Source organism: Panthera onca, chromosome C1, assembly GCF_046562875.1.
Source record: "Panthera onca isolate mPanOnc1 chromosome C1, mPanOnc1 haplotype 2, whole genome shotgun sequence".
Taxonomy (NCBI): domain Eukaryota; kingdom Metazoa; phylum Chordata; class Mammalia; order Carnivora; family Felidae; genus Panthera; species Panthera onca.
This window is the reverse complement of record NC_138346.1, coordinates 122198336-122269352: the sequence shown is the minus strand read 5'-3', so window position 1 is coordinate 122269352 and position 71017 is coordinate 122198336. Positions and strand designations below refer to the sequence as shown.

At 46.9% G+C, this 71017-nt stretch overlaps 1 protein-coding gene and 1 long non-coding RNA gene across 2 annotated transcripts; both read left to right on the top strand.

The window, feature by feature from the left end:
• The first annotated feature begins 28148 nt into the window (after positions 1-28148).
• On the top strand, positions 28149-34198 carry LOC132673762 (uncharacterized). The gene is made up of 3 exons (XR_009608193.3): positions 28149-28238; positions 32293-32440; positions 32542-34198. It is a non-coding gene; the product is annotated as an uncharacterized LOC132673762 (long non-coding RNA).
• Positions 34199-40940: 6742 nt separating this feature from the next.
• ATP1A1 (ATPase Na+/K+ transporting subunit alpha 1) lies at positions 40941-70660 on the top strand. The gene is made up of 23 exons (XM_060624710.3): positions 40941-41226; positions 51991-52095; positions 52778-52837; positions 54746-54949; positions 55614-55727; positions 56133-56267; positions 56355-56472; positions 56917-57185; positions 57675-57873; positions 58136-58245; positions 60124-60258; positions 60808-61000; positions 62336-62511; positions 63526-63662; positions 64477-64627; positions 65169-65337; positions 65459-65613; positions 65945-66068; positions 66993-67138; positions 67258-67388; positions 67666-67767; positions 69793-69884; positions 70298-70660. Exons 1-23 carry the CDS (start codon positions 41215-41217, stop codon positions 70324-70326), a joined length of 3066 nt encoding a protein of 1021 aa, XP_060480693.1. The 5' UTR covers positions 40941-41214; the 3' UTR covers positions 70327-70660.
• The last annotated feature ends 357 nt before the right edge of the window (positions 70661-71017 follow it).

Below are 71017 nucleotides of genomic sequence, written 5' to 3'. Positions count from 1 at the left end.
CTTTACAGATAGACCTGTAGGCCGGGTTGACCTGTAACTGTGTCTTCCAGCAAAAGTCCTAGAGAGCAGCACAGGACAGGTGAGTGGTGCTCATAAAGAGTGACGCTGAGCCACGACTGATTCCCGTCTGGCTGTGGCCTGTTCTCTTTCAAGGGCAGCATGGGGAGGGGAGCTGCCGTGTGACCAGGACCCCCAAGGGAAGTGTGAGCGTCAGCAGATATCCAGGGGAGACGTGGGGGGGTCCCGGTCCTCGATGAAATGTGTCTCCCACTCAGCGCAGCTACAGACCCAGAGCAGAGCACAACGGAGAAGCTCTGGGCACTTCTGAGAAGTGGCAGCAGGCAGATTGGGGAGGGAGACCAGAAATCCAAGTGCCACTGAACCAGCAGTGAGTTTCCCACTTGTTTGACAGTGTATCCGCAGTCTGGATTGGGGGCAGCCCCGAACTTGGAAGTGCACACGTGTGGATAGAAAGATCTCCCTCTAGTTCCGGCTCAAGGTGAAGTTAACACAGGGAGGCTGTTCTTTATCCTTCCTTTCGCCATTCTCTCACAGCGGGCCCCCAGGCGATCAGAGCAGTGGCAGTGACAGCGGGGACAGGGCCCCTTTCCTCTCTGTTGGGAGGAGTTGTTTCTCCAAAGAATGGGGGCGACCCATTCCTTTTTTTCTCTGTTTCCCACCACTTGGCCCTGAATGTGGACACATGTATGGGAGGTGAACAGCACAGTAGGATAAATAGAGCACTAGCTCTCTGTCCAAAGGACAGCCAAGGGGAGCCAGAGTGCTAGAAAGTGCGAGGGAGGTGGCGAAAAGGGAGGAACTTGGGCAAACGGCCCCACCAAGCTGTTCAGAAACTCCTGGGCTCAACCCTGTGCTGTGCATTGGATCTGCCCCTAAACAGCACACCAAAGACTCTGAGAACCGAATTAAGGGGTAGACCACCACCCAAGTCCCAGATGGACAGCAGCCCCCCAGCCCCCACGGGGGCACACCCACGGGGAAAGGCTGCGTCCCTCCGAAGATTCTGAAAACAAGACCGACACTGAAACTACAACCGACAGAAGGCTGGCAGACCTTTCAGCCTGAATCCATCTGGGTTGATCGTCTATGAAAACACAAATACCAACCTTTACATAACATGGAAACAAAACCCAGGTCGTGTAACGTATCGTTCAAAACTGCCAGGATACCATCCAATATTACTCTGTGTATTCGTTTTCTATAGCTAGAGACAAGTGGCCACAAACTTAGTGGCTTCAAACAATAACCTCTTTTTTTTTTTTTTTTTTTTTTTTTTTTTTTTAATTTTAAAGTTTTGTTACATCCGAAGTCCAAAATCAGTCTCACTGGGCTAAGGTCCAGGTGTGGGCAGGGCTGGCTCCTTTTGGAGGCTCTGTGGGAGAATTGTTTCCTTGCCTTTTCCAGCTTTGAGCGGCTGCCCACACTCCTTGACTCATGGACCCCTTGCTCTGTCTTCAAAGCAAGCAACTGAACATTCCTCCGACCCTTCTTCCATAGCCATATCCCTTTCTGACCACAGCCAGGAAACATGCTCTGCTTTTAAAGATGCTTGTGATTATAGTTGGCCCGCCAGTAAATCTTTCCATCTCAAGGTCAGCTGATAAGCAATTTTAATAGTGTCTGCGACCTCACTTCCTTCTGCCCTGCAATGTAACATAGTCACAGTTTCCGGGAACGAGAACAAGGACATCTTTGAGGGAGACTTTATTCTGCCTACCACCCTCAGCATAGGAAGAGCCATCAAATCTCAGCTCACATGAAAACAGACAATCAACAGACACCGGCACCAAAATGATGCAGATGTTGGCATTTTCCGGCAAGGACTTTCAAGCAGCTATTATAAAATATTCCAAGAACGAAGGGAGAGCACTCTTGAAATGAATGGAGAGATGGAAAGTCTTAGCAGGGAAAGATAAAGGGTAAAGGATAGCCAGATATAATTTTTAGAATTAAAACACGCAATAAACAAAATTTCAAAGCCTGATGGATATACCAACAGAAATTATTCGGTCTAAACAACAGAGGAGAAAAATTGGGGGGTGGGGGGGGGGGGTGGGGGAAGATGAACAGAATCTCCGGAACCAGTGAGACCATACCAAAATGTCTTAACCTTTGTGTCATTCAGGTCCCAGAGGAGCAGAAAGAATGCAGGGCAGAAAAAAAATACTGGAAAAAAAATAATGACTAAAAACTACGCAAATTTTGCAAAAGGCATAACCCTATAGATTCAAGAAGCTCGATGAACTCCAGAAAGGATAAATATATATATAAAAAAATCCATGCCCAAACACATCCTAATCAAACTGCTAAAAACCAAGAGGAAGCAGCCAGAAATACGACATAGAACAGATCAGTTCAAATGACTGTGCATTTCTTAGCAAAAAGCAGAAATTGACCGATGCAAACAACTGGCAGATTTCTGCTCATCCAAGTAGCAGGAATTTTAACAATTACTACTATCTGGTGTTAGGGTCAAAGAACACGTTAGAGGGAAGAGATATAGGAACATTTATGAGAGGCAACTGGGCATTTTCTATCAGAATTTTAAATCTATACACCTTTTAACCCCTCATTCCACTTCTAGAAATTCATCCTAAAACAATACTCGTACATGTGCTCAAAGATATTTATTGTGGCATTGTATGTAATGGCAAATAAACACATTAGTTAATAAGAATGTTTATCAATTATTAACAATCATATTTAACTAAATTATAGAACACCACACTATGTAATGTATGTAATGTACTTTTTAGAGCAATTACATTGGAGGGGCACCTGGGTGACTCAGTCGGTTAAACGTCCAACTTGGTAAATGATAAAGACATTTGTCGAATAGAACACCCCCCCCCCCACACACACACACACATCAGGTTTTATTGAGTCTATTAAGTGCCGAGAAACAGAAGATCTAGAAGGATAAAAGCCAAACTGATACCAGCGGTTGCTTCTGAGGAGTAAGATAGGAAGGATGGAAAAGTTACTTGCACTTTTTACTTTATATATCTGTGCATGCGTATGTGTGTGCATGTTAACAAAGAAGAAGTATTATTTTGACATTTTTAAAACGGTAAAAGGCATACCTATGCAAATTTAGTAACAACGTCCTCCAGTGTTCTGACCCTAGAAATTTACCAACTAGTCTTTCGCTGTTTTCTGGGGATTTAGCATTTTATTTTTTTTAATTTTTTAAAATGTTTATTTATTTTTGAGAGACGGCGTGAGCGGGGGAGGCGCAGAGAGAGAGGGAGACAGAGGATCCGAAGCAGGCTCTGAGCTGTCAGCACAGAGCCCAATGCGGGGCTCAGACCCACAAACCGTGAGATCGTGACCTGAGCCCAAGTCGGACACTTAACCGACTGAGCCACCCAGGCGCCCCAGATTTAGCATTTTATTGACTTCCTTTAAGGAAACCAAATCCTTCCATTCAGCATCTCCTAGTGTGTAAGTTTCCTACTGCTGCATAATAAATTACTCTAAGGTTTACTAGCTCAAGATGCTCAAAATGTATTATCTCATCTAGGTTTTGAGGCTCGGGAACCCAGAGTGTCTTGATGGGGTGCCTCTGGTCCGCGTCTCCCATAGGCTGCAGTCAAGACATTGGCCGGGGCTGTTAGTCATCTGAAGGCTTGAGTAGGCCTAGAGGATCACATACTAGTCTCTCACCTAACTCCCGGCAAGAGAACTCAATTCCTCACTGGCTGGTGGTCAGAGGCCTCAGCTCCCCTTCACACAGGCCTCTTTGTAAGCTGCTCACAGTGTGGGAGCTGACTTTCCTTAGAGCGATTGGTCAAAGAATGAGATAAAGTGGCCGAGATGGAAACCACAATGACTTCCATAACTTCTACGAGGCTATGGAAGTGATAGTATATAGGGGATATACTATCACTTCGGCTATAATGCATTGGTCACACAGACTGACCTTAGTACAATGTGGGGGGAGAACACAATACCAGAAGGCAGAGAGCATTGAGAGCTACCTGGAAGACCGGCTGCCAACGTTAAATTTTGCCCGACACTCTTTCTCTTCTGCTTGTTCAAGTTCACACGCTTTCTAAGAACTTGTAAAGTTCAACTCTATCCCTACAGCATCACTGGTGCATTTAGGGGTCCAGGAGCATCCAGTCCAACATCAAAAGAAAACTCTGTGGGATGTCTGGGTGGCTCAGTCGGTTAAGCATCCAACTCTTGGTTTCCACTCAGGTCATGATCTCATGGGTACGTGAGTTCAAGCCCCAAGTTGGATTCTGTGCTGATAGCGTGGAGCCTGCTTGGGATTTTCTCTCTCCTTCTCTCTCTTCCCTCCCCCACCTGTATACACTCACATACACACTCTCTTAAAATAATAATAATAATAATAATAATAATAAACTAAATGAATAACTAAATGAATAAACTAAAATGAATAAACTAAAAAAAAAAAAAAAAACCAACAACGCTATGGACCAATAGGAAATCCCAGATCACAGAGCCCCCGCATTTTCCTGTAAACAAGGGAATTTTTATTTCCCTGAAATGATGATTAGGAACAGTTGGGGAAACTGCAAATGTACATAATTGATCAAGGAGAAAAACACGGGGAATAAACGGGCATCTCAATGAGAATCCTTTGAACAAGGAGTCATGTGACTTGTTCCCACCCTACAGCCCAACCTTTACTCCTCACAAGTCAGGGCAATCGTCTCTCCTCCCAAGTGGAACTTCCCATAAGCCACGGAGGCAAGGAAGCAGAAACGCTTGCCAGCTCATAGATCAACATAAAGACTACCAGAATCTTCTGTCACAGAAAATTTTGGAAGGCAACCAATAAAATCTGGGAGTTAAAAGATGTCTCTGTCTCTGCACAAAAACTATATGAAGGACATCAAAGTGTGGCCTTATCTGCAAACTTGGAAGAGAATTTCCTGACGTGTGTATGTTCCTGATTGCAAACGACGTGCGCTGTGGTCTTAGGAGCATAGCTGAACGGTACTATTCTTTAAATTTTTTTTTTAACTTTATTCATTTTTGAGAGACAGAGAGAGACAGAGCATGAGCGGCGAAGGGGCAGAGAGAGAGAGGGAGACACAGAATCCGAAGCAGGCTCTAGGCTCTGAGCTGTCAGCACAGAGCCCGGCGTGGGGCTCGAACTCATGAACTGCAAGATTGTGACCTGAGCCAAAGTTGGACGCTTGACCGACTGAGCCACCCAGGCGCCCCCTGAATGGTACTATTCTATACAGTTTAGACTCAGCCAAACATCTAAGTCTTTCATAATATGCTTGCAGATAGGGTGTAGAAATAAAAGAGTTGATTCATCGTAGATTGAGCAATCCTTACGCAAAGACTATTGATTAAATCATCGTTGTCAACTTGAAAGAAGTTAACACGCCTCAGGGCTTTGAATTTGGGCTTGCCTCGTTCAACATTTTTATAAACTATTTGGAAATAGACAAGTAAAATGTGCCGCTTATGTTTTCAAGTATTACAGAGTGAGGCAGGAGAGCCAAGAAGTTGGATTATAAAATCAGAATTCCCAGATGTCTCCGACGGGCTGAAATGATAGGCCAGAACTCACGACGTGGAAATGGGTGGAAGCGAACAGCATAACATCCTGCCCAGGTACCAAATGGGAGAGAGCGGGCCTGGTACCAGTTAATGCAGAAAAGCTTTCGGTGAGCTACGGATTTAAGGTAAGTCAGCAGTCCGCCCGCTCTGCCGAAAAGGCAATGCAAAAACCTCAGTCTGCAGTTGTAACAAACAGAGCTCAGACCCACGGAGATCTTGATCTGATGGATCCCACACTGTGAATCTGTGGATCCCTAGAATGATTGACAAGAGTCCTCTAGGAGCAGAATACCTGCGAACTCCCAGATGATACAATTCTCTGTATATAACATTCCCGAGTGACCCATCTGGTAATTCTATCCAAAAAGAAGAAGAAGGAAAAAAAAAAAAAGAGAGAGATGAGTTTGTTTTATTCTTTATTTGTTCAAACGATATTTATTGAGAAAAAAAATATTTGCCGGGTATTCTGCTAAAAGCCAGTAACATGGAGGTGCTTGGGACATATCCACCTTCTCCCAGTTATTCATTCAAACGCTAATAGAGCGTCAAGAGATCTGGTCGATGTAATTAAGGTTCCAGATCAGTTGGCCTTACGATAGGGTCAGACTCCAAATGCATGAGTACTTGAAACGCAGAGAGTTTTTTCTGGTTGGTGGCATAAGAGTGAGTTGGAGTTTCAAAGCATAAGAAGGATTCTATGCACCATTGCTCACTGGAAGGTGAAGGGGGGGCCACATGGTAGGAGTGCAGGTGGCCTCTGGTTGCTGAGAGGGACCCCCAGCTGAGAAGTCAGCAAGGAAACAGAGACCTCAGCCCTATAACCACGAGGCAATGGATTCAGCCACAAGAATCAGCTTAGAGGACAACCCAGAGCCCCAGCGAACCACAGACCCAGCCAACACCTTAATTTAAGCCCAGTGAGACCCTGAGCACAGGATGCATCCACACCACACCCAGGCTTCTGACCTACAGAAATTGGGTAATAAACTTGTGGTTGTTTTAGAATACTTGGTGCCAATTTATTTCCAGCAATAGAAAGCTAACACAGGTGATAAAGAAACAACAGCCACACAATGAGGTAAGTGCCCTGATGGAGCAAAGTCGCAGGGTACATGGTTGATGGTCAATTTCAGCATCAATTTCCCCCTTCTCTTCCCTCGGTGAATCTCAGTTTTGTTCACTCCTCATCCATACATACAAACGTGGCCACTAACTGCACCCCAAGCCCCAAATGTGGGGCTGATCAGTCTAAAACAGGGTTTCCCCAGGGGCACCTGGATGGCACAGTCGGTTAAGCATCCGCCTCTTGATCTCAGCTCAGGTCATGATCTCACGGTTGGTGAGTTTGAGCCCACATGGGGCTCTACTCTAATGGTGCAGATCCTGCTTGGGATTCTTTCTCTCCTTCCCCGTACCCCTCCCCTACTTGTACGTGCTCTCTCTCCCTCTCCCTCTCTCTATTAATAAATAAACATAAAAAATTTAAAACGGGGTTTCTCAATTTTGGCATTATTGACGTTTTGGCCTAGATAATTCTTTATTGTGGGGGTTATCCTGTGCATTGTACGGTATTTATCAGCATCTCTGGCCTCTACTTTTTTTTTAATTTTTTTAAGTTTTATTTATTTATGAGAGATAGAGACAGCATGAGTGGGGGAGGGGCAGAGAGAGAGGGAGACACAGAATCTGAAACAGGCTCCAGGCTCTGAGCCCGATGCGGGGCTCGAACTCACGAACCGTGAGATCATGACCTGAGCCGAAGTCAGACGCTTAACCGACTGAGCCACCCAGGTGCCCCTGGCCTCTACTCATCATATGTTAGCGACACACACTCCCCCTGTCCTCCATTCATGGCAATCAAATCTGTCTCCAGATATTGCCAAGTGATAAGGGCGGGGAGGGATGAGGAGCAAAATCACCCCCAGCTGAGAACCATCCATCTAAAAGTGCGCTTACGTGCCTTGCTAATGTTTGGTTCAAGAACAGGTATGTGACCACTTTGGAGAATGAGCGGTAAAGAGAAGGCTTTGGAAGGTTCTGAGAAAATCCTGCTCACTGTACGGGGGATGGTGCTGGAAGCAACCCTCCCTCCAGATGTTGTTATGCGCAGATTTGAGCACTGGACCTGCTGCGGCCATGTCAAACCCAGCCTGGGGACAGAGCCATCCCGAGGTCTACCCTACCTCTAGATTACTGGTTAGGTAAGCCAATTGATTCCTTACTGTTCGAGATGGTTCAAGATTGCTCAGGAGAATTCAAGGCACATCTGGGTTTTGCAGCCAACAGTCGACTAACCGGTACCAACGTACAAGATGCTGTCAAAGTCCAGGGGAAGATGTACATCACAAGCCGAGTCAGGAAAGAAAAAGCAAAAGAAAAGAAGGTAGGCCCAGAAGAGTTTATGGAGTGCTTTCACATCGTATTTAAAAAAAAAAAAAAAAATCAACTCTCTTAAATTTCAAAATGTGTGATACAATATTAAGTACAGTCACAATGCCATACGTCATATCCCCATGACTTATTTATTTTCTAACTGAAAGTTTGTAGCTTTTGACCCCCTTCATCCATTTTGCCCACCCCCTGCCCCCTCCCACCTCTGGCAACCACCAAACCATTCTCCGTATACCTATGAGCTTGGTTTTTTTATTCCTTTGTTTTTTTAGGTTCCATATCTAAGTGAGATCATACGGTATTTGTTTTTCTCTAACTTATTTCCCTTAGCATAACTCTCTCGAGATCCATCCATGTTGTCACAAATGGCAAGATTTCCATCTTATTTATGGCTGAATAATATCCCGCTGCGTCCACACGACATCTTCTTTGTCCATCCATCTGTTGGTGGACACTTAGGTTGTTTCCATAGTTGGCTATTGTGAATAACACTGCGTGTCTTCTTAAGTTTATGTTCTTATTTGTGTCCGATAAATGTCCACAAGTGGAATTGCTGAACCATATGGTAGTTCCGGTTTTCATTTTTTGAGGAACCTCCATACTGTGTTCCAGAGTGGCCGCACCAATTTACATTCCCACCAACAGCACACAAGGGCTCCTTTCCCCCACATCCTCGCCAACGCTTATTATTTCTTGTCTTTTTTGGTGATGCCATTCTGACGGGTGTGAGGTGATACCTCGTTGTGGTTTTGACTTGCATTTCTCTGATGATGAGCGACGTTGAGCATCTCTTCACGTGTCTGTTGGCCATCTGGATTCTTCCTTGGGGAAGAAAATGTCTATTTGGATCTGCGCATTTTTTTGATTAGCTTTTTTTTCTTTTGCTACTCAGTTGTATGCATTCTTTATATATTTTGGATATTAACCCCTTCTCAGATATAGCATTTGCTGACTTGTTTTATAGTATTTGTTTTTGCCCATTCTGTAGGTCGCCATTTTTTGTTGATGGTTTCCTTCGCCGTGCAGAAACGTTGTGGTTTGATGTGGTCCTGCTGTTTATTTTTGCTTGTGTTCCTTTTGCTCTTAAAGGTGTCAGTCACATCACACCTTTGATCCTAAGTACCCTGGAAGAAGATACTATTAACTTCACCTTACATCTCAGGAAAGTTAACGGCTTGTCCATCGTTATGAGACAAGGATGGGTCAAGTTCAATCCCTGGGCTTCTGATACCAGATAGGCTCCCCCCACCCCCACTCTTTATTTGAACCATGACTTCTTTTATATCAAAATATATATATGATATATAATCTATCTATATATAAATATATATAATATATAATTTTATGCTCAAAAATATTTGATATACTAGACAAAAGTTCAAAATTTTGAGCGAAGGGCCCAAGGTTTCCCATAAGCCCACCTCTACTGTCACTCCAAAAGATACAGTCTCATCATTCCAGCAAATCACTCCATCCGGGACTTTCCTGAGGTTTCCCCCACTTATACTTCCTTGCTGTATTTTCCCTGTTTCTTCAGTCCATTATTTTATCAAGGCCCAGTTTATTCCTGAAATTACGTAAGGTAGCCCAAGTTTTTGGTGATTTTTCTTCCTCTTTCTTACCTCAGAGCATTTACGATGTGCATGTTGCCAGACGTACTTAAGCCTCACCAGATGGGGCCCGAATAGTAGTCATTCTAAAAGAGCTCACCACGTTGGTCCCCACCTGCTTGTCCAGGTGTATGCCTATCACCATCCCCCTTCTCTTTCTGGGTCTCCTCACTGAGATCTTCCTCTGGGGACGCTTCACCCCCAGTCCTGCAACCCCTCTCACTACGAGAACTCCACTGGCTGCACCAAGCGGTCTGCCCTGAAAACGGAAGGACACCTTTCCTAGTCTGTCCCTCTCGGTCACCTGGAAACCAAAGCAGCTTTGCGCGTGCCTGGGTGCTCATACATCCCATACTCCAAAGACAGAGCCCAGCAAAAACCAGCTTCTTCGGCCTCCGTCTGCAGCCCTTTTCCTAATGTGGGTTTGCTGTGGAGGCACAGACCCCATGCTGCTCCTCTAGTCTTTGTCTCTATTTCTAGAAATGATATCAGCCACCAGGTTTTGGATGCTTACTCTGGGCCAGACGTTATGCTAAGCACCTGCCAAGCTACCTCATTTAATCCTTACCACCGCCAGATTGGGCAGGTATCCTCATGAGGCACCTTTTACAAGATGGTCTCTTACAGCTAAAAGAGCTTATGGAGCTTGGGTAAGGTCCTACAGCTGATCCAAGAAGTCCTTGCTTAATCTACACATACGCTGCTCCCAAGGTACTACAGTAACAACTTCCTCCTGTCTCCTGCGGTCAAAATCAAAAGCCCTTTGAAAATGAGCTCATGCAAGGCGGTCCCTCTAGCACCTGGTCTGCAGACACCCTCTGACATGCTGCATGTATTATTACAAGTCATTGTGAACATGCATTGAGTGCTCGTTATGTTCTAAACACTTTGCATTATTAATGCATGAATCCTCAAAATGACCCTGGTTAGGTAAGTACTGTTATTATTCCTTATTTCACAGATGAACACACACACACACACACACACACACACACACACACACACACACACAAGCAAAGGCACTGAATGGTTAATTAACATGCCTGAGGTCGCACAGCTAATGAGTGGCAGAGCTATGATGAGGACACAGGCAGTCTGGTGCCGGGTGCCCTCACCCCTCTGCTACTGATTATTGCATATCTACCGTGTTCCCATGTTTTCTCTAATCTTCCCAACGTTCCTGCAAGAGGGCTATGGCCCCAGTTTTATAACCAAGGAATCTGAACATCAGAGAGATGAAATAAACTTGCCTAAGCTCTTGGTTACTAAATGGAAACATCCACATCCCCACCAGGTCTACGCTGTCTGTCTTTTCCTGTGTGTGTGTGTTTTTTTTTTCTGTAGCCCCAAGCAGGTTCCCTACTCCATCCTCCCAGCATCTCCCCGAGAGCTACAGCTCAGGTCTGTGCTCTGGGCATAGAGAAAAGGAGGAGGGTGATTAAAGAAGGTGGCGGCTGCCAGCTGCTGCTTCAAACAAAATAGATCCACATTTACAAAGGCACCAGGGCTGGTTGCCTAGCAACAACTTTCTACCTCCCCAAGCTGCTCTACCCCATCCTTAACCCACCGCACATCACACACTCCCCTTGGCCCGCAGTGCCCTCTGAGACATCCCCCTTCGAGGCCGCCTTTGTTCATTTTAACCTGATTTGCTGGGCAAATGCTCGCAGCTTGCAACTTGCAGAGAGCCCAGGAAACACGCAATTCATGCCACAGATGGCCCTGGGGCAGGCCGAACAGAACCCTCCTCCCTGCACGGCCCAGACCTTGGCACTCACAGGATATCTAATGCTGTGGGAAGGAGAAGGTCTCAATTTCAGGCTCTTTGTCAGATCCCTGAAGGTTTAAAAAAAGAGTTTTGTGTTTCACATATGTCAGGTTCTTTAAATAGTTCTTTGAAATAAAAGTTTGATTGGGATAGAACGAAAGTAGACTGTCTGGATTTCTTTTTTCATCTTATCCCCCATGTTTGAAGTTAGAGCCTCTTAAATTTAAACTTATCTTCAGTTCCACCAATCCAAAAGGCCTTGGGGCTATTTTTGTCCTAGACTCTTAAAGGGAGGTAGGACAAGGCAGAATACATAGTTCTCTGAGCTCTACTTTCCAGCAGAAATGACAAGGGACAGCCGTAGTGTAGCCCCTGGCAAGTCAGTCCAGAAGTTTCCAACTTCATGGTGAAGTGATGCTGACCTGAGAGCTGCATTATCACTCTCTGGGGCTCTATGCACTTTTGTGACCATGGGTGCCTTTATCCACAAAAAAAAAAAAAAAGAAAGAAAAGAAAAATATATTAACAATTTTGTATTTTACAGGTAGGTTGGTATGAAGACAAATATGATCCAGGCTGGAATCATTAATACATATTCATTACCTTTATTAGGATATATTTATCTTTTTTCTTATGTCAAAAGAAATTGAAACATTTCCGTGAGCCCGTGAAAATGTATGAGTCCACACCGCTGCACCTGCTGTGCCTAATGGAGAAGACGGTGCTGCCGAGAGCGGACCAGAACACCGCAAGCATCATGGAGACACTGGTACCCAGCCCTGCGCTCTGAGCCATGAGATTAGGACGAAAGTAAGATGTGGTGCCCGCACTCAAGAGGCTTGCAGCCTGGCTTCGGAGGAAGAAAAGGCCATGGCTGCAATCACTGAACCCCCGAAACTCAGCGTGGCCGCCACCGATAAGATCACCAAGGCCCCTTTCTTATTTAGGGGCCCTTGCATCTCATTCCCGCTGGAAGAAATAACACATTTGAAAAATAGCAGTTTGAGAACAGTCCCGAGAGGTGGGAGGTGGCTGTGGCACGCATGGTGATGGATTGGACATTGGGGTTAAAGAATAGCCAAGGAAGATTTCCGGGTTGGGGGCTTGAGTGGCCATCTTCAGAGACAAGAAATATGGAAGAATGGATTGCAGAAGGAAGTGAGTTCCGTGTTGGGCAGGTGGCGCTTGAGATAACTTTGGGGAGTAAAAGACAGAGATTACTGCTGCTTGATTTTCCGCTAGGGTCCCATCTTTCCATAAGTGGATATAGGTAGAGAAATCTCGTGACTACTTGCCTGTATGCGTCTGATGCCCAGAGCTAGAGACTGGGGTGTTATAGCAGATGCTGGCACTTGACATTCATTTTCTACCTGAAGGCAGCTGATGTTAGCACCTGCCTTATTCTGGCCTCAGAATAAGGAAAAGATAGCCTATCCATAGGATAAGATGGAATTGCGAGAGAGTTAATGCTCTGGAAGCAGCCCTCATCCAGTGATGGGTAGAAAGTTGGGAGGTCTAGGGGCGCCTGGGTGGCTCAGTTGGTTGAACGTCCGACTTCAGCTCAGGTCATGATCTCACAGTCCGTGATTTCGAGCCCCGCATCGGGCTCTGTGCTGACAGCTCAGAGCCTGGAGCCTCCTTCGGGTTCTGTGTCTCCCTCTCTCTCTGACACTCCCCCGTTCGTGCTCTATCTCTCTCTGTCTCAAGAATAAATAAACATTAAAAAAAATTAAAAAAAAAAAAAAGAAAGTTGGGAGGTCTATGTCCAACTTTGTCAATTATCCTGTAGTTGGGGTAACTTTGAGGCACAGACTCTACAGAATTCCCCAGTGAGACAGAGTTTCTAGAGCCCTGGGGTGAGGTTGGAAACATTCTGGCCAGACTTTGTGAGTAAGAGGTTTCTCTGGGCGAAGGGCTATATGGTCAGTTCCAGGACCTTGTGCATCTAGAAAGGAAGGATTGACATTCTTAACAATCGTCAACTTCCAGTTTGACTACTTGCTTATGGACCAAGAGCTCGCCAACTCGAAAAAACAGCCCATTCCATTTTCAGGTGGATCTAGTTACTAGGAAGTTCTTTCTGGAAATGAAGTAACGCATTACGACTTCTATCTTTTGCTCCTTTTTCTTTTCCTAATTAAAAGCTGTATCTTAGGAAAAGAAAAAGTGTGTGATCCAGTGGTTTTTAGTATAGTCACAGAATTGTGCCACCATCGCCACCACCAATTTTTGAACACATCCATCCCCTCGCAAGGAAACACCATACCCATTAACAATCATCAGTCTCTCCTAACCCTCCCAGCCCTAGGTAACCGCTAATCTATTTTCACTCTCTATAGATTTGCGTTATTCTGGACGCCTCACGTAAATGAGCTCATAAAATGTGTGGTCTTCTTTGAATGGCTTCTTTCACTTAGGATCATGTTTTCAAGGTTTGTCCATAGTGTACCAGGTTATTGGTACTTCAGTCCTTTTTATTGCCAAATAATATTCCATTGTGGATAGATCATATGTATTTTTTAATTGAGTCATCAATTCATGAACGTTTGGGTTGTTTCCACTTTGGGCTATTGTTATTTTTTTTTAATGTTTATTTTTGAGAGAGAGACAGAGTGTGAGCGGGGGAGGGGCAGAGAGCAGGGGAGACAGAATCTGAAGCAAGCTCCAGGCTCTGAGCTGTCAGCACAGAGCCTGACGTGGGGCTTGAACTCATGACTGCAAGATCATGACCTGACCCAAAGTCGGACACCTAACCGACTGAACCACCCAGGAGCCCCCTACTTTCGGCTATTATTAAATAAGGTTGCTACAAACAGTTGTGTACGTGTTTTTGTGTGGATAGATTTTAACTTGTCTTGAGTGTATCTAGGACTGAAATTGCTAGGTGCTGTGGTAATTCCATGTTTGTCTTTTTGAGGAACTGTGGACTGCTTTCCAAGATGATCAGCACCCTTTTACATTCCAGTCAGAGTAGTGTGAGAGGGATCTACTTTCTCCCCATTCTCACCAACAATTGTTATTTGATGTCCTTTTTATTACAGTAATCACAGTGGGTGTAAAGGTAGTTGTGGTTTTGATTTGTATTTCCCTAATGACTAATAAGGTTAGAGGTTTTTCATGTACTTATTGCCCACTTGTATATATTCTTTGAAGAATTGTCTATTCTATTAATTGAAATATTTATCTTTATGTTATTAAACTATAAGGCTTCCTTATATATTCTAGACACAGATGGCTTACCAGATAAATGATTTGCAAGTATTTTCTCCTATTCTGTGCATTGTCTTTTTACCTTTCTTGATTGTTCCCTTTGAAGCACTAAAGTTTTAAATTTCAATGAAAGTCCAATTTATCTATTCACTTGTTTATTCTTTTGGAGTCATATCCAAGAAATCACTGTCTGATTCAAAACCATGAAGATTTATGTCTATGTTTTCCTCTAAGAGTGTTAATTCTAGTTCTTACTTTAGGTCTATAAACCATTTGAGTTAATGTTTGTATGTGGTGTGAGGTAAGGGTCCAACTTCATTTTTTCACATGTGGCTATCCAGTTGTCCCAGTACCATTTCTTGAAAAGACTATTGATTCCCTCATTGAATTGTCTTGGCATCCATGGTAAAAATCAACTGGTCACAAATGTGCAGGTTTATCTCTAGATTTTCAACTCTATTCCATGGATCAATCTGTCTATCCTTATGTCAGTACCACACTGTGTTGACTACTGTGGGTCTGTAGTAAGTTTTGAAATGTAGAAGTGTGAGTGCTACAACTTTGTTCTTCTTTTTCAAGATCACGTTGGTTCTTCTTGGTACCCTTCTTTTCCGTTTCCATATGAAGTTTAGTTTGTCCATTTCTGCAAAACCAAAACCAAAACCAAAACCAAATGAAACCAAAGCAACCAAACAAAACAAACCGAAACAAACCAAACCCAAACAAAACAAAACACCCACAAAGGCATCAGGGATCTTGAGTGGGATTATGCTGAATCTGTAGATTAATTTTGGGAGTATTGTCATTTTAATAGTAATAAATCTTCCAATCCAGAAACCTGGAGCACCTTTCCATTTATTTATGTCTTATATATCTTTTGTTAAATTTATTCCTAAGTATTTTGTTCTTTTGTTGCTGTTATAAATGAAATTTTCTTAATTTAATTTTTTTTGTTTGATCATTACTACTGTATAGAAATATAATTCATGGGGTTCCTGGGTGGCTCAGTCGGTTAAACATCAAACTCTTGATTTCAGCTCAGGTCATGATCTTACAGTTCATGAGATCAAGCCCTGTGTAGGGCTCTGCACTGAGAGTGTGGAGCCTGCTTGGGATTCTCTCTCTCCTTCTCTCTCTCTGCCCCTCCCCTGCTCGCACATGCTCTCTCTCTCTCTCTCTTTCAAAATAAATAAATAAACAAATAAATAAACTTAAAAAAAGAAATATAATTCATTTTTGTATATCAATGTTACAACTGTGACATCACTTACTCGTTCTAATAGTACTTTTGTCAATTCCTTTGGTTTTTTTATGCACAAGATCGTAACTTCTGCAAACAGAGATAGTTTTGCTTCTTCTTTCCAACCTGGATAACTTTTACTTCCTTTTCTTGCCTAATTGTCCATGCTTGAGCCTCCAGCGTTCAACAATGTTGAATAGAGTTGGTGAGAATAGACACTCTTGTCTTGTTCCCAATCTTAAAGGAAAACATTCAGTCTTTTGCCATTAAGTATAATGCTAACTGTGGGTTTCATAGATATCTTTATCAGGTTGAGGAAGTTCCCTTCTATTCCTAGTTCTAGTTTGTCGAATGCTTTTGTGATGAAATGTGTTGGATTTTGTCAAGTGCTTTTTCAGCTTCTACTGAGATGAACACGTAGCTTATATGCTTTATTAATACAGCTTATGAAATTAATTGATTTTCATGTGTTTTATTCAAGCTTGCATTCCTGGGATTAAATCTCCCCTAGTAATGGTGTTGAATCCTTTTGAAGTTGCTGGTTTTGGTTTGCTAATATTTTACTGATGATTTTTGCTCCTCTATCTATAAGATATATTGATCTGCAGGATATTTTTTATTGTCTTGGCTTCAGTATCAAAGTAATACTGACCTCATACAATGAATTGGGAAGTATTCTCTCCTCTTCTATTTTTTGGGAGAGTCTATATATGAATCATTCACATTAATTCTTCTTAGACCTTTGGTATAATTCACCAGTGAAGCCATGTAGGCTGGGGATTTTCCTTTGTAAGAAGTTGTTAGGGTTTTTCTGTTATGTTGTGTTTTGTTTTGTTTTTAAGTGATTTAAACTCTTTACTTTCATTACTTGTTATAGGTCTAGGCAGACTTTCTATTTCTTCATCAATGTGATGTTTTGTGTCTTTCTAGGAATTTATACATTTCACCTACATGATCTAATTTTTGGCAGACAATTGTTCACTGTATTCCTCGTAATCCTTTGTATTTATAAAAGGTTGGTAATGATAGTCCCCTCTTCTTTCCTTTTAATAATTTGAGTCTTTTCTTCCCCACCCCACCCCCACCCGCCTAGTTCCTCTAACTAAAAGTTTGTTAATTTCAGGGTGCCTGGATGGCTCAGTGGTTAAGCATCTGACTCTTGATTTCAGCTTAGGTCATGATCTCACAATTCATGAGATCGAGTCCTGCAGTGGGCTCTGTGCTGATAGCGTAGAGCTGCTTGGGATTCTCTCTCTAATACTCTTCTATTCTTTATTTCATTATTTTCCACTCTAGTCTTTATTATTTCTTTGCTTTTGGGGGGTTTAGTTTGCTCCTCTTTTTCTAGTTTCTAAGGCAAAAGGATAGGTCATTGACTTGAGGTCTTCATTTTTACACTCTAAATCTCCCTCTAAATGCTGCATGAATTGCAACCATGAGTTTGAGTATCTTGTGTTTTCATTTTCATTCATCTCCAAGTATTTTCTAAATTCCTTTGTAACTTCTCCTTTGAGCCACTGGCTAGAATTGTTTACTTTCCACATATTTGTGAGGTCCCCAAATTTCTCTGTTATTGACTTTTAATTTTGCTCCATTGTGCTTGGAGAACATACTTTGTATGAGTCAGTTCTTTCAAGTTCTTTGTGGTTTGTTTTCTAGTCTAGCATAGGGTCTGTCCTGTAGAATATTCCAGAATACCTGAGAAGAAGGTGTATTCTGTGCTTGTTGAGTAGAGTGTTCTCTAGAGATCTGTTAGGTCCAGTTGTTTTATAACATCGTTCATGTCTTCTATTTCCTGTTGATTGTGTTTCCCTAGTTGTTCTATCCATTGTTAAAAGTGGAATATAAAAGTTTGACTATTATCATTCACTTTTATCTTTTAATTCTGTCAGTTTCTGCTTCATTTATTTAGCGGCTCTGTTGACACATATGTTTGTATGTGGTGTGAGGTAAGGGTCATATATATATATATATATATATATATATATACACACACATATACATATATATGTAGTATATATACATATATACATGTATATAGTAATATACATATATATGTATATTACATATATAGGTATATACATGTATATACAAATATATATGAATATATATATGAATGTTATACACACACACACACACAAACACACACACATATATATATGGATGATTGTTATACCTTCCTGATGGACTGAGCCTTTTTCATTATAAAATGTCCCTCTCTATCTCTCGTCACATGTTTTTGTTTTGAAGTCTCCTTTGTCTGATATTAGTATAAGCTCTTGTGTTAGTTTCCTATTGTCTCTCTAAACAAATTACCCCAAATTAGTGGCTTAAACAACACAAATTTGTTGCCTTACATTTGTGGGGATAAGAAGTTCTAGAACCAGAGATGGTGGAGCTCCATGCCTATTAGAGGCTCTGGGGAGGATCCATTTCCTAGCCTTTCCAACTCCTCAAGCCTTCCGTATTCTTTGGCCCCTTCCTTCATCCTCATGGTCAGCAGTTCAGTGTCTTCAGATCTTTGTCCCCACCCCCTCCCAGCTGCCGCTTTCTGTGCCCCAACCACCATCTCTTCTGCTCATCATCGTGTCTCTTCTGTCCCTAGCTCTCTTGCCTCCCCCTTATAAAGACCCTTATGATTACGTTTGACCAATCTGGATAATCCCAGATAATCTTCTTGTCTCAAAATGTTTAACTTAATCACATCTGCGAAATTAATTTTACCATGTAAGGTAGCATTTCCACATGATCTAGTGATTAGTATTAGTATCTAGACATCTTTGGGGGAGGGGTATTATATATTTTACAGTACCACTCTAGCTTTGTTATGGTTGCTGTTCATGTGATAGATCTTTGGGCTAACTTTTCTTTTTTTTAATGTGTATTTATTTTGAGAGAGAGCATAAGCAGGGGAGGGACAGAGAGAGAGGGAGAGAGAGCCTCCTGAGCAGACTCCTGGCCATCAGCACAGAGCCCAACACAGAGTTCAATCTCACAAACCGTGAGATCATAACCTGAACCTAAGTCAAGACTCAGATGCTTAGATGACTGAGCCACCCAGGCACCCTGGGGTTAACTTTTGACATTCAAATATAGAGTCATGGTTGATATTTCCCCTTATCTTTCTCTCCAGGTGAACCATTCCAGTGACCATTAACCATTCTTTCAATGACATGGTACTGGATTTTTCATCATCCTGAGCTTTCCATTCTGTGTGCCTTAAAGATGTTGGGATAATAATGACTGCAAATCAGCAGTAAACACTTTTTGAATGCTTGCTCTGTGCCAACTGTTACACCAACCTCTTTACAGGATTGTCTCATTAACCCTCACAATAAACCTGTGAGACAGATATCATCAGCATTAGGTGCAATTGAAGAGACCCAGGTGTAGAGAGATTCAAGAACTTGCAGGATTTTGTAGCCAACAAGGGGCACAGCCAGAATGTGAATCCAAATAGTCTGATTCAGGAGTCTCCTTTCTTACCTGTCTCTTAACAATATCACACCTATTTCACTAACATCAAGCAAAATCCGATTTAACCATTGAACTGATGAAAATAGCACATATAGTGTGACACTATTGTGCAAAATTATTTATCTGCCATTACTTGTCTAGATCTTCTGATTGTCACTGTGCATTAAAGAGGTATCTAGAATGATGGTCCCCACGTATTGACTATTGTTATTTCTGGGTTATAGAATGTGGGGGATTTGGCCTCATGTTTTTTGTTACTGTTTTTTGTTTTCTTCTCTTTTTTTTAATGTTTATTTATTTATTTATTTATTTTGAGCGCACGCGCGCGAGAGAGAGACAAAGAGACAGAGCACGAGTGGGGGAGGGGCAGAGCGAGAGGAAGACACAGGATCCAAAGCAGGCTCCAGGCTCTGAGCTGTCAGCACAAAGCCCGATGCGGGGCTCGAACTCACAAACCGCGAGATCATGACCTGAGTCAAGGCCAGACGGTCAACCGACTGAGCCACCCAGGCGCCCTTTTGTTTTCTTGTCTTAATTTTTTACGTTCTTTGAGTTTTTATGATGAACCTGTATTGCTGTTCTTGTCTTTTTCAGTGGTTTTATTGAGATATCATTTATACACCATGAAGTTCACTCCTTTCAAGTGTGTACTTCAATGCGTTTTAGGATAGTGACAGAACTGGGCAACCATCGCAACAATCGAACTTAACATTTCCTTCATCCTGAAAAGAAACCTTGAGCCCATATATCGTCATTCTCCATTTCCACCTTCAGCCCTACGCAGACCCTACTATACTTTCCATCTCTTCATATTTTCTTTTTTTTTTTTTAATTTTTTTTAACGTTTATTTATTTTTGAGACAGAGAGACAGAGCATGAATGGGGGAGGGGCAGAGAGAGGGAGACACAGAATCAGAAGCAGGCTCCAGGCTCTGAGCCATCAGCCGAGAGCCCGATGCGGGGCTGGAACTCACGGACCGCGAGATCGTGACCTGAGCTGAAGTCGGACGCTTAACCGACTGAGCCACCCAGGCGCCGCTCTTCATATTTTCATATTTTAAATAGTTTATATAAGTTAAATCCTACCATATGTGTTATTTAGTGTCTAGCTTCTTTCACTGAACATGATGTTCTTGAAGTTCATCCGTGTTGTGCCATGTACTGGTACTTTGGTCCTTTTTATTGCCAGATACTGTTCCGTTATACAGATATATGCCACTCTCTTTACCCATTCATCAGTTTTTAAGATTAATTTTTCAGCTTTACTGACGTATAATTAGCACATAAAGTAGCATGTAATTAAAGTGTACAACGTGATGATTTGACACACATATACTTTATGAACTGATTACCACAATCAAGTTAATTAGCACATCTGTCTTCTCACATACTTACCCTTTTTTTAATCCACTCACTGGCCGGTGGACATAGGGTTGTTCCCATGTTTTGTAAATTTTTTTATGCTTTATTTATTTTTGAGAGAGAGACAGTGAGACAGAGTGCGAGTGGGAGAGGAACAGAGAGAGAGGGAGACACAGAACCCAAAGCAGGCTCCAGGCTCCGAGCTGTGATCACAGAGCCTAACGCGGGGCTTGAACCCACGAACCGTGAGATCATGACCTGAGCTGAAGTCGGACGCTTAACCAACTGAGCCACCCAGGCGCCCCTCCCATGTGTTGAGTATTGTAAATAATCTGCTATTATGTATCCATAAGCAAATTTTTTGTGTGTGGATGTGTATTTTTATTTCTCTTGGATAGATTTCTGCGAGCAGAATTGCTGGGTCCTATGGTGTTCATCTTTAACATTTTAAGAAACTACCACACTGTTTTTCCAGAGTAATTGGACCCTTTTACATTTCCACCAGCAATTTATGAATGTTTCAATTTCTCCACATTCTTGCCAATGCTTGTTACTGTCTTCTTTCTTACAGCCATTCTAGTGGGTGCAAAGTGGTATTTCATTATGGTTTTGATTTGCATTTCCTAATAACTACGGATATTGAGCACCTTCTCAATAGGTGCTCATAGTGGCCATTTGTATATATTTTTGGCAACATGTTTTATTTTTACAACAAACGAAGGTAGTTTGGAAGGAAGATTTCACCATCTAGTACCGGACATAATCACCCATTTAACATCTGACCAGCATGGAGTGGGGTCAGTACAGTTGCCTGTGACTTGTACTTGGTACTTTGACTGATGCAGGCAAAATGTTGGGCTAATATTGGGGTGCCTGGGTGGCTCAGTTGGTTAAGCATCCGACTTCAGCTGAGGTCATGATATGCGGTTTGTGGGCCTGAACCCTGCGTCGAGCTCTATGCTGACAGCTCAGAGCCTGGAGCCTGCTTCAGATTCTGTGTTTCCCCCTCTCTCTGCCCCTCCCATGCTCATGTTCTGTCTCTCTCTGTCTGTCAATAATAAATAAACATTTAAAAAAATTTTGTTAAATGTTGGGCTAATGTTTTTAGCAGACACATTACACAGCAGCCCCAAATTAAGCTTGTGGTCAAGGGCAATGTCCTAGATCCTGTTCTCATTGATTATTATAGAGCTGGGTTTTTCCCATTCTCTATTTGGGCAGTTGACTTTATTGAGCCCAAGTGCCAGAGCTAACGTTTATCCACGTTGAATTTTAACTTGTCAGTTGAGACCTAATGTTGCCACCTATACAAATAATGTTTTATCTTAAATCTGTCACCTACCTGGCAACCCTATCTTGATGTAAAAATATCCAAGAAGGTAGATTTTTAAAACACCACTATAATTTTTTCAGAATCAAAATGTATTCGAATGTTTACTAGCAATATGGAGCCTCAGTTACAATGCAAGAAATTTATTTAAAAGAAAACACAAGCACCTCCAAAATACAACTAATGTAAGAGACCTATAAAACTCCATATTTTTATTTTTCATAATCAACATAGGGACAGATCTCTAGTATGGGAAAAGTTGTTAAAAGTAAGTACTGCCATTCAACTCTGTTTCATAGGAATAGGCACTTCTAATGAATTTCTTTTTAATTTTTTAACGTTTATTTGTATTTGAGAGAAAGAGAGAGCAAGCATGAGCAGGGGAGGGACAGAGAGAGAGGGAGACTGAATATGAAGTAGGCTTCTCGCTGTCAGCACAAAGCCTGACTTGGGGCTTGAACCCATGAACCATGAGAACATGACCTGAGCCAAAGGCAGACGCTCAACCGACTGAGACATCCAGGAACCCCTTACTGAATTTATGTTTTAAAAATGAGATTGATGAGAAGAGAAAGTATATACAATGTCATAGAAACACAAACATGTCATATGAAGGGCATTCTATTGCATTTTGAGTCTTTCTGATTATACTGTCAGTGGGAATTTTTTTTTCTGGAAATGCCAGGAGTGATGTACTGTCACTTTATGGGTTAATTACCTTACCCAGAACCCCTTCACTTCCTATCTCTTCCTTGAAAAATCTTTTGGGTCTTTTCAAACCACGGGGATCTTTTCCCTTCTCTGAAAATCTATGCGGAACAGAATTACTCCTTCTTCTCAGTCCACAGTATGTCCTTCTCGGTTCCTACAGGGCCCCTCTTTGTTTTATTTTCTCCCTTTTACCCTCATCCTCACTCACCACTTCCCTCCCTTCTCTGGTACCCACTCTGGTGTAGTTAATGTATGACCTTCCAGTCCATCTAGTAAATGTCTGTTTAGATAAATGTGCATCCATTAAAAAGTGTTTATAAGTCTATGTTTTAAAACTATATAAATAATATTGTGCTACAAATTTTATTTCTTACTTTAACTTTCCAACCTTACACTTTTGAGAGATATCCATATGCTACATGTAAATCTAGTTTTATTTTTTATTAATTTATTTATTTGTCTTTTTTTTTTAATTTTTTTAACGTTTATTTATTTTTGAGACAGAGAGAGACAGAGCATGAACAGGGGAGGGGCAGAGAGAAAGGGAGACACAGAATGGGAAGCAGGCTCCAGGTTCCGAGCCATCAGCCCAGAGCCTGACGCGGGGTTCGAACTCACGGACCGCGAGATTGTCACCTGAGTCGAAGTCGGACATCTAACCGACTGAGCCAGCCAGGCGCCCCTATTTTATTTTTTAAAATTTACATCCAAATTAACATATAGTGCAACAATGATTTCAGGAGTAGATTCCTTAGTGCCCCTTACCCATTTAGCCCATCCCCCCTCCCACACCCCCTCCCGTAACCCTCAGTTTGTTCTCCATATTTATGAGTCTCTTCTGTTTTGTCCCCCTCCCTGTTTTTATATTATTTTTGTTTCCCTTCCCTTATGTTCATCTGTTTTGTCTCTTAAAGTCCTTATATGATTGAAGTCAAATGATTTTTGTCTTTCTCTGATTGACGAATTTCACTTAGCATAATACCCTCCAGTTCCATCCACATAGTTGCAAATGGCAAGATTTCATTCTTTTTGATTGCCGAGTAATACTCCATTGTATATATATACCACATTTTCTTTATCCATTCATCCATCGATGGAAATTTGGGCTCTTTCCATACTTTGGCTATTGTTGATAGTGCTGCTATAAACATGGGGGTGCATGTGTCCCTTCGAAACAGCACACCTGTATCCCTTGGCTAAATACCTAGTAGTGCAATTGCTGGGTCGTAGGGTAGTTCTATTTTTAATTTTTTGAGGAACCACCACACTGTTTTCCAGAGTGGCTGCACCAGTTTGCATTCCCACCAGCAGTGCAAGAGAGATCCTCTTTTTCCCCATCCTCTCCAATATCTGTCATTGCCTGAATTGTTAATGTTAGCCATTCTGACAGGTGTGAGGTGGTATCTCAGTGTGTTTTTGATTTGTATTTCCCTGACGATGAGTGATGTGGAGCATTTTTTCATGTGTCAGTTGGCCATCTGGCTGTCTTTTTTGGAGAAGTGTCTATTCATGTCTTTTGCCCATTTCTTCACTAGACTATTTGTTTTTTTGGGTGTTGAGTTTGAGAAATTCTTTATAGATTTTGGATACGAACCCTTTATCTGATACGTCGTTTGCAAATATCTTCTTCCATTCTGTCAGTTGCCTTTTAGTTTTGCTGATTGTTTCCTTCACTGTGCAGAAGCTTCTTATTTTGATGAGGTCCCAATAGTTCATTTTCGCTTTTGTTTCCCTTGCCTCTGGAGACGTGTTGAGTAAGAAGTTGCTGCGGCCAAGGTCAAAGAGGTTTTTGCCTGTTTTCTCCTGGAGGATTTTGATGGCTTCCTGTCTTATGTTTAGGTCTTCCATCCATTTTGGGTTGATCTTTGTGTATGGTATAAGAAAGTGGTCCAGGTTCATTTTTCTGTAGGTCGCTGTCCAGTTTTCCCAGGACCACTTGCTGAAGAGACTGTCTTTATTCCATTGGATATTCTTTCCTGCTTTGTCAAAGATTAGTTGGCCATACCTTTGTGGGTCCATTTGTGGGTTCTCTATTCTGTTCCATTGATCTGAGTGTCTGTTTTTGTGCCATATTTTTAAAATTTTTTTCAAGTTTCATTTATTTATTTTGAGAAAGAGAATGAGCACATGTGCACAGGCAGGGGAGGAGGGGAGAGAAAAGGAGAGAGAGAGTCCCAAGCAGGCTCCCTGCTGTCAGCACAGAGCCCAATGCTAGGTTCGATCTCATGAACAATGAGATCATGACCTGAGCCAAAACCAAGAGTCAGGTGCTTAGCCAACTGAGCCACCCAGGAGCCCCTGCAAATCTAGTTTTGATATTTCCACCTGCTGCATACTATTCTATCATATGCACTTGCCAACTGTACTTATCCATATATTTCAGGACACACCCTCAAGTTTTGCTCCCAAAACACTTCTATGAACATCCACATATATTGCTATACTTACACTGCTCTCTAGGCTAGTCAGAGAAACTATCCCTAGAGAGAAGTATTCAGTTTCTCGTCTTTCAAAACTGTCTAGTTTTTCTGAGGTATGTCCTCCCTAGGAGAGCTGCAGTCACCTACCTTCTCATACCAGTTGTGCAACGTTTTCTTTCAACTCATCCTCACCAGCCCTTGGTATGTGTCAGACTTTATATAGTTTTTACCAATCTGATGACGTGCAATGCAATCTCAATTGTGTTCTGTTGGGCTCTTCTCTGACTGCCAGTTGGGCCGATTTTCTGTCTTCTCACATGATTATCTGTCACTCAAGATTCCCCTTCTGCTGAAACGCGTATGCATGTCCATTGTCCTTTTCTCTCCCTTGTTGTTTCCATCTTTTTATTAGCTGATTTGCACCAATTCCTTGCACATTCTGGCTGTTAACACCCTAAAGTTTTGGGTATTGCAAATATCTTCTGGACTGTCACCAGCCACCTGTCATTGTTAGTTTTGTGATGTCCTTCATTGAACCCAAGTCTTCCATTTTTGTATTGTTTTCATTTATCAATTTATCTCGACATTTTGAGTTTATGAGGTTTTTACCTAACCCAAAGGCAAACTAGTATTCCCCAATGTTTTCTTCAATTAGCACATTTTGAAGTCACTGCATTTTGAGACACTTTTTAATGCATCAAGATAGGGGTTCAGTTTTATTTTTCTCCATTTAGTAAAATCGTCTTCTCCACGATTTTTGAAATAATCTACACTTTTACTCTATATTCATTTAGCAGTCCTTATCATATACTTGCTTCTTATAGATGCATGCTTTATTTGGGGATTTTTCATCCTTTCCACTGGAACGTTTGCTAGCTCTGCACTTCAGCCTGACGCTTGTCATTTCTATTCTTTCTTGAATGTCTCATTTTCAAGTAGAGTGGTTCAGTCCCTTGCTTCTTCTTTTTCAAAGTGGCTTGGTTCCTCAAGAGCCATTATTCTTCCATATAAAATTTGAAATCAGTTCATCACAATCCCAGAAATTCTTGCTGTGATTTTGATTGGACTTGTAATGAACTATAAAGCAATCTGGGGAGCAGAATCCCTAATAGTACCTAGAGTTATCTGTATTCAAATGCGAATGTTGCAAATGTTCGCAGGTATAGTTGAAACAAATAGGAATATCCCTTCTTTTGCTCTGTCATTGTTCACCTGTTCCACTGGGCTAGATACTCCACAAGAGCAGGGACATGGTCTGTCTTGTTCATATGCTTAGATTGGTGCCGTGCACAGAATGGGCACTCAGTAAACGCTTTTGGAATGAATGAAGGGAAGCCAGATCTATCAGAAATGGAACATCAGCTCCTTCTGGTTTCCTCACCTCATATACAGGCATCCACCAACCTCTGTGGCAGGGAGTAAGGTCACCAGATACAACTTGCTATAAAGTGCTTTCGTGGTGCAAACAACTGCCTAGTTAAGGGCCATCTCAAGGAGCACTTTGAATTGATCTGCCTGGAATTCTAACGAGAAGAGTGAATCCACATTGCCCCTGACCTGACTTAACCCCTTAGTTCCAATGAATCCACACATTCCTGAGTTTATCTTCCTGATAAACTGAGTAACCTCCTGAGATATCGAGCCCATGGCAATGTTATTGAATGAATGAGTAATGCAACAAGTTACAAAGTTCTTCAAAGAAGGTTGGAGGATTATCTCCTCCCTATTCTCTCCTGCTTTTCCAGCCTCTGCTCCTGGCACATAGTGGGTGGAGTTGTGGGAAGGGAGGTCATATGAAGTGATGATCGATCGTTCTGTTTTTGTTTTCCTTTTGCTTCTACTCCCCTCACTTTGTTTTTCTGAGGGAGAGAATGAAGAGGACAGGACTGGAAAGGTGGCAGATTTCTAATGAAATCACTTTTTTTTTTTTTTTTTTTTTTTTTTTTTTAAGAAAATGATAACACTAAAACCATAAGGCAAACCAGTAGGGGGTGTTAAAGATAAAATTACCACTCAGAAGTCAATGGAAATGCAGTTATAGGCAATTATTGCATGTTCTCTGTGTCCCTTGTAAGCGAATTGACCTTTAAAAATAAAATTGCTCTTGATTGTTTTTAAATCTCATTTTCTGTGTCTCTGAGATTGTTTCCAACTGGTATCTGTATATTTTTAAAATCTCCAAATGTACCGTCATAAATAATAGTAATCAAAGTTTCTTGCATTATTAACTTTCCCTTACATTAAAAAAAAAAATACTCCTATTGCCCATCTGGCCATGAATAAGCAAGTCATAATAGTCCCATAAACTGGAATATTATGCAGCCATTAAATAGTGTTTTAAAGAAGTTTAAGATATATGGGAATGTTTAATATAGAATCTTTTCTTTTAAATTAATGTTTATTTTAGAGAGAGAGACAGAGACAGAGCATAAGCAGAGAGAGGGGAGAGGCAGACAGAGAGGGAGACACAGAATCTGAAGCAGGCTCCAGGCTCTGAGTTGTCAGCACAGAGCCCAACGCGCGGCTCAAACACATGGTCAGCGGACCACGAGATCATGACCTGACCTGAAGTCGGACGCTTAACCGACTGAGCCACCCAGGCGCCCCTATTATATAATCTTATATATATGTAAAAAAAACAAGATACAAAACCACATATAGAGAGTATTCTTTTTTGAGTTTTTTGATGTTTAAAATAATGATTATGGGATTATGGGTTGGTTTTATTTTCTTCCTTATGTAGCTCTCCTCTGTAACTTCCAGGTTCTCTTCCATCAATGTCATTCTTACAATCCGAAAAAAAGTATAAAATTACTCATATCTTTCTGATAGAAGTTAATTTGTCTTGGAGGTATCTTTTGAGGGAGGTAGGAAATAGGTACAATTTTTCTCATTTAAAGTAGATTCCTGAGACATCGTAAAGTCCCTGCCTCAAATCACATAATTCATGACAGAGAACTGGAATCTGAAAGAGAAACCAACCTCTTGGACTTGGTCCTGGCCTCACTTAATAAACCTGGTGAGAAAAGCACAGGGCTGGTATCTTCTCAGAGCCTCTACATGGCTGGTTCAGAGGAACATCCTTCCTCCCTGCACTGACAGCCCCTGGAGGAGACCCAGACAGAGAGTGAGCTGAGGCTCCCCTTCCCAGGTAAACTCTCTTCAGCCTTTTGCCACGGGAAGGGAAGAATCTGGAAACACATCTCTGAATTATCACAATTTCCAAATGAGTGGCTCTATCCAACTGAGATCGCTCCAGATACAAATCCTATTGTCAGCAAAGAGCAATGTGTCCATGTTCGTAAATTACTGGAAGGCTAACTTCAGATACGTCGTGTCTTCAATCCTTGAACACTTAAGAATAGGGATTGTGTCTATTCTTTTCCGAAGGCTCCTAGCCAAATTCCCAATACAGAGACATTACGCTCGCCATGTAATCTTTCTAGATACTCATTAACTCACTAACCATTGGCCTTAGAACATTGTACCTTGAGGGCCCTTCTTCAAATTCAAACCTGGTGGACAGTATACGCAATGTGCAACATCTTATTACGATGTGAGGTGACTCATTCATCAGTGTGGGATCTCTACATTGCCATTCAGAGAATCAATAAGTCTTGTGATTTACTTTCAAGTGGCTCTTTTAATTTTTTGAAGGGCCAAATGACAACTATGTCTTTCTTTTGGTCCTAGCTCTCGATAAATTGATTGCCTGGGCTCACCTACAAAGATTTCGCTTCAACTGAGCCCCAATGGAGCCCAGGCGTTGGAATTCTTTTAAATCTCTTTTGATAATTCTAATGCTCAGCCAGGGTTGAGAACTATTAATTTAAAGTCTGAATTTCGGCTCTATGACATATTTAGTATCCATGATTTATTTGATGGCAAGTCTTTGGTCAAGAATGTAACATCCAATTATAACACAGATCCCACGGGTAAGATCAGATTTAGGATTTTCCATGAGATTTCCAGAAATGTACTGCAGCAACAATCAAGTATTGTTGGATATTTTCTATTTGTCTAATACCCTCCGAAGAAGCACTAGGAGAAACCGGTTTTCTTAAATCTGTAGCTCAATTTAGGGAGAATGACTTCTTTGCAGTATTAAGCCTTCCAAACCGTGAACATTATTTATTCCTGAATTTGTTTAGGTCTTATATCAGCCAGGGTCCAGTGACGAGATGGAAACCAGATCAGTCATTTGAATGGGGAAATTTTAATATAAAAATTTACGTCCAGGGCGCTTGGGTGGTTCGGTCAGTTGAGTGTCCGACTTCGGCTCAGGTCACGATCTCATGGTTCGTGAGTTCGAGTCCCGCGTCCAGCTCTGTACTGACAGCTCAGAGCCTGGAGCCTGCTTCCGATTCTGTGTCTCCCTCGCTCTCTGCCCCTCGCCCGCTCATGCTCTGCCTCTCTCTCTCAAAAATAAACGTTAATTTTTTTTAAGTATCAAAAATATTTTTTAAATATTAAAAAAAAATTTATGAGTAGTACAACTAGAACAAAGGTGGGTATCTATTCTTACAAGGGTAGAGGGTGACCCTAAGGGGTACAGAAGGAGCAACCACCAAAAATAGCTACTCCCTCTGGATAGTGAGGACATGTGAAAGGGTCCCTTTCCCCACCACCAAGGCTGAGGTTCAGACCTCTCTGGAGGAGGCGTGGCTACCATGGGAAGCTGCAACCCATGGGTGATGGGGAAACAGGAGGGCCGCAGCTGACTCCCAGGAGTGACCAACCACTGTGCAGAGGGGGACGTTCCTGGAGGGCACGGGCTGAACCGCTGCCTATGCAGGACAGAACTTCCGTGATAGAGGGTGGGTGGCGGTAGTAGCTATCAGGCACGCACCCCCAACCTCAGAGAGAAAATTGTCACTGTTTACCAGATCTCTTTTCTTGATGCAGGACAGAACTTCCGTGATAGAGGGTGGGTGGCGGTAGTAGCTATCAGGCACGCACCCCCAACCTCAGAGAGAAAATTGTCACTGTTTACCAGATCTCTTTTCTTGATGGTTTTAGAGGCTGTGGGCAACACCCAGGGAAAATCACGATGCAGTTCTACAAGAACCCAGCCCTTTGTTAACAGAAGGATATGCTACTTATGGTAGCAAGAGCAGCCTTTAAAAAGGAAAATGTGGATACCAAAGAAATCTCGGTTACCTGTGTTGAAAGGGAAGACTTTTGCTGCTAAGCCCTCGCCCCAGGGCACTGGGCTCCCGGGGGGGCCCTCCAGCCTCACCTCAACTGGGTCCAGAATCAGTCCTTCCCCACCACCAGCCCTCTCTTCCACAGCACGGGGATCTGATCTTCCACATACGAAGCACAGATCCGGGCACAGAAAGACAGAATCTCTTCTGACTAATTTTCAGAGGAGCCAGGGGCAGAGGCTCTTCTGTGTAAAGGCAGAGACATGGCTGGACGGATGTTGTGGCAGAGAAAGAAACAAGAGTGGGTGAAGGAACGAGATTCAAGGCATTGTCCATCTGGCAAGAAAGGGGACGGGGAAAAAGACAATGCCTCAGGGGCTGTAAACTATTTATGATTCCAGATCGATATCAAAAGAGCCGTATCAGAAACTAGTTTTGGAGAGGAAATTGGTGAACTTTGCTTCAGGACAGGATACGGTGGATAAAATCATCTTAGGGCTGCTTTTCAAATTTAAGCAAGTGACCTGATCTGAGGCCAAGGGCACATAAGAGAGTCTGTTGGGAGTTGGAACAGGCTACTTGGGGCTGCCTTGGCACTTCCGACCCCCTGCCCTATCTCCAATGTCTGCCGAAACCTTACCCCAGCTCCAGACCCAGACCCTGCCCCCTCGCTACTGCACTCCACGTTCTCTTCAGATCGTCCTCCTCCAGCAGCTGGCAGAGGGAGGAGAAAAGTCCAAGGATGCTGGAGCCCAGGTGCCCATGAAGTGTTGCTGCGCGACATCACTCAGTAGCTTGAGGAGACCCCAGACAGGTGTGACACAGGGCCCCGGGGACAGTCACTGGAGAAAGAAGAGGCTTCCCACGAAAGAAATAGGGCTCTTCCTGAGCTAGGAGCCCTGCAAGAGATTTTAATTTAATGTTACCTTGACGCCAGCTCGCAAAGAGGAAGAGGCTTCCTTGAATTCTCTGCAATTCTGAGTAGTAGTGCGAATGTGTGTATATCTCTGTGTGTGTTTGTGTGTATGTGTGCGTTCAGATGCAGCTCCCTTGAGAAAGGGATAAAAGGAGGTTGAGTGGGATTTTTAAGAGGAACCTATATGAGTACCCAGGGCATTGTGGAAAACTCTATTTTAAAAGAACTGATCCTGGGGCATCCGGGTGGCTCAGTTGGTTGAGCGTCCGACTTTGGCTCAGGTCATGATCTCGTGGTCCGTGAGTTCAAGCCCCGCTTCAGGCTCTGTGCTGACAGCTCAGAGCGTGGAGCCTGCTTTGAATTCTGTGTCTCCATCTCTCTCTCTCTCTCTCTCTCTCTCTCTCTGCCCCTCCCCACCCCCCCCCCTCAAAAATAAATAAACATTAAAAAAAATTTAAAGAGCTAATCCTTCAAATTACACGTTTTGGATAGCCCTCATTTTTTCTGTTCTAAGAACATTCCTGTTCTTAGAGCTGACTCTTCTGGCGGTCCTTCAGCTAAGGACACAGCACAGTGCAATGACAAGTGAAGGGGCTGAGGTCCTGCTTTGACATTAAGCAGGAGCTCTGTGATGCTGGGAAAACATGTGCCCCCTCCCAGCCTCATTTCCATTCTGTAAAACAGGAGGTCAGCCCCAGTTATTTCTGGTGTAGAATTTTCATTCCAGAAGTTCAGTGTCCTTTGTAAAACCCTAACTGCTGGTAAGCAATCGCCCTATCCCCTGCATAGCCCTCCGCCAGCTCAAGAACCACATGCTGCTCCCTTTCTCTCGGTTCTGTTGTAGACATTTCCGATGGGCGGGGAAGGGGCTCAAAGGAAAGGACAAGCCTCAAGACCACCCAAGTGCCCAGCAGTTCTTTTCCTTCCCATATGTTGTCTTTGCCAGCCCAGCCGTATGACGCCAGCTCTGTCTACCCATGTATATGGAAGACTCACTTGGCCCACAGGGCCTGGCTGGCAGGTGCACTCAATGCTCCTGGATCCTTTTCTCTTAGTATGCAGGTGTGTGTGGTTGGGAAACAGGACTGCAACTTGACCGTGCCTGCCCCCTCCACCCCCCCCCCCCCAGCTTTGGGGAATAGGAGTGGCTGGCAATCGAGAAAGCTGCAGAGAAGCGTATGCTGTGACATCTGGCTCTTAGACCCTCAGCATTCCTCCCAGGATGCCCACCCCTCTCTCCTGCTGTCTGAGGAGCTGGAAGCAGCCTCCTGGATCCTCTGGGAGAAGAAGGTGATTTCAGTCACACATATTTCTATGACATGGATGTCCAAACAGGAAACCAAAAGGAACTGGCTTTTCAGTTTTGGGTTTTCTTGTTGTTTTTTTTTAAGGCAGCACGCGGCCAGGGATGGACAAGACCAACATTACTGCCGTAATTCTAAATGCCTGAAGCTTAAGAAATCCACCACCGGATTGAGGTAACCAGATACAAAATGACTTGCACTGTTTAGAAAGTAAGGTTTCTGCACCGTGCACGGGCTGTGCGCGCCTGTATTTAGAAGTCAGCGCAGGACCTCAGCTGACGCTTCCGCACCTGCCAGGAGTTGCTGATGTGAACCAGGTGGCCTGCTTCAAGCCGAATTCAATTACCCAGATGGCAACTGTTTCCTAATTCAAAGCTTTAACATTGGCCTTATTTTTTTTTTTTTCCATTATGAAAAATGAGAGGGGGCAGAAAATACATAGAGTCTGAGCACTTCTGGTTTATGAGATTAGAGGCAAGATAGGGAAATGGGTCCCTGGCCTCCCCCAGCTCCCTGCAGCTCCGGCCTGCAGCGCGGTGCCTGGATGACTGGCTGCTTGTTCCATGAACAGCAGTGACGGCCCTACCCCTGGGCCCCTCCTTGGGAAGCTGTAAGAATTCTCCCTTGCTCATTAGCGATCGCATTCGCAGATGGTATCTCTCTCTTTTTGTGCTGTGTTTTGTTTTGTTATTTAAGGAGAAGGGAAAAATAAGAAGAGGACATTGCATTTGGAGACCATGCCTTCTTTTTCCTAAGGAGGCTCTGCCGTGTCAGTCCTCCCGGTTCAGAACGTTGCTATTCAAGCGTCTTATTCTCACGGTGAACATGTCCCAGTGGTCTGCTGGTGCCGTGCGTTAGCAGTGGGTTCACTTCCCCGGTCCTCACCTGTGGCTTGGGGAGAACCAGTTCAGACAGGTGGAGAGCCCAGCGGCCCCCACCCACCCCGCTCCTGCCCTCTGCACTCTGGTTACTGCCGCAGGCTGGCAGAATATCGGCAGACGGGCCCACGGTTGGGTAAAGGAGGCTGGTGGGGGAAGAGAAAAGCCAGCGTCAAGTAGATTCTGTGCTCACGCCCTTCTCCTCTAGAAGAATTTTCGTGGACGCCTTCCTCCTTCTTTCGGTCTTCTTTCTCTCAGACTGAGTAGGAGCTTGAAATCAGGACAATTCCTCACGCGTTTTGGACAGTTACCGTGTGGCCGGGCGACGTTCCAATCATTCAGGTGTATTATGTCAGTTGATGGTTGTGGCGGCCTGGTGATGGAGTTACTGATAAAAAGGTTCAAGAGTTTCGTGGGAATAAGGAAAATGCTGTTGCTCGGGAGAGGTATTTGACTGGGGTCCTGTCTTTTGATCAGCCGTCTTGAGTCTGCTGCCTCTACCGTCATTGCTGAGTCCCCCCACCTGCCCCTTCCCCGCCTCCCCCTCCGCTCCCCCCACCATCTCTCCTACCACCCTCCACCGCCATGCCTCCCACCAGACGCTAAATGTCAAATGGATGGGGATGTCCGCAAATAAAAAACAAAACCAAGAGTTGAGATTTGTTTATACACGAACATCTTCTGCTTGAACTAGCTGGACAACTGGAGCTAAAGTTTGCATTAACTTGGCCTTTTACGCTGTTTTCCTTACCCTCTCTTGTCCCAGTCTTTACATGGGGAATTGGGAGCCAGATGGCTTAACTTTCCTTTAGTCTGGGGAATTGCCTCAAGAGCTGGTCTATGTGGGCCGTGGAAACCGACCGAGTCCTTGGCCTATCTGGAATAGGCCAAGCATTGGCCATTCTGCTAATGGTTTAGCAGAAAACCATTAGAAAAACTGAATAAAAGGCCCGCAACTCCTCAGCTACTTGAGCTACCTTCTAGGGATAGGCTGTTGTAGGCTAACAGACTGTTAAAATTATGTCCAAATCCCAGTTGTGTGTGTGTGTGTGTGTGTGTGTGTGCGTGTGTGTGTTTTGTCATATCCAGAAATTTAAAGCCTCTGTTTGGGGGAAGCAGTGAGTTGTGGGAATTAAGGATGCATGTGTGTGCACAAAAAGCAAAACAAAATTAGTGTGTTATCTCAAAGATACGTGGGGAGACACAGATGTGTTGGGAATCTGAATTCAATAAGATCAGAAGAGCTTTGATAAATGGCCCGATTGTGAAGGCTTAGCCCGGCATTCTGGGACTGCCAGAGAAATCTCTCCAAAGCACAAATCTGATCATGCTACCACCTCCCTGCTTCAAACCCTGCCGTGTCTCCCCATGGCCCACAGGATGAAGTCCAAGCCCTTAGACTGGCATCCTGGCCCTCCACGACGTGGACCCTGCTCACCTCCCCAGGCTGATCTCCCGCTTCTCTCCCCCTCACTAGTGATGCTCCAGCCATTTTAAATTACCGGCTCCCAACACGCTAAGTCTATGTCCTGTGGGGTTTGACTATGCCACGCTTTTTGCGTACAACCACCCTCCTACCTCCACCCCCCTCCTCCCCAACACATACAGCTCTACTTCAGGAACTCCTACCCGTCTCTCAAGAGCCAGCCAGGGAAGCCTTTCCAGCTCTGCTGACAGACGGGACCCTCCTTCCTTCACGCTCTCATGATCAATACATGCTTCCATGCACAGATATCCGGCACCCCTCGCCCTGTTACTAATACCTCTGCCTGTCTTTCTTTTATGCCAGATGGGGAACTATTTGAGGCTAGAGAACATGGCTTGGTCATCTTTAGCCACTAGCACTAAGCACAGTGCTAGGCTCAGAGTAGATGCCCAATAAAGGGCTATTCTGGGTTTTGTTTCTTTGCATCAACTAGCTTTCTCTTTTGTTAAACGCGGAAACAACGTAGCATGCCAGAGGAAGGGGCTGGAAAGGATTCTTCGTGAGATGGGAAGAAAGAGAGGAAACCTTTCTTAGGGGCTTATCTGTGGTAGTCCATATGTGGAGGTCACCCATCAACCAAAATGGCAGCCTCTAGAGTAAAAGCTAAGCTGTTAAAAATGAATTGAGCTGGTTACTATTTTTGTCCCTGACCTACTTTTGCGTTACTTTCTACTGCTAGAGTTACAAAAACTCTGGGAGTTTGTGTAAATGAACCAAACGGCTTTTCGATGGTTTTGTATTCTCTCGTTTTCACTCCACTGTAAGGAAAATCTGCACAGTCCCTGAAACCCAGTTTTCATGCAAAAAGCATCTATGGAAGAGGGGCGCCTGGGTGGCTCAGTCAGTTAAGCGTCCGACTTCAGCTCAGGTCACGATCTCGCGGTCCGTGAGTTCGAGCCCCGCATCGGGCTCTGGGCTGATGGCTCAGAGCCTGGAGCCTGCTTCCGATTCTATGTCTCCCTCTCTCTCTGCCCCTCCCCTGTTCATGCTCTGTCTCTCTCTGTCTCAAAAATAAATAAACGTTAAAAAAAATTTTTTTTAAATCTATTAAAAAAGCATCTATGGAAGAGTGTAGATGGTTCTCAGTAGGACCGTCTTCCACGGGACTTTCTCAATTGTTTTTCCATGGAAGATTTAGCGGCCAGGAATAGCAAATCTATCCACCCCAGTGGCAGCATTCATTTCCTTAGTGCTCATGACTCTATTCCCCTGAGAACTAGAAGGGCTACACAGCAGTTATCTCCTCCTGCCTCCTCTGTGGCGGGCTTGCCCACACCGGGTTGTAAGCCTGCCCAAAGCCACGTCTCCGCTGGCTGAGCGCAGATGGGACTCTGGCAATAGACAATTTTCTGGTCTAGATCCTTTATTTGTTGCCATTTTGGTTTGCAGTGCCCCAGTGGTCGTTGATTTCTAGAAGACAGATGATGAGGTTTCACATGTCAGGACACTGTAACATTCGCTAGATCTGCAGTTGGAGTGAGGGGCATAGACACGTCCAGGGAGTGGATGCGGGAGGAGGAGAGCAAACCCCGGCTCTGAATGTCAGGATTCTGTGTAGAAGCAGTGGAAAAACAACTTACCGTCTTCCCTACTAGGACTGCTTAATAAGAACAACTGATTTAAGTGGCGGTTGCACGAAAGGGATGCTGAGGGGAAACCGAGCACTTGACTCTCTTTGGTGATAATCGTTCCCGGGACAGGCACCAAGGAAATGCTGTTTTCTGAATTTCCAGAAGCAGAACTTGAGGGCTTCAAAACTCATTAAAGGAAGAAAATATGTTCAGGAGAGTCCTAAGGAGCCCTAAGAGGGAATTAAGAGATGAGTAGAAAATGGAGGCTGTGAGGAAAAGTTGGGGGGGGGGGGTGCAGTGGGCAGATTTATTTAACTGACAGATTTCGGATATCAGTGGTGTGCCCAGCGCCGTGCTGGGAGATAATCTGTCTGCTGCTGGGCAGGAGAAAAGAGATCTGCAATGGTGGGATAGACACGGTCTCAGAGGAACTTTGGACGGTGAGAAGAGCTGGCTTAAATGCAGTGACAGTGGTAACTAAATGGCTTTCTGGGGGACCTAGGATATAATGAAAGATAAAGATGCGTGCTTACAATTGTTTCCACACCGACTCGCACGCGAGCTGGGCCAAAAGGACTTTTCAGCAAGTGCTTGTTCAAAGTGCTAGCACTCTTGGCTCAAAGTACTCACTTGCATCATATTTTTCATACATCTGCTGACTCGCTTCACAATGGCTGGGCCAAGCCTCCCTGGTTGTGTCAGATCCTCCTCGAGGCCATCCACTCTTGGCAGCCTTGGGTCTATGAATGCTGAGTCTCCAGGGCCAATCAGTTTCATTGTGACCCAAGCTAGGAGCTTAAAAAGAGCTGATAGGATGAGAAGCAGGTAGAATAGAGAGGCAGAACTTGCCCAGCTATCTCTTCTGGAAGTATTGCTTCTCCCGGGCACTGCTCTAGGAGTTGGAAAAGGTACACAAAACTCAGCCACTCTCCTGAGACCAGCCAGTGTCAATTACTCCCTGGGCCTCGGGGTCTTCATTAAAAAAAAATGAAGGCAGTGTTCCATCTCGAAGGTTCTATTCAGAAGCCTCTCCCGAGAGGAAGAAAGAAGGCTTTCCCAAGAAAAGGACTTTTTTCTCCTTTGGTCATCTATATTTTAAAGTGCCTCTCTCAAGGGGCGCCTGGGTGGCTCAGTCGGTTGAGCGTCTGACTTCGGCTCAGGTCATGATCTCGTGGTCTGTGGGTCCGAGCCCCGCATCAGGCTCTGTGCCGACAGCTCAGAGCCTGGAGCCTGCTTTGGGTTCTGTGTCTCCTTCTCTCTCTCTCTGCCCTTCCCTGCCTCATGCTCTGTCTCTCTCTCTCTCTCTGTCAAAAATAAATATTTTTAAAAATTTTAAAAATAATAAAGTGCCTCTCTCACATCTGAGACGCCTGCACCTCAGTGCTGCCATGCTGTCCCTCTGTCTTGATTCCACAGACCTGTCCAGAGCTCCATATGACAACCAGGTGGGTATTCCTTCTACTACTCTTTCCCAGAAGACATTTGCAACTCTTGCTTCTTGACCATACTTTTCACCTTCACCTCCTAAAATTAGCCATTCACTCCTGGCAATAACCTTTGCTCCTAAAAACACCCCTAAAGACTGCCCAGAAGTGCCTAGACCATATCACTTGGGGGTACTGTTTAGAGAAAGCATCAACCTTAGAGGACCCAGAGTGAAGCCCTTTCTGATATTCTGAAATTTTTTGTTGAATTATGTTTCTTTCAATAAGACTGCAATGGCAAGTGACATTATCAAAAACCTTGAAAATGGATTGGGATTTGCCTCTGGAGGTGGTCAGGTGGATCAGAACGAGGGTGGGTGTGTGTGTGTTGATCTATTTAGGGTGTTTCTACAAAAGAAAGGTTCTCTGCCTTAGAGGTTGCACAGCAGACTGATGAAAAGTGGGGCTTGGTGGGGAAAGGCTCTAGTCGAGGTCTTCTTGGTTATAAGAGGAGAGGTGTGTAGAAGTGTGAGGACAGCAATGTTGGAAGCAATTGGTCTCCCCCCAACCCTAACTTCCTTGGTGCTATGCTCAGATACCAAACTTCAGAAGTAGGAGGATGGCAGGGTGCCTGGGTGGCTCAGTCGGTCAAGCCTCTGACTTCAGCTCAGGTCAAGATCTCAGAAGGTGGTGATTCCAGCCCCGCGTCAGGCTCTGTGCTGACAGCTCAGAGCCTGGAGCCTGCTTTGGGTTCTGTGTCTCCCTCTCTCTCTCTGCCCCTCCCCTGCTTGCACTCTGTTTCTCTCTCTCAAAAATAAATAAACACTAAAAAGCAGTTTTGTGAAGTCAAGGCAATGTACAGATCTTAGTTGACACTTCTTACATTTTTATGCCTTTTCCCCACACTGGAATATAGCTAGAACTTTGAGGTCTTCCAGGAAGGACCTTCAGCAATCTTCCAGAAGCCAAATAAACAGCTCTAGAGACAAAGGGAAATGCCTTGATCTATCACAGTTATATTTTTGAATGAAGAAAAAAAAAAAAGAGGTAGTTTTACTTAAGAAGGGAGAAAAAGAACATCAGCTGGCAGGAAACATCTACATCATTCAGCCTTTTCCTTTCTACATTTTGTTGTTGTTCTTGCTGCACTTTTCCCATTCAGACTAGGGCCCAGGGGATGATTAATCTTTTTATTTTTTTATTTAAAAAAAATTTTTTTAACGTTTATTTATTTTTGAGACAGAGAGAGACAGAGCATGAACAGGGGAGGGGCAGAGAGAGAGGGAGACACAGAATCGGAAGCAGGCTCCAGGCTCTGAGCCATCAGCCCAGAGCCTGACGTGGGGCTCGAACCCACGGACCGCGAGATCGTGACCTGAGCTGAAGTCGGACGCTTAACCGACTGAGCCACCCAGGTGCCCCATGGGATGATTAATCTTAAACAAGCTAAGAGATCTTTAGCAAGCAGAGGCCTTCTAGGGGTTAACAGTAATGGGGGCTATAAGGGCTTCTCCATGAACCATTTTCTAGAGTCCTGGAGACAGAGCCCTGATAATGGTCTGTAACTGGTTTTGAATGGCCAGAACCCTGTTCTGGACTTGAGGGCTCTTTCCCTAGCCGTCACCTCTGAATTCCTCTGCTTTTCATGGGGGGATGTAACCAAGCCTGGAGATCCCTGGAGGAGGCACCAGCCCTTAACAAAGCCTTCTTCCGCGAGAGGAAGAGACTCCTGTAAGAAACAGTATCTTTTAAGAAGTAATAGAAATTACCCTAAAGTTCTGATAATACAGTTTTCATTTTTCCTTTTCTCCTTCCTTCCTTCCTTCCTTCCTTCCTTCCTTCCTTCCCTATTTCTTTCAAGCTTCTTATCTTTATTTGTTCATGTTAAATTAATACTTAGAGTCCACAGGGCCAACTTTAACTTGGTTAGGAAATTAATATTTTCCTTGTTTCTTGTAGGCATTCCCAGACGCATACTGACTTGCTCCTGCGAATCTTGTGCTTTCCTATAGTCTCTCTGACTTCCTGAAACCCTTGTTAGTAATAATACTCTGCTTTCTAAAGGTTGGAGAACTTCAACCACAGCAGCCTCTGCTAAGAAGCAGAAGCTGTAACGGGAGGGAAGTCCCACAGCGCAGCCAGGCCAGGGCTTGGGGTGGGGGTGGGGGGGTGTCCCAGGGCTTATCATCAAACGCCAGGCCCAGAGTCCCTCAGAACAGCCAAGGTTGCCCTGGCAAAGGCGCTGTGGTACCAGGTGGGGGGGGCCCTCAAACATCTCCCCACCGAGTCAGCGCCTTTTGCTAAAGACAGGCATTGCTTTAGGCTTGTGTTCCTTCCCTAAAAACCGAATCCCCAAACCAGGCAAGCAGGTTTCTTTCACACAGCAGCTTAAATAAATTCACTGGACGCCCTTTGGGTGGTCACTGGGGTCATGAAGAAAAGCAGGGGAAGAGCGCTCAGGCCTTCTGCAAGACCAGCTCAGACCCATTCCTCCTGGGGCCGAGGGGGAAGTAGATCACGCGGATCCCGGACCACAGGAGGCATTTGGGGGGGGCACCGAGAGACTGGGGAGGCGATCCGCAGGTGGGCGCTGGGCTCGGACTGCCCAGGGAGGCGGAGTCCCTCAGGCGGGCGCGGGCTACCATCACACCCGACCCCCCACCCCTACCCCGGAGCGCCCTCGGTCCCGGAGGAGCGCCCTGATACGCTGGAAAGGCCCCTCCGCGCGAGGTTTCTATCCCCAGTCCGCAGAGATTCAGGGAGCCCAGTTCCGAAAGCGTGCCCGCACCCACTGCGGACCTCGCTTGTCCTACAAAGCAGGCCGGTCACGCTGGGCGGCGGGAGGAGGGGCACGAGAGCTGCAAAGCCGCCGAGTCCCAGCGGCCCGGGAAGCCGGCGCGCCCCGCAGTGGCGCGGCCGCGGCCTCCCGGGACGTGGGCACGCGCGCCCCAGGCCCCGGCGCCCTCCTGCCGGGAGCCCCGACTGGCCGCAGCCGGCGCGGCCCCGGCCCGGGGGCGGGGTTTGGGGCGGGGGCGGAGCCAGGCCCGCGGCCGGTGTCAGGTTGCTCCGGTAACGGTGACGTGCCGCGGCGTGGGCGGGGCAAGCACGCAGGTTGCATATTTTAGGAAGTGAGGAGGAGGCGCGGGCTCGAGCTGCGGCTGGGTCTGGGGCGCGGAGCAGCGGCGGGAGGAGGCGGACACGTGGCAGCAGCAGCGGTAGCAGCCCCAGCGGCGGCATCGGCCCGAGCCGCCGGCCAGTCTCCCTCCCTCCCGCCCCGCGGCAGCCCTAGCTCCCTCCTCTCCGCTCCCCCGGCCGCGCTAGCTCGGCCGGGAGCTGCTCTCTTCTTTCCTCTCTGATTCTCGAGCGACAGGACCCGGCGCCGCGCACAGACCTCCGCCACCATGGGGAAAGGGGTGAGTGTGCGGCGAGCCCGGGGAGGGGCGCGGGGCGCCGGGAGGGAGGAAGGAGGAGGAGGAAGTCAGGAGGGCGACCGCAGCCAGCGGGAAGCGGCGGAGGAGGAAGCGGCGCGGCGCGGCGTGGACGGGCAGGCAGGGCGGCCAGGCTTAAAAGACGACGCACTTTGGAAATGGAGGGAGCGCAGCCCTGGGGGCCCGGCGGGTGGGGGGAGGGGGCGCCAGGGGACGGCGGGCGGCAGCGCGGGGCGGGCCGCCGACCCCCGAGTCCCAGCGCGCCGCGGGCCCGGGGCTCCTGGAGGCGGCGCTCGGGAGCCGCGGGGCCGGGAGGAGGAGAGCGGACGCCGCGGGGCGGCCCCGGGAAGGCGCTGGCCGCCGCGGCATCCCCGAAGCCGGCTCCCCTCCCTCCCTCCGCCCGCCCTCACCTCCCATCTCTTGCCTTCCCTTTTCCTTCCGCCCTCCGTGCCCAGAGGAAAGGCGTGCTCCTCCCCTTCCCTTGGGGCGCGCTGCCCGGGCCCCTCCCGGGCTGCCTTCCCACCGCGGCGCCGGCGGGGGCTTCCGACTCGGGGGCTGCGCTGGGGGGCGAGGCGCCCGGTCCCGACGGCGCTGGGGCTTAGCCCGTTTCCCGCACTGGCGGCCGCCCTCCCCCTTCCCCCCTCCCCCCCCCCAAAAAAAACTGGCTTCCCCTCACTGCGGAGCCGGTCGAGCTGGCTAGTGCCAGAAAGGGTGTGTCTTCGCCGCCCTAAGATGGCCTTTAAGGTATACTTTTGCGAGCTTTAATGGGACGCCTTCCATAAACACTAGATGCGCCCTGGGGCGGCTGGAGTGGTCATTTCTTTGGTGGGGAGGGACGAGTAGAGTTTTCTTGGGGGGTGAGTCTGGTGGGGGGACAGGCTGGCGCACCAGGGCCTCTGGGTACAATCAACTCGAAAAAGGACTGCAGGCGGGGCGGGGGGGGGGGGGGGGGGGCGGTGCAGGACGCGGGGGTAAGAGCGCCGAGGCATTCCCGAAGGAACCAGGGGTCTCCGGGGCAGGAGAGGAGAATGCTGGAAGCTCTGGGAACCCCCAGAGAGAGCCACAGCTCGTTTCTGTGTTTCTGTAACCGGTAGCCGTGATAACCCGGAGCCGCAGCAGAAGACTGAGCCCCAGACCCTAACGGGGCTAAAGTCAAGTGAGAAAAGTTTATACCAGATAACAGCCCAAAGTTATCAGTTCATGGGTTAAAATGACCAGGTCGTGAGAACACGGGTAGGAGAGAAGCCTCTCCATTATCTGCCGGGTTTGCACAGTGCGGGTGTCTGGTAGGTCTCTGGAGGTTTTTAGGGCTCTGCAGTGTGGAGTGAGGTGGGGGTAGAGGCAGGGTGCATTCTTTGGGGATTCTTGATTTTGGATTTTGAAGGTGGTAATTAGAAGGGCTCGGACGTGGTAGAAAGAGTGTGGAGAAGAGTGGACGACTGGTATCTTTTAAAAGCACAGAGTGTGGCAAAGAGCTGAGTGCCAGCCTCCGTGTTCCCCACGACAGAAAAGTGGGTTAGTGGCCTGTGCTGGTAGCAAGCATTCCGTCAAACCTTAGGTCATTCCCATAAACGAGCCCTGTAAAGCTCACCCCTTTATCTCTCCCCCCGCAAAAAAAGGAAAAAAGTTAATTTCCTGAGCCGGACATTACTGATTTTGGGGGGTGTAGTGATTATGGATGTGTACCCGAGGCCTAGGAAGGTGAAGTGACTTGCTCAAGGTCAAATGGTTGGTTACTGACACACCAGACTTGCCTGATTTCTGAGCAGCCTGTGGTTTTCCCAGCCTGAACACTCCCCTACTTAACGCCGCCTTAATGTGCAGAGCTCCAGCATTATTCTTCATGTGAAACGGGGGTCTTTGTGATAATTGAATTAATGGACCAGAGAGACGTCTGAGTAACTAAGTTATATCCACATATCTGTATGTTTGTGTATCCACGTATCTGTATGTTTCGTAACCGAACACCTGCACCGCAGTGGTGAAGATCACACATCTGGGTTGTGGGGGTTCACCCAAGATGTCTTACGGATCCTAAGAAAACACCAGCGGTGGGTAGACACCAAATCGAATTACAGCTGGTCCACGGGATGATACGCCGCTTATGTGCCCAGGTCGTAGTTAGTGTTTTGGGTACTCTGATAAATTAATTGAACATTAAGGGGTGTGGGGGGGAGACGTGTGTGTTGGTGGTGATTCTCCTGGGATAGCCTTTCCCCCTTTAGTCCCCAGTGACTTATTGTGATAGTCCAAATGCTCAGAAGGATATTTTCTGCTGAAATGTTGGGATTTTTCCACATGGGGATTAAAATGTGGGTGGAGTGGTGACAAAAAAAACCCTGCTGATAATTGGTTAACCAAGAAGCCTGTGCTGGCAGCTAATTTTTAAGGTCATTGTTAATTTCTTCCCTTCCTCTTCCTGCTGCCGTGGGGGCCCAGGTTTTGATGATACTTCAGGTGATTTTATTTCTCCTTACAAGCCTAGCCCCTGAGCTTTTGGGAAGCAAATGAAAGAACTGCTCCTGCTGAATCATTCCTGGATGAGATAGGATTTTGTCCTTTTTTTCATGTTGGTGTTTTTGCCAGTGACTTGGCTTAAACCGGCAGCCAGGCCTACCGCCTGCAACTATTTGGTTCACCAAAGGTACACCAAAAACTTGTGTCTTTTCTCAGGTTTACAAAAGGTGGGGGCAAGGGATGTCCCTGGGTCCTGCGGTGCAGTTCTCCATTGTTTGAATATTAACTTAGTTACCTAGAAAATGAATCCTACCTTATTTATGGGCGGTGATTTCAAGAGGAGAAGGGGAAAAAGCTTCAGGTGAAGGTTGCACAGGGAACACGCCTGTCAGCAGAAATCCTGGTTGTATGGTCACATTATCAACTGCTCTCTGGGAGCTCAACTTGAAAGTGTGACTGAACTGCCTCTGGCTGCTATAAAGCTAGCACTTTAGACCGAAAACATTGTGAGGCAGAGTCCTCAGGGTGGAAAGTTGCCCAGGCCTGGCCAGGAGCAAGCAGAGCCCTTATGGGAGGAACTGGTGACCAGCACTGGGGCCAGACCAGAGGGCTGAGATTGCATCACACCCCTTTGCCTGTTAAGCGGTTCAGTGTGAGTATGACAGGCTCCCCCCTTGGGGTTCTTTCTGTACCGTTCTGAGGGTGTATCCTCTTTTGGTAACTTAACTGGTTGCTAATTTGTAGTGTTCTTTGCCAGTAAGTTTGTAACACTCTAGTGACTCACCTTTGGGTGGGAGGGTAGGAAAGGGGGAGGTCTGCATCATAAATTGGAGAACGCTGAGAATAGGCTAACCCCTGTATCCCTCCCTCCCTAATTCCCCTTCCCAAAGGAGGATTTTTCAAAATCTAGTACCTGTTCATCCAGGTGGGAGCTGAAACTGAAAACGTACAGACCTCTGGAAACGTTATTGCCAAATCTCATTTGAAAATAAAAAGTGAATTCAAAATTACAAAGCACAATGGACTGGGTACTCAAACATGTTCCATCCCAGAACCCCTCGGAGCTGTTGGTTCGGGATGATTGTAGCAACAAATTAACAGTTAAGTGGCTTTCTGTTGGAGGCTGGCTCTGTTCTCTTAAATACAACCAAACTTCAGAATGAGAAAAAGGCTCTAACTATTTAGAAGGATCGTGTATGTGAAAGTAAGTAAAATTAGTTTGTTGATTTAAAAACAAAAAGGTAAAAAAAAAAAAAATGTTTTTAAGTCCCTGAAGCTTCAGGTTCTTGATTGGCCCTTAGGTGGACCTACTCGCCCTGAGGACCAAGCAAAGTCATCTCTGTTCTGTCCAGCATGAGGTCAGTGCAAGTAAACAGCTTTCGTGGGGCTTACCAAGTACTGGGCACTGAGGGAAGATCAGATCTTCATTAACTGTAGGTTTCCTGTTCACCCGTTAGTCTTAAGCCCTTCAAAACCGGAGGAGTTTTCTTTCACCTGGAAAACATATTAAGGATTGAAAATCATAGGAAATACCATTAATGACCCTCCAAAGGAAAGCCCAGTGAAAGAATCTGTTGACATTGTTGACCTATTTAATAACATCTTAGAGTCTTTGACTACTTTCACTTTTCAAGCAAGGGACTTTACATCTTTTGAGTCTTTGTAAAAGTTGCAAAAGGGGGTGGGGGTGGGGGCAGCGTGCTTTTCAGCCATCTGTGATGGGAGGAGGGTGAACGTTTGTACCGCCATGCCTTCTTGCTGCCCGGGGCTCTCTGCCAGCCAGCAGGCCAGAAGAAGAAACATGAGTGTCAGATCAGATGGGCTCACAGTAATCAGAGTGGCTGCGTTGGGCAGAATGTTCCCCAGCCCTGCTAGAGCTGTCCAGTTCTGAGTTGCTCTGCAAATACATGCCCAGTAACTAACTGATCACGCGAAGTGAAGAGAATGTGAAAGCCCACTGGCTATTTTTTTAAACTCTCCTTCGTTTCTATATTTTTGGAAAAGGAGACGTAACCAAGTCAGGTTTGAACTTTCTCACGTTGCTATGAATTGAGTGTATGAGAGGAAGTGGATTCTTTGGCTTGAAGCTCAGAGAGACTGTTCTTTGCATATGACTCACCTCATTAGTTGTGCTGGAAATGTGTTGTCAGGAATCCACAAGAAGTTCTTCGCATTTATTTGACTGATGTTTGGGTAGCAAATCCTGTCAGACTAGAGCAGTTTTCCTCTCTGGTTTCCTTTGCATCCTGAGCCACGGGAATTTGGGCCAGTACACCTCATTCCTTGGTTCCTTTGCAACTCTACGATGAATGGTATCTGAACATTAATTATCTCTGTGTCTGGTTTTGTTCACCCTCTATTTAGTAACAGCTGTTAGGTGGTTTCTGTTGGCGATCTGAGAAAAGTTGGCTCTTGGTGGCTTGTGCTTTGTCCTTGGGGTTTGTGTTGTTTGGGGGCCTGATGGTGAAGAAGACTGTCAGGTTGTGGGGATTGGTGGGTCTTCGTGTCTGATTTATCTTTCCTGTCCGTCGTCATGGCGAGGGCTCTCCTGCACTTTGGGATGAATATCCTCTTGTGTTTTTCTTTCTTCTTCCACAGGATGCTTCCCTGGGGCCATATTTGTTTCATTGTTTCAGTTCAGGTGCCCTGTCTCTTGGGCCTTGTGCCGCCTGCCAGCCCTTTTACTCCGTATCCTATGCTTCAGGGGACCAACCGAGGAGTGGTGAGGACTCAGAATTTATTCAGCCCCTCGTGGTGCTGGTGTCAGTTACTAATCCTTCTTCTCTCCACCTGACCACATCTTTTGAGTAGCACTAGCCAAAGAGGGGTCTGATAAGATGAGAAGAGGGGTGAGGAGGGCAGCCAATGGAGGGAACAGGCAGAAAGTTTTAACTCTTTGTAACCCGGGTGCCTAATGGTAGAGGTAGGGTTAACCCCCATGAAAAAACAGGTTCGGGTATTTGGGGTTTTGTTTGTTTTCATTACTAATTGGTAACTGGAAAAGCAGGGCATATTTTAAAAAAGAGACAGTAAATCTCTTAATACATAAAAGAGAATATATTGATCCTTAAGACATTTTGGAATCTGATTCTCAGCCCTTGCGGGAGGGTGGGCTGGCAGGCTTGTTAAGAATTTACTTACCAGCATGTTGGGGAGGAAGATTGAGCCTAGTTCCTTTTGGGCTGAGGGAACCCGGCTAGAGCTGGAGATGTTTTTTTTGCCCCCCAATGGCTGATGGGCCGTGGCCCAAGTTTGGAGGTAGTGAGCTGGCCTCCCAAAGGGACCCATTGCTGTGGCTTCACTACATGACATTCTCCAGCCTGCTGTACGTCCAGGTGAGTGAGAAGGAATACGAAGCCATGGTGGTCCCTTGGGTCCCCTCCTCTACAGGAGAAAAAAAGCTATTCCTTCACCGCCTGAAATGCTGCTCTGGGCCACAGAACAGCTGCAGTACTCAGGCGGCGCGTGTCCTCCCTCAACCCCAGCCGTCTCCGAGCCCTCGATGCCGGGGTAGAAAATTCCTTGCACGTAAACCAAACTACTTAAGGAGGAACTGGAGGCGAAATGAACTGGGCTTGATCATTTCTTCTATTTTCTTTCAGTTTTAATGGATGAGAGGGGCCTGGGTGGCTCAGGCAGTTAAGCGTCAGACTCTTGATCTCGGCTCAGGTCATGATGTCACAGGTTCATGAGTTTGAGCCCCACACCAGGCTCCACGCTGACAGTGCAGAGCTTGTTGGGATTCTCTCTCTCCCCCCTTCTCTCTGCCCCTCCCCCACTCTCCCTCATTCTCTTTCAAAATAAATAAACTCAAAAAAAAAAAAAAAAAGATTCTCTCTCCCTATGTCCCTCTCCCCCACTCGCGTGCTCGCTTGCTCTACAAAGAAAAAAAGGTTTTAATTAATGAGTTGAAATAATACCCCAAATGAGTTGTTTTTTAAGATTAAGAGGAGTTATAGTGAGGAATGTCAGTAATTTATATGTTAATTAGAGCCCAGTTATAATAGTAACCTTAATGCAGTGCCTCGCCAAGTACCTTTACATACACCGTTGTGTCTGATACTGATGTAATAGTACACGGCCCCAGGAAGACAGGAGGGCGCCTGCCCGGCCCCCTTTTTTCCACGCAGAGGACAACGGAGCCCTCCTCCTGGCCCCTCTTCGAAGCCCAAGGCCTTTGTGTGTGGGAGTGGGTTTTCAGAAACGGTGCAGCTTTTAGGTGTTTTGTTTTCAGACTTGACGGGAGCCCCTTGGTGAGTCAGACGATCAGAAACACCTTCTCTAGACCCGTCAGGAGTCACGCCAAGTGGTATTCCCATTGTGGGGATGAGGCCACCGAGGCAGACTGTCCAGGGTCCCCGCAGCTGGCACACAGCAGAGTGAGGATGACCAGGGGCCTCCTGGAAGGACGTCGGCATTCCCGTCTGAAGGGCACAGACACCGGAGCTTCCCCAGAGGCCTCTCGGGGGCACGTCCAGCAATCTTAAGAACTCGGAGCTCCCTGCTGGCCACAGGGCCATCTGTTGCTGCGGTGGGGACAGGTGGGCTGGCCAGCGCGTCTGGAACGCCTGGCTGGGGAGAGCCTCCGAAGCCTGGCCTGAGCCAGGGAGACGGTGTGGAGCGTGGAGGCCCCGGGTGCAGCTGTGGTGTGCACAGGCCTCAAGTGACTTAACTCTGCCATGGAAGCTTCTCTCCTACACGTCCTTGCACCTTTTCGTGTGTGCCTTTGTGAACCTGAGGATGATTTTACCTGTCCTGTCCACCCCGCGGATTTTACTGAAGGAGAGGAAGGCGCAGGCCGGGGTCGGGGGGTCGGGGGGGTACGTGGTTTTAAGTGAGTGAACCTGATTACTACTCATGCTAACCTTGGTTTGTCCTGTGAAGAGTTTTCTCTCCCCACCTCCTGGGTGCTTTTGCCCTCTGCCCAGACCCAACAGTAGCAAAACACCTAGGGCATCTTTGAGCGGATGGAGCCCCTGGGAAGCACAGGATGAAGTAATGACACATGTGAAGCTGTGTCACCCTGGGCAAGCCCCTGTCCTCATGGTAACCTCCCACTTCCTAAATTAGAATGGAAAAAAAAAACCATACAGACTAGAACCTAACTCACTTCATCAGTTTCACCAGTGGCCCTGGTAACTTGAGCTTCCCTCCGACTTCCTTCAGAGGCCTCATGGGGGTGCCTGAGGGGCTCCATCCATCACGGGGAGTGTGCTGGGGGCAGGAGGTGGGCAGTGTCATTGGAGTTTTGTAATTGAAGAAGTAGGAAGTAAGAGTGGGCAGGTTCCTAGAGTCAACTGACTGGGGAAACCACGTTTCTCATTCTCTCTCCCTTGCCATAACCTATGTTTTCCCCAAATGTTTTTAAAAAGTAAAGAAAATGCTGTCTCCCTCCCCTTTTTTTAAATTTATATCCCTTTATAAAGTTCCTTTGGGGGTTTTTTTAGTCAGTCTTCCCTTTTTAAAAAAATTTTTTTAATATTTATTTTTGAGAGAGAGAGAGAGAGAGCATGAGCTGGGGAAGGACATAGAGGGAGACACGGAATCCGAAGCAGGCTCCAGGCTCTGAGCTGTCAGCACAGAGCCAGACGCGGGGCTCGAACCCACATACTGTGAGATCATGACCTGAGCCAAAGTTGGACGCTTAATGGATGGAGCCACCCAGATGCCCCATCTCCCCCATTTTTAGCATTGTTCCCCTATCCCACCCTGCACTCCTTGCCCCCAGACACACATGTACACGCACCTACGCACACAGATTTTTTTTCTGCTTTGAATCTGTGATAATTGAGACCCATGGGGACTTCAGGAATGTTTAGTTCCTGTCACAATAAGCTAGTATTAAATCATTGTTTTATTGGAAGAACCACACTGTCGAAGCCATCTGGTCTTCTGGACAAACTTTTCAATAGGCAATACTTAAAATCGCGAAGGAAGAGAAATTTCACATAATGATACTTCCCATGTCTCTTTTCACAAATATCCTCATTTAAAACTATGCCCTGTATAGCATGAATTGGTGAGGAAGGGGAGGGGGTGGCTAGTAGGAAATGAAACTCCCAGCTCACTTAACCATTGATAATTGCGAGGCTGGAGGCAACATACTTTGTAAATAGGGATACAGCTTGGGAATCTGTCTGGGGCCTCGCTCTCCAATCAGTCTCTCTCCCTCTTTGGGAACGGAAAATGTTGAAAGTCCGAGGCGAAAGCATATAGGTGGTAAGGCAGAGGGATTTTAACTCGGATTTTTATATATTTATTTGTTATTCTTAAAGTTACACAATTTTATTTTTTAACACCTCAAATGGGAAAAAAAAAAGTCAAGATCCTGCAGAAATGCCAGTATTCCATGGACATCCCAGTGGGGTTGGAGGAGTGGGAGGTGGGGGCTGGTTTTCATATTCTGAAATTAAACTTATTTTAATGATATTCCCTTGCGTAAAAGAGAATTTGTGAAGTATATTTTAAAAATCAATGCTACAAACCGGCCACATAGCCTTTTAGAGATTCCCTAGTCAATGCCTTCAAAATGATTTTTAAGTGTTGAGCTTTCCCATGAAATATGTAAAAGAAATCCCAATGCAGACTGTGGTTCTTGCCTGGTGGTGGCCCTGTCCTTTCTTTTTGTTTTATTTGCTTTCAGTGTGTGTGATTATTTTCCATTTTATCCCTGGCACCAGGGGCCCTGTGCAAAGAGGCACTTACAAATGTGGTTGCTCCACAGTGGAGAGAATTTCAAGAATGTTGACTATCTTTAGACCTGCTTCATTCTTCACAGATAAGATAGAAACAAAAGAACTCCACTCTGTTGGAAGAAGAAGTTAGTCAAGGAACACTGCAGAAGTGACCACCGGAGTTGAACCACGTGAATGACATAAACGTCCTTGCTTGTGGGCGACACCAGCCCATTTGGGGCAGGACTTCGCTTTAGAGCCTTGAGAAGAGGGTGTTTTCAAATTCAAGCGAACGTGTATTTAGTCGCCACCGTCTTAGCTGCGACTGAAATACACCTATTCCCCCCCTTTGATTTTTTTTTTTTTTTTAATTTGATTTTTAGCCCAGTAAAATGTTGATCCGGACACCAGTTCCCACTTAATTCTTCAGTGGCTGGTAGAGTTAGAACTGAGTAAGGGAGAGCCACAGAATAATAGTTAACAGCACCACCCCGCATCTGTTTGAAGAAAAATGCTAATATCTCCTTCCCCTGCCCTTCTTAGGGGGTGGTGGTTGGTGGGAGGCAATGTGTGGGGTTGGGGTGTCTGAGCAGGGGGTGGGGGGGGCGCCCCTTCTCCACAGACTGAGCTCTGGAGCACCAGGTTCAGGCTTTGTGCAGATAAGCTCAAGCATGTTAAATGGAGTGGGGGGAGGGGTGTGTGGAACAATCTAAATTTAAACTATAGAATCAACATTTTCTCTAAAAATTGTTCCAGTTTTCCGGAGGCGTGGGTGGATCCTGTGAATTGTGTGCTAACGCACATGCTTTTCCTACACGCTGCTTATGTCAAAACATTTCCAGTGACTTTCTTTCGGGGGGTTTATTTTCAGGCTGTAGATTGGGGGTAAGAACTCTTTTTTTTTTTTTTTTTTTTTAATAATTTCAAGGATTCTTAGGATGGCTTTTGATTAGATTTTGGAAAGGTCGGTGTTCTGATGTAAGCCCTGAAAGAACTTAAATTCGATATTTAATGACTTCTTTGCAAATCTAAGAATTTGAGCATAATAACAAAAGCAACTTAGCATTTAGGTGTTTTGTTTAAGTTAGCATTTGGTTCTTCCAGAAATGGAGGTTGGCGCTATTCTCTCCATGCTGTGGAAGAAAAACTTGAAGCTCCAGCAAGAGTCAGTGACCGACCCCAGGTTCCATAGTGAGTGGTAGAGTGCGGATTCTAACTCAGACTCTTCTGCTCAGAATGCAAAGGCCTGAGCATGATACTCCTAAGTTAATAATGGAAAGGTGATTTCATTCTTGCAGTGGGGAAGGTGGAAGGCTGTGGGATAGAGATTTTGATAGCGCAGGCCCCTCCCTATTCACCCCAAATGGAAGTGACTGGCCGGACCATCCCGTGGTTGCCGTGACTTCACTGGTCTTACTGCCCTTGGGCGCGGATGGCACATCTTGAGCTTAGGACCGTTGCTTTTGTTTAGGATGTCATGTAAGCAGTACGTTTCCATGATTATCATCCCGTTGACTATTCAGAATGATGGCTGCCCTAAAAAATGCCGAAATCCCTTGCCCCAGAATCTTCTGTTCGTTCATAATGCACAACCACACTTTCCCACATTCTTTGGTAGGTTGGACGTGATAAATATGAACCTGCGGCTGTTTCAGAGCATGGCGACAAAAAGAAGGCCAAGAAAGAGAGGGATATGGATGAATTGAAGAAAGAAGTTTCTATGGTAAGTATTAGGATGCTTTTCGTTCTCCTTAAAAATTACTTGTATCATTTTTGTTGTATGATCTTCCCACTCCCCCCCCCCCCACCCCGAGTCATTTCAGTCAGAGACTTGGCTTTATTTTAAAAGGAAAGCAGTCATTATACAGACCTTACCGAACTATAGAGGTCAGTATGGAAAATTTCCATTTTTCCAGGCTGTTACAGGGTTGGAAGAGTTATCCAGGCACCCTGGCCTAGCCAAAGGTGCACAGAAGGAAGTGTGGTTGATACATCATGGGCCTTTGCTTTTCTCTATTTCTGGATTATACCAAACCCAGGGAACCTCCGACCTTCTGGGCTCTGGAGGCTTCCACAGACACAGGCTGGCTAGAACCTCCCTGGTCATCAGAGAAGGCAAGCAAGGTTTTCCTCGAGCTCCAGGACTGATGGGGTTTTCTGAAGTGATGTGGCGGGCACCTAGGGACTTCACGCCACAGCTGTCTCTGTCCTCTGGTGACGGGCGCTCGGCGCACAGCTGTGTGGTGGCAGATCCATCAGGCCGCGGTGAGAGACGTATATCGCCTTCTGCACCGGAGAAAAGCCCGTTTTCGGAGCTTAGTAGCAGCAATGAGCCCATGAATGCTTCACCCCAATCTTTTTTTTCTGGTACAGTGTTTAAGTCTTCTGTTTCTGTTTTTCCTTAGGATGACCATAAACTTAGCCTTGACGAACTTCACCGTAAATATGGAACAGACCTGAGCCGAGTATGTTGAATTTCCAACTTGTACAGAGTCTCACGTGTCCCTGTGGCATCTCCTCTGTGTCCTGGGCGTAACCCTGGGGACCCTGGGAAGACAGTGATGACAGGCACCATCCGAGTATCTGCTGTGCGACATGCAGAGCTTGGGTTTTTATGTGTTTCTTCAGTACCTTGTTTCCCCACGAAACTTTGAAAGTAGATGTTATTTTCCCCACTTGGTAACAGGTGAGATCCAGTCAGGGAAAGCACCAGGATTTGATCCTGAATGACTCCACAGCCGCGCGTTCCCCGGCCCTTGATCACAAATCTTTTTCTCCATTTTTCTACATTTACGAAATGGAGTTGAACAGTTGACCCTCCAGTACTTCATCTTTTGTCCTTCTACTAGTGAGTTCATTGCAGTGTGAGAGAGAGACACAGAGCACGGGCGGGGGAGGGGCAGAGAGAGAGGGAGACACAGAATCCGAAGCAGGCTCCAGGCCCTGAGCTGTCCGCACAGAGCCCGACGTGGGGCTCGAACTCACGGACCGTGAGATCGTGACCTGAGCCGAAGTCGGACGCTGAAGACTGAGCCACCCAGGCGCCCCTCATCACCTCACTTTCAATGACACCTTAAAAGGGTTGTTGTGAGAATTCAGGCGAGGCTCTGGATTCAGCGCCTGGCACCGGGAGAGCACTCTGATGCTGAGTGGTGCTGTCTGGGTGGGGTGGGGTGGGGTGGGGTCACATGGGAACATGAGGCAGAGGAAGGTCCTAACTGAGTCCTTGTTTCCCCTTAACTTCTTGGTTTTCTTTTCCCTGGTCCCCGTACTCCTTAGGGAATTCAGATATTTAAAATAATGTGGACACAAACTACGTAGTTAACAGACACTTTGGGCAGAAATTAGCTTTGTGTCTTTTTTTTTTTTTTTTTTTTTTTCTTTTCTTCTGACTTGGGCATTTTGATAATACGAGATTTTGTAATGGTAGCCTTTTATCTCCTGTCTGCTGTCCCATGTGTTTTAAGGCCTATTTAAAGAAGCGTAAGGCCTTGAGTAACAATGGGTTTTTCCAGTGAATACTTCTAAACTGGCAACTTGCCTGGGGGTTAGCTAGACCGTGCACCTACATGAACCCTCTCCAGCCAGACCCTGTGTCAGTTGCCATCCAAAGAATAAAGTTCTTTATTTAAAACTTGGCTGTTAACCACTAACAGGTTGGATTCCCACAGAGATTTTTTTTTTCCTTTTTTGTTTATAGAGGCTTTCTGTCTTCCCCTCCCTGACAGATTCAATAATGCAAAAAAAACTCAGAAGCTCTTAATTTGTAAAACTGAATCAAGGAGTTGGGGTGCCTGGGTGGCTCAGTCAGTTAAGCATCCGACTCTTGATCTCAGCTCAGGTCATGATCTCGAGGTTTGTGAGTTTGAGCACTGTGTTGGCCTCCACGCTGTTGCTTAGGATTCTCTCTCTCTCTCTCTCTCTCTCTCTCTCTCTCTCTGCCCCTCCCCTGCTCTTATGCATGTGCTCTCTCCCCCTCAAAATAAATACACTTTAAAAAAATAAATGAATTTATGAATTAATATTACTCTATCTTTTTGGTAAAAATGCAGTTTGGCATGAGTCCCTTATCTAAATTTAGAAGAGATCAGACTGGATTCAGATTTGTTCATGGACCAGTTTAAAACGAATTTCAGTGTGGATGTTGTGGGGTCCTCCGGAACCTTCCTTGGGCAGCCGTGCCTGGCCCGGGGCGGGAGGAGGGATGGGGGGAGTCCTCATCAGAACTGGCCGGGTTTTACAGGCTCTGTAGCTTGGGGAATTTGGTTTCCTCCTGAACCCATTATCGAAGTTCTCCAGCTATCAGGTGGGTATATTCTCTTGTAAGGGCCGGGGCAGGGTGTCTTACGTGTATCCATCCCTTTGCTTCTCAGGGCTTAACAACCGCTCGAGCTGCTGAGATCCTGGCCCGAGACGGCCCCAACGCCCTCACCCCACCTCCCACCACTCCCGAATGGGTCAAGTTCTGTCGGCAACTGTTTGGCGGGTTCTCAATGTTGCTGTGGATTGGAGCGATTCTTTGTTTCTTAGCTTACGGCATCCAGGCCGCCACAGAAGAGGAACCTCAAAATGATAATGTGAGTTCTGTAGTTCCTAACTTAGATGACAAAGTGTGCACAAAGTATTCTCCTGGTCTTTGCCACCCGCCAGTTTTCCACCGGTTACCGCTGGTTGGCTGATGTTTTTTAAGCACGAGGGAAAAGCAGGGTTAGCAACTGGGGCCGTCAAGGCCCATCCATTCTTCTTCATTTGTGGTTTCTCCCTCCAGCTCCGGCCCTCTAGATGCTCTTCTGGGCTGGAGGTCCATCCTGCATGTCGCTGCTGTGACAGGGCGGCTCTGCCCAGGTCCCGGCCCGGGTCCGGCTGCCACTCACACGGCAGAGCACAGCCTTTAATGTTGGCACATAATGCACGTCCAGAGATGGGTGGTGGCCATCCCTCAGAAGTCACACGTTGTTTCAGAAACATGTTTGTCTTCATAAAATGGGAGAAACTGATTCACCTAAAAGATTTTCAAAAGTCTGTCGAGGTGGAGCGACCGAGTCCCTGGGACCCCATTTCTGGCACTCCTGTACACAGTCTCTGGGAAGCTGAATGTGAAGACACGAGTTCTGTATTGGATAATTCCTGAAGCCTTGACCTCTCTGTTACAGATTTGTTTTGTATTCAGTCAAGAACTACCTGAATGTTCGCGGCTCCTTACGGAGAGCCCGCGGTTCTAACCTGTGTGTTCCCTTCCAGCTGTATCTTGGCGTGGTCCTCTCCGCTGTCGTCATCATAACTGGGTGTTTCTCCTACTATCAAGAGGCTAAAAGTTCAAAGATTATGGAATCCTTCAAAAACATGGTCCCTCAGGTACCTGCTGCTTGGTCTTTCCCCATTGGCAGCCCCACGGGTGTGAACTAGTGTGAGGCTAAGGCTCCCGAGTACTTAGTGACTCCGTCAGAGAAAGGGAAACCAACCCCCCCTGCCCCCCGCCGACCCAAAACCACACCTGTTCTTAGACCCCCGGCAGGAAGTGATGGCCTTCCTTCTGAGCATACCCTGACAGAGCACCCGAGGGGGACAAGAGAGCCACCTCCAGATGAGCGAGATTTTATAGCTTGTATAAATAGAAAGATCAGCAATCTTCGTCATGCACTCGGATAATTCACATCAGCGATCATTTTCTAATTTGGCTTTCTTGTGTGACCACCACCCTGCCCTTGTCGGTAGTCGCTTTTCTCTGACTGAACGCTGTCAACTTTTCTGCCTCTAAAGCAAGCCCTTGTGATTCGAAACGGTGAGAAAATGAGCATCAATGCCGAGGAGGTTGTAGTCGGGGATCTGGTGGAAGTGAAAGGAGGAGACCGAATCCCTGCCGATCTCAGAATCATATCTGCCAACGGCTGCAAGGTGGGTTCAGCGGGGCCCGCGCGGCTCGGGCGGGGTGCGTGGGGCGGCCCCGTGTGCGCTCACACAGCCCTCCCGTCTCGCGGGCAGGTGGACAACTCCTCGCTCACTGGCGAATCAGAGCCCCAGACCAGGTCTCCGGACTTCACAAATGAAAACCCCCTGGAGACGAGGAACATCGCCTTCTTTTCAACCAACTGTGTGGAAGGTAGGCCCTTTGGAGGCCCCCGTTCATATCCGCAGCACGGTGTCTGTCTCGGGCATTCGCCACAACGGCAAAAGCCAGAGACGTCGTCTCTCTTCTTGCTTTATTGGCTCCGTGTCTGACCCCTGTGGTCAAGCACAGCAGATGCGGTTCACTCGCTGGCAGGAAGGTTCAGGAAGCCTGTGGGCGGTCTGTCCTGCTCCCCCACCCCCAGCACACATCTCCTGTTGGCCATGCTAGGCTGGCATGGACTTTGGAGCTGTTCTGCTCATGGATAGAAAGCCCTCTGCCGGTCTGTGAAACAGCGTACCCCCCACCAAAGAGCGAGCCCTTAAAAACGTGTGTGGCTTGTGTCTCTCTCTTAACCGTGCCAGGTAACCGCGCAGATTCCGTGACCTCGTTGGTGAAGCGAGGTATATCCAACTCCCCCTCCCTCTCTCGTTTAAGGCACCGCACGTGGCATTGTCGTGTACACTGGGGATCGCACGGTGATGGGAAGAATCGCAACACTCGCGTCCGGGCTGGAAGGCGGCCAGACCCCCATCGCTGCCGAAATTGAACATTTTATCCACATCATCACGGGTGTGGCTGTGTTCCTGGGTGTGTCCTTCTTCATTCTTTCTCTGATCCTTGAGTACACCTGGCTCGAGGCCGTCATCTTTCTCATCGGTATCATTGTAGCCAACGTGCCAGAGGGTTTGCTGGCCACTGTCACGGTGAGCAGCTTGGGGAAGGCGACGTTCTCTCTTAGACCAGCTTGCATGTGAGACTCCTCCCCTGCCCTCTCCAGAGCGGCTGCCGACCACATGTCTGATCGTACGTGTGTGTGTATAGTTTTTCTTCAGAGCCACATGGTAGGGTTAGACAGCGAGAAGGCCTCGGCATGGTTTTCCGTGGGAGATAGTAGTCCCAAAGCATACGTTTCGGCCTTACCACATGACCCACAACAGTGTAACGAAGAATTTGGGGGTGAGTGGGAGAACTACAGTGTGGTAAATCCTAGTTGTTTTCACTTCATCTATTGCTTTATTGGGGGGAGAGAGAAAGCCCTCTCTGTACGTGGTCTTGTGACAATTCGCATTTCACAGGATGGCTGGAGAGGTTTAACTTCAGACAAACTTCTTCCGTATTAGGATGTAGCCAGAGTTGGTGTAAGACTCCCTCCTGGTCGAGATTGAAGTCCTCTGCTTCCTCCTGGTGTTTAGGTATGTCTGACCCTCACTGCCAAACGCATGGCGAGGAAAAACTGCTTGGTGAAGAACTTAGAAGCCGTGGAGACCTTGGGGTCTACGTCCACCATCTGCTCGGATAAAACTGGAACTCTCACCCAGAACCGGATGACAGTGGCCCACATGTGGTTCGACAATCAGATCCACGAAGCCGACACGACAGAGAATCAGAGCGGTAGGTGCAGGGGGGCCGCCCCACGCTTTGGCCCCACCTGTTCACATGGCTTCTTTTTTTTTTTTTAAGTGGTTGTTGGTTTTAGTTTTTTTACTGTTAGGTAAGGAGTCGTGGGCATGGGTTTTAGACTTTTCTTGACTTTGCCCAAAAGCCTGATGAGTTCATTACTTGGGAAAGGAGACGTCATCATTTCACCTTTTATGGGACTTGCGTACAAAGTTGAATGCGTGATTTTCCTCTCTTGTTTCCTTGCCTCTGTCAGGTGTGTCGTTCGACAAGAGTTCAGCCACCTGGCTCGCTCTGTCCAGGATCGCGGGTCTTTGTAACAGGGCGGTGTTTCAGGCTAACCAGGAAAACCTGCCTATCCTCAAGGTATGCCCAGAAGTTCCTGTTAGCGGTGAGGCTGCTTTGCGGGGGTGTAGATACCACCCGAGACCTCCCCCGAGAGTGTTCTCCTTAATAGCGCGTGACCTTTGTGTTCCGTAACGCAACCGTTCCTCGTGCGACACTCGGAATGGCCCGTGTGATGCTTTGCTGTGTGTAGCTTGTATTGCCTGTGGATCCGGAATTCCCTTGGTTACCCTGTGGTTCAGAGAGGTTAGAGAAGAGGGACTTAGGGTCAAAACCGACCAGAGGTGGGAGGCAGTCTTCACTGTGAAAAAACGAACAAAATCCACTCTTCCTCTACAGTGTCACCTAACTTAGCAGGGAGGGAGGGGCTGCTTCTGTGACTGGATGATTGCATTTGCATATCGGGATACACTAGATTCCAATAAATCCCTTAAGCCGTGTGTTTTCTTAAAATAGCTCAGCTCTTTCTCTTATCTTATTTGTTCTTCGCTTGCTTACTGATGATGCAGAACTAAGCTCAGCCTCATGGAATCCATGGGAATTGGGAAATGGCTGTGATTTCACTGTGCTGCCCAGTGGAGACACAGCCTCAGAAAGGTCACGAGCCGAGCATGGGGTTGGTAGGATGAGGAAGGCATGTGCAAGGCCCCCCGGGCTCGCCTGTTTTCAGTGAGGCTGCCTGGGGTGTTTCCGGGGGGGGAGGGGGGGGTGAGGGGGAACCAAGCTGTCAAAGAGGATAAAGCTCACTTAGGTGGAACAGAGATGGCTTCCACTGTGAAGATAGGACCCCTTTGTCCTTTAAGGGAGATGTTCTTGGCATTGAATTGATGTCGATTTGGGGAGAGGGGTGTTTCTCCTGGGATAAAACTTTGAGATGCCTGCCTCCTGTATTTCCTTGCGTCACAGTGGAAATTTTGTAGGCTTTGAGCTTAGAACTCAACAGGTATCAGACCTCTCCCAGTTTAAAAGTGCCAGAAAAGGGAGCATGGGGTGTATTTCTGAGTATTTCAGGGGTTGCCCCCCACAAAAGGCACGCAGTCCTGTTCAGCTTTACTAACTGGCCTTTATTAAAAATGATCCCACTTATTTCACATTTCCTACCAAACCTGACTACCTTTCTTCTTAAACGAGGCTACACTTGTATGTGCAGTCCTGTACATCCCGAGTTCTGAAGTATTTATATAAAAGTTGGCTACAAGTCCAAATGTTCGTAGTGTGTCAAAGCATACATGTGTCGTAGTATATCACAAGAAAGAAGTATGTGTTACCTCAAGTGTGGTCTTGAACTTAAGATGTTAGCTGATTATAGGACTGTTGGAGCTAATAATAGCTTTCAGTTCACACCATTCAGGCCCAGATAATTTTGCACAGTTGAATTATGTTTAAAGCTCTCTGTTTTGCCCTTGACACAGTTTGCCCCCAGTCCTGGGAACGCACCTAAGGGATTTTCTTTTACATTGGAGGTGCTGTAAATATTTGGATTCTCACTTGGTATTTGCAGATTCATAACCAGAAATATGTGTTTGGGAATAGTGTTGGCTTTGAGACTTTGCAACAGGGGAAGATAAAAAAAAAGGCTAAAGTAGGTTGGAAGCGTGTGTTATGGTCTTCCCCAGGGTGGGGGACCCCTCGAGGCACCCCTTTTCTACCAGAAGCCGGATATGGGATGACGAAGGAGGGCTGACGGGAGGAGGCAGCTAGGGTGTGTGTCTGAAGGGCTGTGACCGGCGGGGGTTCTGAGCACAGGGAGGTCCGTCCCTGCCAACAGCACTGCTTCTGCCTCGCCCGCCCGGTCCTCCACTTCTGACACGAGCAGAGTACATCCGGGTTACACCGAGTTTTCCGTGGTGCCTGGGTGAAGCGTTTCAGGCTAATTAAGAATGATGTCTGCGTTCACAGCGGGCAGTTGCAGGCGACGCCTCGGAGTCCGCGCTCTTGAAATGCATTGAGCTGTGCTGTGGCTCTGTGAAGGAGATGAGAGACAGATACACCAAAATCGTGGAGATACCCTTCAACTCCACCAACAAGTACCAGGTCACCTGGCGTCGGTGCGGGTGGGCGAGGGGGTGGGCGGGGAGGCACGGGAGCTGGAAGAAGGGCTGTTTGACCTTTCTGAAATGTCACAAGCTTCCACGCTTCCTAAAACCGAACTATTCAAACTTCATGAAAGCTTTTAAGTTTTACCCCAGGCTGCGTATAGAAAGTGCTAATCTATTTGCGTATCATTAGGCTAAATGAAACCTCCCCTAAAATGTTTGGGGCTCTCTGGGATACTTACTAAGGGTTTGGAGGGGGCGGGTGGGGAGGGGGCTGGGTGTCCAAGGATGTGCCCATCGTTGTTGCCACTGTCCCTTCAGGAAAGCTTTAGATACGAACCCGTGCCAGGGATTTCGGGCTGGGTCACTATGCTTGCTTTTTTGGTAGCATTCAAAGCAGGCTACAAGGTGGGAGACCCCAAAAGTTCAGATGTAGGAAGTCTTGGTGGTTTTCATGACCGATACCCAGGAGCAAGTGAGCTGTGCTCCTCATTCGGGCCAACGACGCCCAGCCACCTGGCGTTCACGTCTCCACTATCCTTTATAGCTGTCTATCCATAAGAACCCCAACACGTCTGAGCCCCGGCACCTGCTGGTGATGAAGGGCGCCCCGGAGAGGATCCTGGACCGCTGTAGCTCCATCCTCCTGCACGGCAAGGAGCAGCCCCTAGATGAGGAGCTGAAGGACGCCTTTCAGAACGCCTACCTGGAGCTAGGTGGCCTCGGAGAGCGTGTGCTAGGTAAGTGGGCAGCCGGCGGCACGGCCACCCGTCCGGTCTGCGTCTGCACGTTGTGCTGACCTCCCCGAAGCCTTTCGGGAGGAATCCTCCTCCTCGATCTGCCCCCTCCCCCTTGTTCTGAAAACCGCAAGGGTTGGGCTGGGGAAATGTTTGGTGCATTGGGCCCGTGAGCAGCAAATTCCTGCTGGTTTGCTTCTGATCCGTACTTAGACCTTTGGTCTCATGCTGGTCAGTTCTGTTTGCCCGGGGAAGAAAGATCGGGGAGAAGAGCTTCATTATCAAACTTTTGTTGCCATGACCCTGACCTACAAACTTAATGAAATTAAAATGAATTGCCAGGGCTTCCAGAATAAAACCGTTTACTGACTGGCACAGAATGGTTGTGCGTTTACACCAGAGCTTATGCGTCAGCTCACAAATTAGATTAACGGTAAACTTTTCACCTAGGATGCTGCCTGTCCTTCCTACCACATCAGAGCCGGTGCAGATCAGAAGGACGTTTCACTGATTGTATAATGTAACTGAAACGGTGGCATTTGTGATATTTTGGAGGTGGACAGATGAAAGTTCCTTATGTAATTCTTCCTGTTCTCCTTAGCTTAGTTACTCAGAACTGATTGTCTAGTTCCATACTCTGGTTCATACCTTCTCCTTCATCTAATTTTGAGGTGTCTTTCTTAACATACCCTGGTGCTCAGTAATACTAAAGGAATAGCGAGCAGAGATGTGGGCTCGATTTTTTCTTTTTTTTCCTAAAAAAGGAAGCAGATGAGGCACCTGGGTGGTTCAGTTGATTAAGCGTCCAACTTTGGCTCAGGTCATGATCTCACGGTTTGTGGGTTTGAGCCCCACGTCAACCTCCGTGCTGACAGCTCAAAGCCTGCAGCCTGCTTTGGATTCTATCTCCTCTCTCTGCCCCTCCTCCACTCACGCTCTCTCCCTCTCTCTTTCTCTCTCTCTCTCTCGAAAGTAAATAAACATTAACAAAAAAAATTTTTTTAAAAAGGAAGCAGAGACCAATAATTACATGCTTTGCCAAATCTGAGTACCTGAGCGGGCGGGTCTAGAAACCTGAAATCCTGGGGCTCACCTGTCTCCTCCACATTGGACAATGCCTCTTCCTTTGAGGCTTGATGATGGATTCTGTCATTCGCATGTTTTGTCTTCCGATGATTCCCCATCATTCATAAAGGTTAAATAAAGCCTCATTCTGTTATAAAAAAATAATTCCCACTATATACGGAGCCGGAGGCGGACTGTCTGACTAGCCAGCTGCTGTTGTCCTGTGCCTGTTCGGTCAGTGAGGTCCTCACGGGCTGCCTGCTCTCCTTGCAGGTTTCTGCCACCTTTATCTGCCAGACGAACAGTTTCCTGAAGGCTTCCAGTTTGACACTGATGATGTGAATTTCCCTGTGGAAAACCTCTGCTTCGTGGGGCTCATCTCCATGATCGATCCTCCTCGGGCTGCTGTTCCCGATGCCGTGGGCAAATGCCGAAGTGCTGGAATTAAGGTGGAGCCCAGGGTGCCTCCTTGGCATCAGCTTTTAGTGCCCCGGGGCGCCCTGCTCGGTGCCGCGGGAGCCACACGGCCGGCTTGATTTCTCACCTGGCCGATGAGTGTCTTACCTCCAGCACTTCAGTTATCACCAGAAAGGGCCAAGTTGTTTTAAAATGGTATCATCAGTAGATGGCGGGCGGGTTTAAAAGAAAACACACACACACATTTTGGGGGAAAGAAATGGAAGCGTAGTAATATTTAAAAAGAGCAAACGACTTAGCAAGGTTTTACATTTTGAAATGCTTGGCAGTGCATGGCATGTCTTCTCTGCTTTCAGTCAACCGGTTTTTTAATGGACGGTGTCCTCTGAATCTTCCTAAGCTCCGGAACGTTGTTTGGGTGCACCGACGCGGGGCGCGTCGTCTCCCTTGGTGCCGGCTCTCTGATTTGTTTCCACTTTTTCATTCTCGTTAGTGAGACTGCCCCTCAAAGCTTTGGAAAAGTTACTCCCCCACCACTCGGATTGCGTTCTTAAGTATATTTTTCGGAATGTAATCCTTGGGTCAAAAAAGTGCAGTCACCATTTTGAATTCCTTTTACGTACTTACCCTCTCTCCCGAATTGGGCCAGTTTGGGGATTGTTGACCAGCAGTATGTGGCACCTTTGCCTGTAGTGTGATCCGCATCAGATTTTTATCTTTTTTTTTTTTTCCTTTCTTTTCATGGCTAGTTTTAGTAAGCTTGAGTTTTTTATGTGACTGTGTAAAGGAGAAGCAGATACCATGTATCCTGTGTGAACATGTACCAAGATCAAATCTGGTTATTGCTCCGAGTTTTCTGTAAACACACGTTTGTGTTTATATTTTTGGTTAGTCACTGTTGTATCAATTTAAGTTTGCATTCTTTCCTTTTGATCTTCCAAGATGAGTAATCCTTAATACTTCCTCGTGCCTGTTTACAGAAGACTCTCTTTGAGGTCATTTCGCTTGGCGGCTGCCTTTGCTAAATTGTCCTGTTTCTTGTTCAGGTGATAATGGTCACTGGAGACCACCCCATCACGGCCAAAGCCATTGCCAAGGGTGTGGGCATCATCTCAGAAGGCAACGAGACCGTGGAAGACATTGCTGCCCGCCTCAACATCCCAGTGAGCCAGGTGAACCCCAGGTGAGGCAGAAAGCTCGAAGCACGGTCTGCCTTGAATGTGCAAATGCTGGAAGTTGGGAGTCATCAGCCTGGGTCTCCGATGGTTTGCTTCCAGGCTTGCTCCTGAATAGGGATTGCCCCTATGGTTCCAGAAGGCAACCTTGTCCTTCCACGGGAGGGTTGCCCTGAGAGTGAGTCCTTTTGGCCAACCCCTAGGTGGTGCTTACGGTTCTAAGCACTTGGCACAATAATGTATTAAAGTAGCTATTATTCCCACTTGGCAGAGCAGGGAAGCTGAGGCTTCGTCCTGAAGTATGCTCTGCGGCCGGGCTTCCGATTCCCCACTGTTAACCGCAGATCATACCACCTAAACCTAGCAGCAAGTCAGTTTCTAGGGCCACACTCACTTGTCCAAGTAGGTCAAACATGGAGAATTCGGCAATACGGTAAATTAGATGAGAGATAAAGCAGTATTGTTTTGATGTTTCGTTAAAGTTTGGGACCCCTTCACCTACTTCGGGGCTATTAGAGGGTTTGCTCTACTGTCTAGAATTCGGTCCTTTTATTTCAGTGCGTCTTCTATGAAGACCAGGAAAGGAAAATGACAGGCAGGCTGCCCCCCAGGTGTCTGTGATCCTTGAATGGAAGGAATAGATAAGAAGATGCTTTGTATCCTGTAGAATACCGCACAGAGAATCGCTTTCACCTGATGGGGAAAATTCCCTCTGGCTTTATGTTGCTTACAAAGTGTTCCGCATCGTAGAACAGCCCCGCTCGATGACGAGCATCATGTTGGCGAAGCACTGGGTGACCTCTTTTCCTATCCCGATCCTAGAGATGCCAAGGCCTGCGTGGTCCACGGAAGCGACCTGAAGGACATGACCTCTGAGCAGCTGGATGACATTCTGAAGTACCACACGGAGATCGTGTTTGCCAGGACCTCTCCTCAGCAGAAGCTTATCATCGTGGAAGGCTGCCAGAGACAGGTTAGCGGGCAGCCGGGGCCGGGCTCTGACCTCCGTGACGGCAGGGCCCGGCTTTTCTCAGACTCACCGTCTGTGTGCCAGTGTATGCCCCGGGCGTGGCTCCAGAGGGAAGGGGAACTTGATAACGGTCTAGCAGTGCCATGCCCTTTACAACACACGTCTTCACTGTGGCCCAGAGTGTGAGCCCCCACACTTGTCTGGAATAGCAGTACAGGCTCCTCCTGTCTACACTGGGGCTGTGAATGGCCAGGAGAGACTCTCATCCCGCGCCTTGAGAAGACCTGTAAAGGAATGGGGTTTTCCAGAGATCTCTCCAAAGTCATGCGTTTGAGGAGCTCTCGTTGGGGCTGGGAGGTGGGGAGGAGGGATTTGTCATCATTCCTCCATTCTCTTGTTGAGTAGTGGCTGGGTGGCTTCTTGGGCTGAGCCGGTTCTGAGCCCCCAGAGAGTCTCCATAGGAAAGGGACAGTCTGTAGCGCCTCGGGTACTTCTGCCCGGGGACTGTGTGGCTCTTACAGACCCCTCCCCCTTCTTCGGACAGGGGGCTATCGTGGCCGTGACTGGCGATGGTGTGAATGACTCTCCAGCCTTGAAGAAGGCAGACATCGGGGTTGCCATGGGGATCGCTGGCTCTGACGTGTCTAAGCAAGCTGCCGACATGATTCTTCTGGATGACAACTTTGCGTCCATTGTGACTGGAGTCGAAGAAGGTGAGAGCAGTATGTGTAAATCGTCCCCCAGAAACTCCTCCCGTTGCTGTCAGTCTGTAGCCGTTTCCAGCCTGCCCATCTCTTTTGAGCCACACGGTGAAACAAACTCTTGTGTTCCCAGGTCGTCTGATCTTTGATAACTTGAAGAAATCCATTGCCTACACCCTGACCAGTAACATTCCAGAGATCACCCCCTTCCTGATATTTATTATTGCAAACATTCCACTACCACTGGGGACCGTCACCATCCTCTGCATTGACTTGGGCACGGACATGGTGAGTGATTCTCACAGCTCAGGTCCTGTCTCACCCACGGCTGCTTGCCGGCGCCCACGAGGCCGTGGCGGCTCGCTGTAGTGACACTGGTGTGCGTCACGGCCTCCGGGAAGCCGTGTTCTCACTCCTTCTCCGAGGCAACTGTCAACGCCTGTTTGTCAGAGAGCAACATTATATAAAAGGGAAGATTCTTTTTCTTTTTTTTTGATGGGACTGGTAATAACATCTCATGGTACAAAGAACGGTTTTAAAAGGGAGAGGGCAAGGAAGGTTCACGAAGTCAGTTTCCTGGTATCTGACAACGTTTATACTCCCCCCCCCCCCCCCCCAGGTTCCTGCCATCTCCCTGGCTTACGAGCAAGCTGAGAGCGACATCATGAAGAGACAGCCCAGAAACCCCAAGACGGACAAGCTTGTGAACGAGCGGCTGATCAGCATGGCCTACGGGCAGATCGGTGAGCCACTGTCCCCGGACACCGGCACTGAGCAGGGAGCGTCTGTAGTGGTGGGGGCGGCCTAGGGGCTTGCTTTGGGGGACTTCAGATCTAGCAAGAGCCAGGACCCAGTGTGAGACTCAGGGGAGCTTTTTGTACAAAATCCTCTTGAGTGAGAAGAAATCTTCTGCTGTCTGCCCAGTTACTTCTTAGTGGAAACCGTAGTTCTTCAGCCTGGGCTCAGCGGTCCCTCAGCTTGCCAGGCACAGGTCATTCAGAGGCAGTCGTTCCCGGGGGTACGTAGTACTGGCCACGGATTTGGATAGAGAGTTAGGCTTTGACGAAGTTGCATGAGCTTGAAAGTTTGGCTGGCTGGTCACCACCACATGGTGACCCCGCACCGGGCTTGATCTCTGCTCCACCGGTGGAGCTAACAGGTGGTCTCGGAGACCTCATTTTAAGGAGGTCCAGAGCATAGGAGGAGACGTGCCCCGGGGAATTCAGGGCAGTGTGGCGAGACCAGATGCCAGGGGAGAAGCGAAGGGCCCTGAAAAGGAAGGAGAGGGGGAGGATTGGGTCAGAAAGTGCCCCGTTCACTATTTCAAATATGGGAAAAGGAGATGGGGAAAAAAGTCTCCGTGTAGCAGAGATTAAAACATAGGGAAGCATTTTCCCCTGAAAGGCCGTGCCCTGGTAGAGGCAGATGATGAAGTCAGAGCCGGGGGCAGGGGGCACATGTCTCCGAGTGAGACCTGTGTGTCGTCTTCTAAAGCTCTGAAAAGTGACTCAAAGAGAGAAGAGGGCGCTGGGTGAGGGACGTGTTCCTGTGGTCCTCCATACTCCCTGTCATCTGTCAACTGGTGACCAAGACCGCCCTGAAGGCAGTCAGGTGAAGTGCGTGCAGATGCCCCAGACCAGGTTAAAGGCGTTTTTCCGCACTTGCAGGGATGATCCAGGCGCTGGGAGGCTTCTTCACTTACTTCGTGATCCTGGCTGAGAACGGCTTCCTCCCGACCCACCTGCTGGGGCTCCGCGTGGACTGGGATGACCGCTGGATCAACGACGTAGAGGACAGCTACGGGCAGCAGTGGGTGAGCACGGGTCTGGCCAGTGGGAGGACCCTCCAGCCCCCGGGGGGGGACGGTGGCCACTCAGCCACCGGCCGTGCGGGCCGCGGGCCGAGCTTACCTGGCTGCCTTCCGTGTCCCAGACGTACGAACAGAGGAAAATCGTGGAGTTCACTTGCCACACAGCCTTCTTCGTCAGCATCGTGGTGGTGCAGTGGGCTGACCTGGTCATCTGTAAGACCCGGAGGAACTCCGTCTTCCAGCAGGGGATGAAGTGAGTAGGGAACGCTCGGGGCCCTCACCCAAGGGGTCTGGGGATTTCTCAACTCCGTGCAAAACCCCGGCACCTGACACATGGCAGTTTCTGGAATCTCACTTTTGGAGATTTAGGAAGCAAATTGTGATTTTCTTTTTTTTTTTTTTCATCTGCCCTCACGTTCCTGAGTATAGCTCCTACACAGAGACCTCAATCTGCCCTTTGACGCATGGATGGCTTTCGAAGATAAACTTCTGTTTATGTCCTTAAGCTTTCTCTCCCCTTGATTCTTTAGGAACAAGATCTTAATATTCGGCCTCTTTGAAGAGACGGCCCTTGCTGCCTTCCTTTCCTACTGCCCTGGAATGGGCGTGGCCCTGAGGATGTACCCCCTCAAGTAAGTCGCTCCTCTTCCACCTCCACAAAGTGCGAGATAGACGTGGAGCGTTTCCTCTCGTGACGTGTGCCAGTAGCTACTATTGTTAGGAATTGGGGGTGGCGCATACAGAATTCCTCTGGACTGGAAATCAGGAAGGACTGGCCAGTGCTCAGGCTTTGGCTAAACGGGCTCTGGTACCACGGTACCAGATTGCTCACCGGCCAACCGCGTGAGTGCTTGCGTGCCCCATGGCGCCAGTCCAGTTGTCATTAGAGGTGGACCAGATGTACCCTGGGGTTTGGGGATCAGGTTCAGATCTTGATTTGCTTTCCCTAGCCCCTGTGTGTTCCCACCACAGGCCCCAGCCGTTGTGGGCCTCTGAATCCTCTGCCTTCCCAGGAAGGAGGTGGGAGAAGCGGGCTTGAAGTGGATCATGGGGAGAGGGGACCAAAGAAAGCTGACCTCTGGTCTTTGCTCAGAACCAAACTGGCCTCTTTAAAACACAGTGAAGGACTGTGTGGTAAACCCCTGTATGTGAAAAATTCTGGTACTTTTAGAAACAGAGGGTGTTGGGTGGGGTCTACTCACTGGTTGAGGTTAAGCGACTGCATTTGATGAAAAGATGCTAAGGCACAGAATGTGGCCCCTGTACAACACGAGCTTTTGATGTCGAAGTCTCCCCAGCCTCGCTCAGACCCATCCCACCTGGCTTATAGCCGACACTTCCTTCCATTGACCCCAGCCAAGCCCCATGGGCCTCACTGACATCTTGTCACTGCAGACATCCTCGGTACAAGGCTGGCCTGGCGTCTAGGGTCTGTCTCACTAGCGTCTAAGCGGTCTTTCTAGCCTTCTCTTGTAGCCATGCAAGTTTCTGTAGGTGAATTCAATACTCTCTTCCCCTGCACATGTACTTGGTCAGGATATTCCCCGCCCCCCCCCTCCACCCCATCAGTCTGGGTAATCCTTCAGGGCTGATTGCCCTGGAGCTCACCCCCCTCAGACATGTGCAGGTACACCCCTTCTTTGGTATTACTGGTCACGTCTACTCCTCCCTAGATTGTAATCTTTAAGGCACGGGCTATCTTGTTTGACTTCGTGTCCCCAGCACCCTGCACAGAGCTGGTGTAAAACAGGGGCAGGCCTTGTCCGAGGGGAATTCTGTCTGCTTGAGCCCACTGTTTGTCAAGAGGAGGCCAGGAGAACCACCGAGCTCTCTCAAAGCCTGGAGAGTCACACTGAAATAGAGTAGGGCCTCAGGACCTCTTTTGCTGTGCCTAGAGAGTTTGTTCCCAACAGGTTCTACCCAATTAGGAAGGTGATTCAGTTACTCTGGGCGACCGAGCCAAAGGAGATCATCTCTTAGCTGTGGAGGAAGACCTCTAGCACCAGGAAGAAGAGATTGCCAGGCTTCTGCCCTGGGAACGCCTTCCTCTGTTGACTGCAGGAGTTGGTAGTCAGGAAAGCATGGCCCTTGACAGGGCTGTCCAGGGTGCCTGTCTCCAGGCTGGGGATGTGGCAGCAGCTGCTGGGCTCCCAAAGCTCTGTTCTCTATTAGGGCTCAACTTTTTTCATTCCCTGGCACTGGGATTCAGCACCCAGCTGACTGAATTCAAGGGATGGATACATGGTTCTGATCTACTCTGGCAGTACTTTATCTTCAGATGCCAGGACGTTAGATATAATATATATACCACACTCAAGTTCCTCAAACACTTTAGAAAGGGGAAGAAAGTAAATGCCCATTTGCTGGGGGGGATGGTCAACAGAAAATCTCAACTCACCCTATAAACCAAATTTGTAAAAGGGGATTCCTTCATAAAGTCTGCAGTCTGGTTTCCTCAGCCTCTCCAGGCCCTGGGCAGAGGGAGCAGCATTCTGTTCTTAAGACCTTTCTGTGTGTTCTGTGCTAATGGCTCAATAGTTAACCATGATTGTACTTGGCTCCTCCTTCCAGGCTATTCCACTGTCCTGGGTGATATGTGGTTTCTCTTTTCTTTGACTTGTGTTCATGTATAAATTAGTACCTGATTCTATTTCCAGACCTACCTGGTGGTTCTGTGCCTTCCCCTACTCTCTTCTCATCTTCGTGTACGACGAAGTCCGAAAACTCATCATCAGGCGACGCCCTGGCGGTAATTTCATCTTACCTTCAGCAGGGTTGTGGGAGAGGCGGTATTTCTGTGTCTTTTATTTCCTCTGAAGTGTCTGGGCTCGGCCTAGGCCATTGGACCAGCCAGCTGCAAACTGCCCAACGCTACAGTCCCATCCTCACGATCTCCATTGAGGTTTCAGAACCGATCATATTTTAGACTACAAACCAAATACGATCCAGTGGAAAGTTGGGCAGAAACCTAAACCATCTTCCCAATTAACATGTTCTTTCTAAAAACAAAGAAAGAGAGTTGAGGTCTAATGCCGAATTTGAGTGACCCCCCACCCCCCCATCCCCTGACCCTGGGCTTCGTCACCCACCCCCAGGTCACTCTCCCACTGTGCCCTAGAGCCAGGACTTACTGCAAGTGTCTTGTCTCTTTGCTGCCTATAGGCTGGGTAGAGAAGGAAACCTACTACTAGGCCCCCCCGTGTCCTGCACGCCGTGGAGCATCCTACCACGCACCTGCACCCACCCCCCACGCCCTCTTTGTGTACTTCAGTCTTGGAATTCGGAACTCTACCCTGGTAGGAAAGCACCGAAGCATGTGGGGGAAGCGAGACGTCCCGGAATGAAGCATGTAGCTATACGGGGGGGGAGGGGGGAGGGCTGCCTGACAAACACCGTCTACGGGAATGACAGCGGGGAAGGTTTTTATGTGCCTTTTTGTTTTTGTAAAAAGGAAAACTTGGAAAGACTGAAAGAATACATTTTATATCTGGATTTTTACAAATAAAGATGGCTATTATAACGGAATCGATCGTGTGCCCTCATCACCTTCGTGGCCCTGATGTCAGAGTGTGGTTCTCTGCGCGCATCCCTGTACTGGCTGCTTCAACAGCCCGGAACTTGTTGGCATGGCAAACCCAGACCCCCCTGAACCAAAGCTAACCAGTCCTCTGGTTGTATAAAAGCTGTCTAGGTGATTCTGAGTCCCATTCAAGTTTGAGAACCGCTGTTGAGGGGGAACTTTGTGCCCTGGCTCTTTTGTTCTGAGTAGATACATTTGTGGACCTACCTCAGGGTGAGTGGTGTGGCTGCAACTCCAGCTGTCTCACATCTGCTCCTTGACGGAGGCACATGTCCTGTGAAGGATTCAGTGCCTTAGTACCA

Bases quoted from the DNA above. Each gene is read 5' to 3' on its own strand.
- ATP1A1 (XM_060624710.3), top strand. The intron at 56,473-56,916 runs GTAGGCCCTTTG...CTCTCGTTTAAG, and splicing joins TTCAACCAACTGTGTGGAAG to GCACCGCACGTGGCATTGTC. The intron at 69,885-70,297 runs GTAATTTCATCT...TGCTGCCTATAG, and splicing joins CATCAGGCGACGCCCTGGCG to GCTGGGTAGAGAAGGAAACC.